The sequence below is a fragment of the Dermacentor andersoni genome, chromosome 8, assembly GCF_023375885.2.
Source record: "Dermacentor andersoni chromosome 8, qqDerAnde1_hic_scaffold, whole genome shotgun sequence".
Lineage (NCBI taxonomy): Eukaryota > Metazoa > Arthropoda > Arachnida > Ixodida > Ixodidae > Dermacentor > Dermacentor andersoni.
In genome coordinates this window covers 48,689,963-48,756,629 of record NC_092821.1, presented here as the reverse complement: position 1 = coordinate 48,756,629, position 66,667 = coordinate 48,689,963, and the positions used below count along the sequence as shown (strand labels likewise).

At 45.0% G+C, this 66,667-nt stretch overlaps 1 protein-coding gene across 1 annotated transcript; it reads right to left on the bottom strand.

The window, feature by feature from the left end:
• Nucleotides 1-13,520: 13,520 nt before the first annotated feature.
• LOC126526128 (monocarboxylate transporter 2-like) lies at nt 13,521-43,744 on the bottom strand. Its single transcript, XM_050174080.2, has 4 exons — nt 42,393-43,744; nt 18,376-18,519; nt 16,421-17,404; nt 13,521-14,482 (listed from the first exon to the last, which is right to left on the bottom strand). Exons 1-4 carry the CDS (start codon nt 42,610-42,612, stop codon nt 14,268-14,270), a joined length of 1,563 nt encoding a protein of 520 aa, XP_050030037.1. The 5' UTR covers nt 42,613-43,744; the 3' UTR covers nt 13,521-14,267.
• Between the last annotated feature and the right edge of the window lie 22,923 nt (nt 43,745-66,667).

Below are 66,667 nucleotides of genomic sequence, written 5' to 3'. Positions count from 1 at the left end.
TGAGTTTGAAATGTAAGTAAGTTTGAAAAGTAAGCTTGAAAATGAGGTGCACATTCCTCGTAGCCTTGTTTATTTTATTTATTTATTGATACTGTGGTCCTGTTTCCAGGACCTTACCTGGGTGCATACAAAGTAAAATTGAAAAGAAATAGAAGTACAAAGTACAGCGATACATAACATTGGTCACTCACTATGGGCCAAGGCAAGCAGTTACTGAACCACACGCAGTAAATCACTCGCTACATAAACATAGGCGCGACAAAAATATTGGCTTTGAGCATTGGGTTACAACGTCATCGGTAAGATTATTCCATTCAACAATAGTTCTAGGAAAAAAGAAAAAAATTGAAGCAATTATTTTAGAGAGAGAGAGAGATGCAAATGAGAGAAAGGCAGGGAGGTTAACCAGACTTAAAACCTCCGGTTTGCTACCCTGCACTAGGGGAAGGGAGAGGGGAAGTAAAGACGGAAAGAAGAGCGTGACAAAAATAAAAGCGTGAGAAAAAAATATGAAAAGGGATGAAATGGGGTCATTATAGTCTTTCTCATAGGCCACTGTCACGTAGAAAAGTCAACAAAGCCTTGACAGACTTTTGCTGCGACGACAGTTCACGTCGGCATTCCAAAACTGACTGTTCTGAAAGTGGCCTGTCGTCAAGGCGTGCCAACGCGGTCGCTAGTGACAGCCGGTGCGCGCTGTATTGAGGACAGTGGCAAAGCACGTGTTCGATGGTCTCCTCGCCGCCGCAGTGTCTGCAAGCCGCGCTGTCGTCCATACCGACTCGGAAGGCGAAGGATCTTGTGTAGGCGACACCAAGCCACAGTCGGCAAAGTACTGCTGTTTCGAGTCGAGAGAGTCCAGATGGGGGTCGAAGTCGAAGGGATGGATCCAGTCGGTGTAGACGTGTATGCTTTAAGCTTGGTGTGTTCCATAAAGTTTTGATGGCTTCATTTGCAAGCACACGAATTTTCGTTGCAGCGTCTGTTCTTGAGAATGGAATGGAGTCTACCAAGCCCTCCTCGTGTGCAGATCGTGCTGCTGTGTCGGCATGTTTATTGCCCATTATGCCGCAGTGGCTTGGAATCCACTGCAACGTGATGTCATGTCCTTGCTCGACGAGGTGGTGAAGCAGCAGTCTGATTTCAAGGACTAGTTGTTCGTGAGGTCCTCGGCGTAAGGCAGAAACCAAACAATGAAGAGCAGCCTTGGAGTCAGTGAACACGCTCCATTTCTTGGGTAGTTCTTCAGAAATTACACGACGTGCACAACGAATAGCAGCAAGCTCCGCGGCAGTCGATGTAGTCTGGTGAGAGAGTCAAATCCTTATGGTGGAAGGTTTTGCAGGAAAGATCACCGATCCTGCAGACCTATTCACCGTGGTTGAAGCGTCAGTATACAGATGATGATGCTCGTTGTACGCCACGTACAGCAAGAGCAGTGAAAGCTGCTTGAGTGCTGGAGACGAGAGTTGGGCTTTTGTTCGTATTCCTGGTACTATTAGTCGAACCTTTGCTTGAGCCAAGCACCATGGTGGAAACGGAACTTTCGCTGGAGCTGTATAACCCGATGGAAGGTATGCACGATAGGGCAGGGCTGTTTCACAAAAGGAAGCACGTGGTCGATCCTCTGGCAGTGAGGCTAGATGATGGGCAGGGGCTCGAGCAAGGTGTCTTACGTGTGCTCTGAGCACTTCCATGACTATATGGGTCTTGGCTGGGAAATCGTGTGCAATGGCAATCGTTTCAGCCGTTGACGAACACCGCGGCAATCCAAGACACACTCTAAGTGCCTGGGCCTGGACGCTTTCGAGTGTACGGATATTGCTTCTGCAGGTGTTGGTCAGCACAGGCAAGCTGTATCGCAAATAGCCAAGAAAGAGCGTCCTGTACAGTTGCATCATTGCATGTACTGAAGTACCCCAGACATTTCCTCCAGGAAACTTAAACACATTAGAGATATCCGTCAGGCGCTTCTTTAGGTGGGCCACATGAGGACTCTAGCAGAGGTCGCGATCAATGATTACGCCTAAGAATCGGTGCGTCCTGACATAAGGTATGTTTTGACCGTCGATAGAGACATAGTATGATCTCATTGGCCTCCGGCTAAACGCGACCAATGCGCATTTTTCTGGCGAGATCTTGAGGCCTTGTTCATTTAAGTACGCCGATGTTGACGTGGCAGCTTTTTGAAGCCTGGCGCGTACTTGCGGCCGTGTCACACCAGATGCCCAGACGCAGATATCATCGGCATACATTGATATTTTAACTGTGTTCGGAAGTCGTTCCACGAGACCAATGAGTACAAGGTTGAAAAGCGTGGGACTCAAGACACCGCCTTGTGGAACTCCACAATTATTTTAAGTAGTTAGCAGTTGTATTGTCTGTGAGCGTCGATGACGTGTAGCATAACCAGTAGAGAAAGCGATAAAGCGCGATGTATCAATGTTGTGCCCTTTTATGAGCTGAAATAAAAATTTTAAACGGCATGTTCAGCGCCTTTGTGTCACAGATGGCAATCCACTTCTCTTGAGGAGCTCTGTAACTGAAGTGCGGCCATACGAATTATATATGAATGGTACTGCCCTTTTTTGAACTTTTTTTAGTTTAGTAATGTTTCTTTTAGTAAAGGTATTCCATATGACAATCGCGTATTCCAACATTGGTCGAAGGATGGCATTGTAAAAAAGAAAACGCACAGTAGGTGTAGCAAATTTTAGAGAGCGTCTTAGGCAAAACAGTTTTCGAAGGCAGTTTGCTGTGACAATGTCAATATGTTTGTTCCACGAGAGAGTGTTAGTAATCCAGAGGCCAATGTACTTATATGCGGTTATCTCAGAAGGCATGATGTTTTCGGCATGGCAGTTGTACAATAAAGGGTTATTTTTTAACGATATCCTCATAAAGACAGTTTTATCGAAGTTAATTTCCATTTGCCATTCATAGCACTATGTTAAATGTTCATATGTTTTTAAAGGCATCATTCAGATTAATTTTATCGTCAACAGAGAACATTTTTTCGTACAGGACACAGTCATCAGCGTACAGCCTAATACCCACAGAAATCTGATCCACAATGTCATATATATAAAGTAACAACAGAAGCGGACCAAGAACTGATCCAAGTTTGATTTGAGAATGAACTATTCTAAGTTGTCGTACATTCTTTTTTATCGAATGCATTAAGTGGAAGCGTGTGAATAGTAGTAATGTTTGAGACAGAATCCAATAACAATTATCTTTTGAATAGTTCGCGAGTAACGTGTTGCATCCCTTTCACCTTTGGCATGAAATAATTTTTGCAACATTGGAAGGTTTCTTTCATCACACAGAACATTGTAGTACATGCTGCGATTAAGCTTAAAGGGAGCAATAGGAATAATTAGGCAGTTGGTTTGCAAATTCCGTCCTATTTGGAGGAGGCGGTGATGCGTTATCACATAAAGTTTATAACGGCAACCGTTTTGTGCCACCTGCGTTTGCCTTCGCGACCCGACCATAAATGGGTATTGAATGCGGCGATAGAAAAGCGAAAAAAAAGAAGAAAAGGCAGCTTCGCTCGAATGGCAAAGCACTGACTGCGATACCAAAATTTAGCGTGGAACTTGAACCTCTCGGATCTTGTTCTAACTTAGTTACTTCGAAGTATAGCGCAAAAAAAAAGAAAAATTTAAGCGCTACTACCAACTATAGTTGGTACTAGCGCTCATCTTTGCCTGCCGTGTCTTCTTTGCGTGTATGTGTACGTTTTTGCGCTATATCTAGAAGTAACTATGTTAGACCAACTAATCCAACAGACGGAGGTCCTTCAGTTGTTCTAACCATAAGCGGTTGCACCGAAATTCCTGCCACCCTTAGAAGCTTTACCACGCTGTGTATGACCAGTACTAACATCGCAGAGGTTTATTTATTTATTTATTTATTTATTTATTTATTTATTTATTTATTTATTTATTTATTTTCACACTCTCAAGACCCGAGGGTATTACAGCTAGGAGTCTTCTAACATTAAATTGTTAATGGCAACTTTAAAGGCGGCAGGGTCTACGACTACAGCGACGGAGGCGGTAAGGTGGTTCCAGTCACTGCTTGTTTGCGGCAAAAAAGAGGCATGGCAAGTGTTAGTGTGACATGAAGGAATTTTAACCTTGAGTTTATGGTTGATCCGTGAGGACACGTAATCTGGAGGGAGGAAAAGATCGTTTTCAAGTGTTGGTTTAATGTAAAAAGTTTTGTGATAGAGGTTTAAGCGGAAGCACTTGCGGCGTGACCGAAGTGTCGGCAGACCTAAATTACCTTTCATTGAAGGAACACTGGTGTAGCGACAGCAATCAGGAAGCCCGTATCGATCAGCGCGGATCTGAACGGATTCAAGGGCGGTGATTAATGTGGAGCTGGATGGGTCCCAAATAGAGTAAGCATATTCTAACTTTGACGTACCTAAAGTTGCGTACAATTTAATGTTTAAATCGGAGGGCATGGAGAAAAAGTTTCGTCGTAGAAATCTAAGCATGCGATTAAGGTTGTTAATTACATTTTCAACGTGTATATTTCAAGAGAGGCTGTGGGTTACAGGCAAGCCAGGATAGCGGGAACTATTAATGGGGGTTAAAGCGCATTTATAAGGGTATAAGCAGCGTTGCCAATAACTTTATTCATGTGTATTACTCTCATAATCTTACATTTTGAAGAATTTAGATTCATAAGCAACTTGTCGCACCATTTAGACATAGCGTCACTGTTGGATTGCAAAATAGAAACGTCTTGTGGATTATTAATTACACGATAAACCACACAATCATCAGCAAAGAGTTTAATGCGAGAGTTATTAAGGACAGGTAAGGCATCAATATATATAAGAAATACTAATGGGCCAGGAACCGATCCTTGTGGTGCGCCTCAAGTAGCAAGAACAGTAGGGGAGTCATAATCATTAGCGTGAGCGTACTGTAAGCGCTTAGTCAGAGGGCGTTGAATCCAGTCTAGGATATTAGCACCTATGTTGAGCTTGATCATTTTTAGTGGGTGGAGTTTGTGTGATATAGTATCGAAGGCTTTAGCGTAATCTAAAAAAATGCAATAGGTTATCAAATTTTTGTCAAAAGCTCCAGAAAAGATCGGTATAAAAGAGAATAACTGCGTTTCACAAGAGAAGTGCTTCCCTAAACCGTGTTGACAAGGAGAACAAAAGCATACTTGATTCAAGGAAAAATACCAAGTTTGAATAAATGACGTATTGGAGAAGTTTACAGGGTACACTGGTTACAATATTGGCCTGTAATTTAAGGGAGAATGGGTGTTACCTGATTTGGGAAGTAGAACCACCTTACCCACCTTCCAATCATCTTGCAAAGTAGAAGTCTGTAAAGGCTGCGAATAGAGTTCAGCAAAAATAATGGAACAGTAAACTTTCGTATTTTTTAAGAACTTAGAATTTCTGTTGTCATTACCTGCAAAGCTAGACAACTTTAAGTTTTCTATCAGACGGCACACCCCAGCTGAATCTACAGAGATGAAATCCATTGGAACAAAACAAGAGTAGGCGACTGTTGGCAGAGAAAAGGCTGTTAAGTCAGAAAAGCAAGAAACAAAAACCTCGTTAAGCACAATTTAGCAGTCACCATTAGCAACAGTAACACCATTGGTGTCGAGCAAGTGAATCGTGTTAGATTTGCTGCCACTAACTACATTCCAGAACTGCCGAGGGTTATATTTAAGCAGAGAGGGCAAGGTAAAAATGTGGAACACATCGTTTGCCTGCGCAATGGCATTTTTGTACTCGTGATCAGTGCAGTTGTGCGTGTGCTATCGTTCGGGCGTCATCGCCACTTTCGCTCGGCGAAATATCATTTTATTGTTTTTTTAACAAGCGCTTCAGATGGGCGTTAAACCAAGGAGCTTTGGAAGAAGAAACAATTCGTTTTTTTTTTAATATAGCGATGGATCAAGTAGGCAGCTTTTTCTTTGAAGCTAGACCAATTTTCTTGAACGGTGCGACTGTAGAAGCTCGGCGTAAAGTCCGTGATGAATTCTGCAAGTTCGTTATTTATGGCAGAGAAATTCGCATTTTTATAATCTTTAATAAATACGGGCTGCTTCTTGGGAGGCGTACAGACCTGCACACTGCAGTTAAGAAAGGAATTATCGCTTATGCCAGGCAAAAAAAAAAGGTGTGAAACGAGTTCTGCAGTTGTCGTAAGCAGCAAATGTACTACATTAGCAGAATGAAGTGAGCAACGGGTAGGCTGAAGGCTTGGCGGGTCAGTAGTCCTATTTCCGTAACTGGTCAAAAGCATGGCAAATGAATATAAACTTTTTCCAAAATGGTCTCCATGTCTTTTACACGACGCTCATGCCCTTCTTTTATTGCCTATGCCTTTAACAATATTACTTTAAATAGGCTCTTTGAATTCAAATATTTAAGTATTCTGCTAACACATAATTTGTCATGGTCGAAACACATTAATGTAACCTGTGAGAAGGCCCTAAAAAGACTAGGTTACTTACATCGTACGCTGCGTCTTGCTCATCAAGAAACTAAACTTCTTACATATAAAACTCTCCTTCGCACCATCCTCGAATGTGGCTGCGTTGTATGGAATCCATGCAAAGACTGTGACGTCAAAAAACTAGAATCACTGCAAATAAAGGCAGTGCGTTTTGTTTGTAAGAGATATGACAAGAAATTTTCACCGTCTACTCTCTTCCCCTACTTGGTCTTATACCCCAGTCACATGGGCACTTTCAAAGTCCTTTGAACCAAAGATCCTTTACTTTAAAGGAGAATGCGCACTGTCACACAGGCGCAGCAAAGGGGCCCTACTCGAAGGGAGCTTTGAGTCAAAGGAGTGCGCGTTCGTCCTTTGAAACCTTAAGGGAATACTCTCGAGCCTAGAGGGCGTCCAACAGCAGAAAAAAAACTGTCTAAAAATATGCAAGTTCAATTTTTACCTCTTCAGAACAAGCTTATAAGTACTGAATACTATTACTAAAGTACTAAACACTTTTGGGACACCCGCAATCTCCATCATGAACACGCCGGTACAGCAGCGCCGTCATGGCCTGTCGTCAGCAGCAACATCGACACGGGTGCCATGTGCCATTTGGTTCTTTGGTTAGCGGCTGCTAGGCATCCCAGTCTCCTCGGCTTTTTTCCGAGGGTCTTCTTCCCTCCTCACTTTTATTTTGTAGTACCTTATTTTACCGCGTTTACGCGTACCTACCGCTGCCTAGCCACAAGGAGTGAAACAAAGCAGCTGAAGCAAGGGCAACGGCGCATAATCGACGCCAACATGCGGTGTACGAAGCGGTACACATGGTGGCCATCATTACAATAAATACATCTGTATTTGGTAAAGTAATGCCATTACTACGCGTGCATTCTGGTTTGGTGTTTCTTTGTATTAGGAAAAGTAAATATTGTTGAAAAAAATATGACAAATTTATTATAAGACGTATTTGGGCCATATTTTTTTTTATTATTTTCGAGGCGATGGCAACGCTAAGGATACGTTGCGGTTTCTGTTAAAAGTTTCCACGGAGACCATCTGGAGACCGTGTAGCACCGACACATATCCCTTGAACTAATGTGCCTTTGAAAGCTCAAGGCTCCTTAACTTCAAAGGACCTTTGGCATGCCTTTACGACTCCTCTTGCAGAGCGTTGTAAAGTTGACTGTCTAAAATTCCTTCACACGTTTATCAATTCTCCTCGACTCTCCTCTCCAGATAACTATTTAACTTTTTCCGAACCCTCATGTACGAAGAGCCACTATGCGCGAAATATCTCAACCTTCTTTGCCCACATTGATTCCTTTAAAAGCAGTTTTTTTTTCATCAACAATGGAAGTCTGGAATTCTTTACCGGGCAACATCCGTTCACTACCACTGAAACAATTCACGCAGGCTTGTTTTTAAATGTTTGTATGTTTGTTGTTCATCCCACTCCTGCAATAGCCTGATTGAGGCTGCAATACGTATAAATAAATAAATAAATAAATAAATAAATAAATAAATAAATAAATAAATAAATAGCAAGTAAATTAATGTCCCCGAAAAGAAATCAAGGGCATTTAGGAAATTGCACAGTTAGCTCCTTAGGGCATCATGTAATTCGTGACAAAATGCGATCGAAGACATTGGCGGTCTGTAACATACGCTGAAGATAAACCTTTTATGTGCTATATAAATATACATGCACTAATAAATTCTAAATTACTGTCAACTATAATAACACTGGAAACAAAGGTATCGCTGGCAGCTATTAATACACAACCAGCTAAACGACCAGTATGATCAGAACGATAAAATTTGTACTCTGATTTGCAGCGCACTATTTAATGGTTGGCAATGGCCGAGGAAAACCACGTTTCAGTTAGTAATGCAACATCCGCGGAACATGCGTCGATTATCGATGATAAACCATTGCGGAAGTTACACACACTACGTATACATTGGAATATAAAAGGGACCGCTGACTAGATGGGTGCGCTCGTGTTAGCTACGTTGATAAGTGCGCGTGAGCTGGCGGCATGGGAAGGCAGGCACGCAGAAAGCGCTCGCGAGTGTCAAGTTTGCACACACGGTCAGTAACATGGCAATACACACATGCAATTTTGTTAATACATAATTTGTTTACGCGTAGTGAGAATGGCTGTCCAGAGTTCTTACGATATTCAAGCAGCCTTTTCCGGGAGTTTCGAGTTGCCCTCGAAAAGTATTCGCTAACGGAAACCTTTGAAGACTGAAACTTCTTCCTCTGAGAAAAAATAAAGGTTATATTTTAGCTTCGACGATGTAAACATAACAATAGGTCGGCACTTATTTGAAACTTAAGGTTTGAAACTTAAACCAAGGTTCTGACGACAACATGGAAGCGGCACTGACGCGACTCAGAATGTCGGCTGGAACGTTGTCTGCCCCCTTGATATTACGGAGCGTTGTTGTAAAATCCTAGATGTAGGAAAGGTGTCGACTCTCGCGCGACGAGTAACGAGACCCCGAACGGCTCATTGCGTGCACAAGAGGCTCGTGGTCTGCCAAGACGGTAAATGCACGGCCGGTAATCACGTAAAGCAAAGTGCTGTCCCAACCCCCGCAATTATCTTATAAAACTGTTGCAGTCGTTGAGTCAGTCCGTTCGTTTGTGGGTGATATGCGGTTGCGAGTTAGTGTTCGGTGGAGCAGGAATGAAGTATGTCTTCGACAACTTGGGATAGGAAGTAGCGGCCACGATCTGTCAGTAGCTGCCTTCGCGCGCCATGGTGAATAATCACGTCCTTGAGTAAAAAGTCTGCTACATCTGTAGCACAACTGGTGCGCAGGGCTCGTGTAATGGAATAGCACGTCGCATCGTCTGTGGCAACGGCTATTCATTTGTTTCCTTTTTTGGATGTGGGGAAGGGGCCAAGAAGTTCCATGCCGACACGGAAGAAAGGCTCCCCTGGAACATCGATTGGATCAAGGTGGCCGGCAGGTTGTGCGCATTTCCTCTTTCGTCGCTGGCAGGGGTCGCCAACCGCAACTTAACGTCACACAGCGTGGTAAAGGCCTGGTCAGAAGAAGCGACGTCAAACCCTGTCGCAAGTACGGGAAGTATTAAAGTGTCCGGCAGTGGGTACTTCGTGGAGCTCAGCAAGAACCGTAGGACGGAGGTGACGAGGGACAACTGGCAGTAAATCTGGTCCATCAGAGCTGATGTTGCGTCGATGAAGAGTCGTCATGGGGTACGAACATTATAGTCGAGCGCTCTGATTGTCCTGAAGTCAAGCTCTCAATGATCGACCGGAGAGAGTCGTCCTTTCGCTGCTCAGTAACGATGTCGCGAAAGTTACGTGTACTTATTTTTCGCTTTCTCGGGGAGTGCACTTCGCTCACTAACAACTTAAACTTATCGCTCAGCACCAGACGCGCCTGCATGATTGGAACTTACTGGATTGTTATCGATGGTTCTATCCGTTGTCCGTTGTCACCGAAGCTTGTGTAATTTGACTGTATGCGCGACGCGAATAGTGTAGTACTTTCTGGAAGACGCGCGGGCACCAGCAATCACTCTGAAAACTTTGGTGACTTATGTATAAAAGCCGACGCGCTTCACTGGCGGATCAGATTTTCGACGGTGGCCGACTGTGTTCGCCGCTGTCGTAGCGCTGGGAGTGTAAGTTGCGTTTGCGGGCGCAGGTTCGCCCAATATAAACTTAAAAATTAAATTATGGGGTTTTACGTGCCAAAACCACTTTCTGATCATGAGGCATGCCATAGTGGGGGGATTCTGGAAATTTGGACCACCTGGTGTTCTTTAACGTGCGCCCCAAATCAAGGTACACGGGTGTTTTCTCATTTCACCCCCATAGAAATGCGGCCGCTGTGGCCGGGATTCAATCCCGCGACCTCGTGCAGCCCATCACCGTAGCCACTAAGCAACCACGGCGGGTCAATAGAAAGTGAAACTGTTCACAGTTTTGCTGCTGTGTTTTTTTTTAGCCATCACTACTACTTGCAATATGAACAATTTTACTGATCACAGCAGTTTGTTTTGACAATGTGGATAATTATGAAGTTTTGAGAATAATATTACGATTTTTTCATTGCTTGCCGCAGGTAGGAGAGTGCAAAACCATCGTCGTCAAATGGGGCCATTCCTTCGCGCTGTTCATTGGAAGAGCAACATATCTGTCGAAATGCCGGCTCAGCCAGACAAAACATTCATGATTTGAAGATAACTACACGAGAATTTGAAATCTACCAGCAGAATTTTTGTCTGCTATGCAACAAAGGTGTGTTAGGTTCCACTAGATTCAATTCATTCACCACGTTTTCAGAGGTGGCAATGCGATGTACTGCTCAGGCGATTGCGGTTTTACAAAATCCTTTGTAGTTTTCTTATCATTAGAACAGGTCGACATCTGATACTTCAAACGGTTTTTCGTGCAGAATAGCGCGAGGTACTCGAGCGCCTGTGCGTCGACCTCTGTCAAGCCTTTCTTCTGGCTTTTTGTCGACGCACCCAACATCCTCATGTTGATGTTGAATAAAGAATTGATTGATTGATTGTTGCATATGCTGGAGAATGCATACGCTGAAGTGTGAATAACGTGTTTGTAAACTCCGAAATATTCACAGTGCGAAACCGCACTTTCACCGCCGCTATACGTAGCTTAATTTGGGCACCTAAATGCAGAGATGAGAGCAACAAATATTGCTTTCCTATGAGAGTTAATAATCTGTTCAATATACACATTGAATAGGGATTGCCGAAGTATAGTAGTAATACAGTGTCCCAAAGCTATCGTAGCGAACTACGCATTCCAGGTATCATATATTCTGGTTAATGTTCCCGTAAGAAGCGTGAAATTTAAAATAACATTATTCTTCCAGCTTTCTTTTTATTTTCAAACAAAACCCAACTATTTATCTTAGTATTGACACACGCATCTGGATGATTAAGTAATACGCGGAACAAGACTCTGTAATATTTTGAAGATTTTGTGATGTGTCCGGTTACGTGATGTTGCTTTAGTTTTTACTGGATTCGTCTTCGATATATGCCATTATTACGAGTGTTTTGCTGGCATACTGTTATTGTGCGTATTCGGCCTACGCTGGCTTTCTGGTCGAGCTACTCCTATAACCATTGACATCTCTTTTTCGATTACTTGATCCCCCAAAATGCCCTTTTATGCTTGAACCTTAGTAAAATGCTCTTCACTATGTGTAAATAAAAAAATATACTGCCTGTAAATTTTTGGTACAAGGACCACTCGACTTAAAATGCGTATGTACGAAACAGCCGGCGTATGAAACGTCCTGTGTATTACGTCGTAATCGCTTTTGTTCAAGTTAAAGAATGACGTCGAGACATTACCCCTGTTCTCCGGACATCGAGCTCCCTATCTTTTGATCCGCGACGTCGTAGCGCATGTGCTATGCATGATCTTCTATTCTAGAGTAACAGTGATTCCCACAGCAATTTCAACCCATTAAACCAAGAAAAATCGACCAGTTAGATTTTGTTGATTTTTCGTGTCAGACAATCTTTTCGCACTGTAGATACATTGTGAAAGTTTTGTGAATGGCGCTTTATTCTTCGAAACGTACGATAGTGTACTTTATGAAGCACACTGGGCCTTTATGCGAGCAAAACCTGATGCAGGTCACGAATTGTATATGCCATATCTTGGCGCTTCCAAAACCAAAAAGGCTTGCAGCGAAGAGCCAAACGAAATTTTGCGCAAGCCCGCACAAACCTCCTGGTAGTAAAATTTGCGCTTTAGTCGGAATTAGTGTTTGTTATGGAATTGTTTTTACTTATTAAGCGTGTAACATTACTTCGTCAAGTAACAAGGAGGGGCTTTGCTGCTGCTTTCAGAGGCGTGCGCAACACAAATGTATTATTGACGTAGATCTAGACGCGATAATTGGCGATGCATACAGGCATTCAAAACTAAAGCATTCAGCATTTGGTTCAGTGGTAATCGAAACATTCAAGAGAATGGTGACATCTAGCTCCTCCAATGACAGTCGGTTCTTGCATTACAATCCTGTTTTAGGACGGCTAGGTTTCATTTACGTTAGAATTTTCCGTCAATTCAAGACGTGTAGTTTACGTCTGGTTCACCAATCTGGGTTGCCCTCCTTTTATTGCATAACTCATATCGACTGGCATATGAATATAGTCTTTGTTGTTTTCTGTTCTCTCCCACTCGTTTTCCAATTTGCAGTGAAGGATGCATGAACCATCTTTCTTTATAAATATTCTTCATGTGATATCTGAGTGGTTTCTATTTATATAAGTATACTCTAACACCGCCTGCTACTTTATGGGCTGACAATACAAGAGCATCGTCATCTTTGTCGGCAGCAAGAAAGGAAGCGGGAGGAATAATAGCAATGTTGATGTAATTCTACATACATTTCTTTTGTAAGATCTTGATGAGGGCTAGTTGGTTCATACTTAGAACTCTGAAGTTCTGGCAGGAAACAAGAAATATTTTGACAAAATACGGTTAAAAATAACCATCGTGTGTGCTTTGAGGTCAACCAGACCCCTCTAGCATAGACATAGGCCCAGCATACTTTACAAAGTACACTTGCATTCATTTTGTGGCGACGGCATAAATATGTATTGTATCTGGAATGTCATGCTTTTATTGTTGATGCCCTTCTTTGCTAAAACTTACCCAAAAAACTTCACCTTCGACAAGAGTATGCTATGCTTGACAAAAAAAATAAAGAAGCTGCATGCATAGCAGCACCTGCTATGTTCAGTACTGTTGCAAGTTTGGCGATGAATAGAAGAAACACATCATGCACCTGACAAACAAACTACAATGCGGTCGTCTTCGCAGGACCATTCTTAACAAAATGGGGTACCAAGGAACGCTGTGTGTTTTGTGTTTAATTATTTACAAATGAAAATGGCACTGTACATTTAAAAGCACGCTGGGCGCCAACGGGTTAATGAAAAGGCTATGCCATAACTAAGCAAATGCTGATTGCATAGGGAATTGCGCAGGAGCACAGGCGTTCGCGAAAGATTTTTATTAGCCTTGAACAATTAACAAAAAATATTTGATTAAATTATTCAATTCCGCGGTTATGGTATACGTTAGTATTGCAAGTATCAAGACAGTCGCATACGACGGCAATCCTATTATGTTTGATTCTCCCCGAACGCTTTTCTTGTTTCTAGGATATTCGTAATCAACGTTCGGAAGCGGTACTCTCTACACAAAGCCCCCCCCTCCCCCCTCCCTTTCATGCGACGCAGACGGTTGAGGAGGGCAAGGAAATCTTGTTTTTCTCAGATAAGAGCAGGAGCTCAGCTGTTATCAGCTTCAACGGGGTTTGAAAATAGCGTGCTATACGGAATGACCTACGCCACAAGGGCAGTTAGTGCTTGTGTCGTGTCTTTCATCTAAAAGCAAAATTATCGCAATGAGTGTCAAGTTTGGTGTTGAATATATAGGAAAACAGGCGCACTAGAAGAATAGAACAAAATTGCGATCTTCTTGTGTATGATTTTCTTGAAGTTTCTAGTATATATAAACATAATGTGATTGCAAAAATAGAAAATTCAGTTGCGGAATATTTAATTATTATATGTATTCGATAACTCTAATGATCTGCAAGAAACTGTGTCCTTTGAAGAGCATAAACCGCCCATGGCAGCAGCCTTTGGGCGTCTAGCTTAGCGTTGTCAGCAAAGTCACTGGTACTTTAACTTTTAGGCGCCGTACTATGTAAATTCCTAAAACTACAGCTCGAAGCACTTCAAGTAGCCGATGATTCTCCACTGCATTTCATGTCACTTCCAGATTGGTGTAAATCAGTTCTGCTTGTTTCCTCGTTCTCCCTAGCTTTCAACTTCATCGTCGCCCTCCTCTTCGCAATAAGTTTTGCCGTCCACAAGCATACAAAGAACGCGTTGAGGGCAGCCATTGAATGCAGCAGTCCAGTGTAGTCGCCAAGTGTGTCTCTGTAGTAACCTGCGCAAAAAGAAATTGTGCCTTAAAATTAAGTGGCCCAATGGTTTAAGCCTTGCGGGTCACGAGCACACTATTGCACAATAAAATTGACAGTCACTTAATGATCCTCCTTACGCGAATTGAATGCGAAAGCATTATGACGGGTCACTTGTCATGACGTGACACGTGACGTGAGCATCTCGGAACCAATTTCACTTCCAATTATCCCGTGACCATGATAAGTGGCGTCATATCTTGCCACGTGTCCTTTAGAACTTTACGTTAATTCACCCTACTGTTTTTGTACTATGCTTAATGTACTTTAATCCACTTTCATCTACCTTATTCCACTTTATCCCACCTTGCTCTAACTGGAAGCATAGACAGCTGATAGGATAGTGGCAGCAGCACCGAAACCAATTCCAATTTACTTCTATGACCACCTGAGACTACAGAATACATGGGCAGGATAATCTAACGAGTGTAAATGCCATTTCTTGTGGCGCCTTCTCATTGATGAGGGCGGCGCGCCGCCTGCGTTATCGATGGGATCGGCCGGCCCTTAACGGTTAATGGTAGCGTAGAGTCGAGTATAGGGACAGTTTATTTATTTATTTATTTATTTGTTACGCGTACCTCAAAGATTTCCATGCGAGGCAATGTGTGAGGGCTGGGCATGACTGCAGCTGTCGAAGGTTACATGATGAAATTTTCTTCGATGGCGAACTTGAATTAAAGGTGAAGTCGTTATTTGAAACAATGGGGGCAGCAAAGCCGTTCCAGCTTCCGTCGTCACACTGTGATGGTCATTCCAGTTCGGTCATCCCATCACCATAAGTCATCGTTGTGATAAAGTTGTTGCCTACGAAGGAATGGCGATGATGCAATGACCATTAAGGGACGACGACGATGGAATGACAATGCACACGTGATGACGAGGATATGAGAACTCAGTGACGACGACCGAGTGAGTATGGCGGAGTAATGATGATGACATAAAAGCGAAGGAATTACCACAATGGCTTGCAGGAGATGAAATTTTTACCGAATCGCAACAGCGACGTCACCTTCGACCAGCGGGCCACATGTGTTTGTACTATATCAGTGTTTGTTTCCACTATGTCTGGTGCCGCCTAATCGCGTCCGACAGCAGCCAGTCCCTGTAAAGGTTGGGGAACCAGCAAACACTTAATGGTAGTCTTTAACGCTGTGAAACTAGTCGAGCTTCACTTCATGCCGATGTGTGATTTTTTTTCACCTTATGGCAGGCATCTAACTTCGGCTGTGGCCACGTTATTATGTCAACAAAATATGGTGCCTTCGCTTAGTAAGCTTTCCTTCTTAGCAAAAACGCAAAAGAAAGCACTGTGATCCAGAATTAACTAGCGCAGCATGTTAGTCCTCATCAGATTCGAGCATCAACAGAGAGACAAGCGCTTTGCGTGATTACCAGCTGATTATTATGTCTGGAGTGTATCAGACCATGCTGCACGACACGACGGTAGCTAAAATTTCGAACGAAAGCTTTCACGACCTTCCTCTAGAGGGAGCCGTGCTTCCTCTTGGAAAATTAAGGTCACACACATAAAGGCATATACGTCAGGCGTACTGCCTACATCTTCATGCATAGTACGTGACCGGTAATTCATCGAATGCAGAAGTTAAACAATCGGTAAATGTGAGTACTCGACCAAGCAAAAAAAAAAAAAGAAAAACTGGGGACTTAAAATACAGGCAAGGCTCAATGAAGTAAACGTGACGCGGTGTTGCCAGTTTTGCTCGCCCGTAGACAGTAGGGTCACGCGACATTCCAGGTTTTCCGTCTCCTCTAAGGAGCTAATATGAAAAATGTTTGCAGTAAGAAGATCCCCAGAAGGTGCTTTAGAATTTCCAGTGAATAAGTCCATTTAGAAGGGACTGGTAAGTGACCCGTTTATTCCGGGTTTATGTTGTGCTTACCGATCAGTAGTGGTCGCAGGAGAAGCGATGCACCAGCGCAGAAGGACACTCCGCCCATCATCGTCGGCAAAATGCTGATGCCGAAGTCCTGGACCAACGCGGGCGCCTGCAGAGACAGTCTCGAACCGCAGGTGGCGCCCATGAAAAATGCAGCGGCAATCATTGGCGGTAGCGTCCCAGCCCACACGAGCCACTCGTAAGCGACTCCCTGCACCACGTATCCCAGCAGCATCGACGATTCGATAGATAAGATGCGCGAGTCGATGGCGAAGCCAACGACTGCTCGAAATGAGACGTCTGCAGCAGAAAAAGCTTGCAGGACATACACATAATCTAAAGGCTTCAGGCCACGGTCTCTGGCAAGATCGGCCGGTATCATGACGAATACGCCTGCGGTGAAGAAAACTGCTGCGAAAGAAAGGCCGTGGACTAGAAAAGAGAATGTCAAGAACTGCTTAGTCGTAGGGCTGGGTCTTAGGAATGCTAAAACTTTCTTAGTTTGCGTCATCTTAGCTGCGCTTTTGTCTTCACACAAACAGGCCTGTGAACTCATTCCCTCGGTGCTCATCGAAGTGCTCGCTGAGTGTTTACACGTTGACGCATTTTGTGAGTAGGACGAAGAATTCTTCGACACGTCCGCTGACGCGACGTCTTCGCTGGACGCAGTGTTCTCAACATCTGTCACTTTTCCCGGGTCATCCGCTTCATGTTCCGTATTTCTGGGCGCACACGTCGGCTTGGTGAGCCACGGCGGGCTTCTAAGGACGATGACAGCTGGAATCGTGTTTAGGAGAATGGCTCCGTACAGCAGGAACGCTCCGCGAACGCCGTAGGTTGTGCGTAGGAACTCCATCAGAGGAGGGAAAACGACGTTGTTGAGGCCACTCGCTGTGTACACGAGGCTGCAGGCCATGGCCCTTCGCTTCTCAAAGTGCTGCGCCACCAAGACATTGGCAGCGACGTACATGCCGCATAGGGCGCAGCCTGCACGAGAACGTTCAGGTATTTGTCAAATATTCGACAAAAGTCAGGGCAGTATATGCACAAGTGATACCAGACACACGCACGCACACGCATGTATACAAGCGTGCACACACACACACACAATCACTTTTTCTTTTGCGAGTTAGTGCTTGCAGAATGACAGTAGTAGCGCCGCCTTTCTTTTTCTGTTTTGTCTGTCACTTTGAATCTTCCTTTTCCGGTTTTTTGTGCTACCTTACTATATAATTCAGCACACACACACACACAAACGCACACACATGCATGTTGTTTTTTATCCTGTACACATTTTTTTTATGAAACGGCTATGAGTCTAGAGAACAGTTTACAGAGCAGTTCCTACGTGCATAGTTTTCCTCGAATAATGCCAATTTCAGAATATCGAAACCGCACGTTGAAGGCTTGCTCTGTTTGCATATTGGGCATACTGAGCATTGAGGTTCGATTATGACTATCTCAAGTTACGTGGAATTTTCCAGATGTTTTGAACATTTTTCATAATGCCAGTGGCTGATTCGCCCAGCTTTCAGCCATGATAACCTTGCTTCCGACATAGCTTACAGACGACTAAAATTGCATTGCAAGCAGTGTAACCCATGAGCTACAGCGAGAAGGCACAATGCTTCGTCTTGAAACACTTGTCAGAGAGAAGTTCAGCGAATCACCATTCCTGCAAATCGTAATGTAGTGCTAATTATTTGCAAAACGATAGAAATGTTTTGTGAAGGTTGTAAATCACATGTATGTGCGTAAGCACCTTCGGCTGTCACCATCCCCTTTAATTTCTGCCATAAAGTAAAATTTGCAGATTGCGTGCTCATTTTACAAGTTTTTCAAGGTAACGAACTCGTTCAATTTGATCGACTGTTTCTTTTATATTTCGTATCCTACTACTTCCCTATCGGTCACTCTTTTCAATAAACTCATGCGCTTTGACCACACTTAAGACTTACCGTGAACAATACCGAAGGAAATGGTGATAAATATAAGATTTTCTGCCAGGTAGCATAAACTTGCAGCGATTCCTGCCACAGACGAGCAGGCTATCAGGACGGTCCGGCACGAAAAGCGCTGGCAGAGGGTGCCAGCTATTGGGCCTGCGTCGGAAAAACAAACAAGCAATGCAGATCCATAGAACAAGTTTTTCTGTATGTAAAGGTAAGCGTTAGTCAAGTACTGTGCAATAAATTCTGTACAAATAACGGTCACGCTTACAATTGTGTTTATTTTTATCCTTTTTTTGACCTGCAACCTCATGCAGCATTAGCGTTTATCCACCACAAACATCCCATTATTCTCAGGCAGTTGTTATGTATTGAAGCCATTGTAGTGCCAAGTAACACGGACAAAGAGGACAGTACACCAGGGGCGGTACTCACAAATGGTTTATTGTGCCGCCCCAGAAAATATAGGAAATAATAGATACATACAGTATAGCGCATACGTGCCCCTTCTTCATGGGAAAGAAAAAGAAAATTCAAACAGGGGTATTTCGGTCCCAAGTAAGAAGATCGACGTGCCGCAAACGCAGTTTGTGCCTATCTTTCTAATGTCATAAGCTTCCATATGTTCACGAGCAGTGGTATCCTTCCCTCTGCCCTAATCTTAAGCTTACGCAAGCATAGTTTGCACTTGCAGGCTGCAGGCGATGCGCAGGCAGATGCGCATTGCCTTTGTTAATAATTGACAGTTCGTGCCCCCGTACTCGGTATTTTGTTTACACACTACACCGCTAACGTTTAGGCACCATATGTATACGCTGTAAACACCAAATAATGCGGATGCGCAGTGTGAGATCTTTACGCAACGATGTCACGAGGACGAAGGCGATATATGATGTATGATGTTTGTTCAGGAAATAATAGTCATAAAAAGTGTGTGCACGTACAGATGCGATACGCAGCCAGCTACATTGAGGATTCTCTTAGTGTTTTGTCACAGTGCCACATCCCCATTCCGAAGGATTGGCCAAGAATGGCGCACACTCAGTCGCACATACCGAATAGCTAAAGAAAACCATGCGAACCAAAGAATTGCTGATTATAATGAATTCTTTCATTAAGAGGTAGGTTTATTCTAGAAAATACTTGTGAGTCCACATTATACATTTTAAGTAGAAAGTTAGTAAATGCGATGCATGGACAGCCAAGGCAGTTTTCGCCGTCGCCATCGCAGTGATGTTCTGCATAAAATCCTAGTGCGATAAGTTAGGGTCCTGCGTCGTGCTGTATGCCGTGGATGCTAGGATGGAAACCGAGAAAGATGGCTCCTTGATGCACGCTGTTGTCCTGTGCGCCCGGTGTATAGTGAACCATACAGTGAACCAGACCTGAAGACGACGGACGGTAAAAGGAAGCCGAATCCTAGATTCTTCGCTTTTCGGGCACAGAAGTGGCGGCGGACGCCACGCAGCATCGCTTCTTACGCACTTGTTTTGCCACTGTTGCAGGTTGCTGTTATTTAGCTTCCAACATCACTTAAGCTTGCAGCGTTCCCTGCTGCTGCTGTGCCTCTGGTTAACCATTGCCCGCTGTTATTACGATTGAATGTTCTGCATGCAATGAAGACATTCGGCTCGAAGAAATACCCCTTGTGTGTACAATGTGTAAACATTCATACCATGTTGGTAAATGTTCTGGAATTATTGTGCCTGCCTTTCGCAGCAAAGGCGACTCCTTGAAAAACTATTCGAAGTGTGCTACACATCAAACAAACGAAAAAAAGGGGCGACGCGTTATCTAACTTGTCTGAAAGCCGAGGACTTGAATGTAAGCTAAAGCAGCTAAATGGAAACATTTGAACACTTGCCCTTGTGGCCAAAGTGGACGCCTTGTTAGAAGTTGACAGAGGCATAAGTGACATTCAGGCATCTATCCAATTGCTTTCTGAGAAGTATGACAAAATAATTAACGAGGCTGACAATCAGGATACTGAAATTGTGGCCGTCAGCAAGTGTATTGAACGTTTGGAGTCTGACACTTCTCCAAATCCCCACGCAGTGAAAGCCCAGTTAAACGAAATAGAGCAGTACAGCCGCCGTTAAAACATTGAGATTCACGGTATGCAAAAAGAAGAGAACCAGAAAGTTACAGGGCCTCTTATGTTATTCCTAAGACGAATTGAAGTTTAGAGCTCAAGTGCCGTTGCAGTAATTAGCCAGTTTATCTAGGCACATTAATTAGCCACTTTATTACCGCTGAGTCATCCATCTTAATTTCTGAGTCATCCAGTTTAATCACTGAATCATCCCTCTTAATGTGGTTTGATTCCACTTAATTCGCTTTTGTCATCCCTCTTAATTCGGTTTGTTTCCTCTTAATTCGCTTGTCGTCCTTTTTAGCTCGCTTAGATTCAACGTAATTTGCTCCATCCCCCTTCCTAATTAACTTTGATTCCTCCTAATTCGCTTAGTGATCGTTGTAATTCACTTAGTCATGGTCTTAATTCGCTTAGTAATCTATTTCAATTCGCTTTGAGTACTCTTAAATCATTGGAGTCCTCTGTACTCACTGTGATTGCATTTAAATCGCATTTATTCATCTTAATTCAGTTTGCTTCCTTTTAAATCGCTTTGTCCTCCTTCCTAATGCACTTTGATTCCACTTAAATCTAACTGAGCCATCTTAATTCAGTTCGATTCCCTTTAAACAAGTTTGTCCTCCTTCCTCAATCGTTTTCTTTTTAATTTGCTTTGATTACTCTTAATTTAATTTTGTGCCTTCTAATTCGCTTTGTCATCAACTAATGCCCAGTCATGCTTTGGCGCGCTTCAACTGCCTTTAACTCTGGAGTGCTCACTAATCCATTTAAGCATGAAATGATTTTAACTCCCGATGTAGGCGACCTTTAAGACATTTTGAGCCAAAATGCAGAGCTGTTATCCGGCACTCAAGACGAGAATGGGACGTGAAGGGGGCGAGAACAAAACGAAAACATCCGGGCATCGTTGCGTAAGTAAAACGTAAGCATCTGGGCAACCAGTCAAAATTTAAGAAAATTTGGTCCCTAGTTCCGAAGCTCTTGTAAAGGACCGCATTATATACGCTAGTTACTGCCCAAACAAGTTATAAAAAAACACTGCTTCCGATTTCTTGCGAACGTTTGTTCACAATATCACTGAAGCTGTAACTTCTTGTACGCTGAAGTTTGTCATTTCCAACAGCGGCGTTGAAAAGGCAGATACAGCGCACCATACACTTGATTGTCATCTTTTGGTGCTGAGACAGGGTTGCGTGTGCTCTTTCCAACGCCAGCGGTCAGTGAGTTCCACGGCGCGGAATTCACGCCGCGGAACTTTGCGCCGCCTCCTTCGAGAGATATGGTTCCAGGCTCCATGACCAGGCCGGCAGCGTCTGGCACGCCGCGGATGGTTGTTACGGTAGCGAGATGGTTGTGAGCAATTGTCGTAATTACTACAACCAGTCTGCTTTACCGGTAACCATTTCATGCTTACATCTGCTCTCGGTTACGGGAGAGCCAGCATTTTGTATACGATACGTGCTGTCGGCCCGTTTTCGCTCAAGGACGTTCAAGGTCGATCAACCCGCCGTGGTTGCTCAGTGGCTATGGTGTTGGACTGCTGAGCACGAGGTCGCGGGATCGAATCCCGGCCACGGCGGCCGCATTTCGATGGGGGCGAAATGCGAAAACACCCGTGTACTTAGATTTAGGTGCACGTTAAAGAACCCCAGGTGGTCAAAATTTCCGGAGTCCTCCACTACGGCGTGCCTCATAATCAAAAAGTGGTTTTGGCACGTAAAATCCCATAATTAATTAATTATTAATTCAAGGTCGATTGAACGATGAGACATGTAAGGATTTCGTCTTAAAACCTTCTTGATAAGATGCAGCGTCTGAAACGCACGCTTGAGCTTTCCGAGCTATCGGATTCGGACCTCGGTTGCCTTCATCGGTTGTAGCCACGTGCTGGTAAAAAAGACTGCGGTGATAGCTCGCTTCCGATTTGTCATGTTGCAAGAACGGTGGATTCAAAGTCAATCGCTTATTCGGGAGAAAGCGCCAGGCTTGCGCATTTTCGACAACCTAACTGCGATGAACGAAAGGCGGCTATGGCTAGCGCAAACGAAAGGAAAAGAAATTAAATACTGCTTCGTGTGGCAAAAGAATGGCCACTTTTTCGTGCGAAAGAATAATGGTTACAGTGTCATTCGAATTTGCCAAGAAAGTGATCTCGCGAGCGCGGTTTCGTGTCACCGCTACACGTGTTTGTTTGTTTGTTTGTTTGTTTGTTTATCCTGTCAGTCCAAGAATGGATCATTACAGGAGTGGATAGAAATGCAACAAAAAATATGCAAAATGTCGGGTAGATGAAAAACACAAAAACATTACAATAGCAGTATCTGTAAAAAGGGACACGCTGTGATCAAAGACAAAACACTCGCAGTATGCGCATCAGAAACAGAAACAGTTACTATGACGCATTCATTCAACACGCATTCATATACGTGTTGTTTTGATAAGCCTTATTCTTTCCCATGCCGGTTTCATTCTCGAAGTCTTTTCTTGATACCGTTTCATTTCTTGATTTTAATAATAATAATAATATTTGGGGTTTTACGTGCCAAAACCACTTTCTGATTATGAGGCACGCCGTAGTGGAGGACTCCGGAAATTTCGACCACCTGGGGTTCTTTAACGTGCACCTAAATCTAAGCACACGGGTGTTTTCGCATTTCGCCCCCATCGAAATGCAGTCGCCGTGGCCTCATTTCTTGATTTTGCTTCTGAGGATCGACAGTAAGCGCTCGCACTTATATTTCTTTTTATCATTTAAACCCACAAAGCTTACGGAACCAACAGGACCAATTAGACACATTCTTTATGTATTTCGGCTATGAGTTTGATATTTTGGCCTTAGAGAAAGAAATATGACAAGAGGTGACACTCGGCGAAAAGTGGCAACAGGAAGTACGTCACGCTATAGCATTAACGCCGACCATTTGCTTCTGCGAGCATCGAAAAAAGAAAAGAGAATGTGAAATGCGGTTAACAGAAATTGTTTTATTTTTTTTTATTCTTTCCCGGCAAAAGCAAAAATACCTGCGTATAAATTACATTAAACTTCGCGGCTAACTTCCATTGCCTAGCGACAGGCGAATCGGCGAATGACGAGCCAGATGCTTGCGTCATTCGTCAGACACACCGCCGAAGCGAGAGAGACCGGCCGCGCATCTCAGCGTTGGCCTGTTCGGTCGCCCGTCTGCCTATTTATCCTGGTTTGGTGGGCTCCCGGCGAACTCTTGCGCTCCTTCTGAACTTTGACATGGCACCACTTCACTATTGGACTACGGCAAGGTGAGAAATTTTGTTCGACAGTCTGCGACGCATTTCAAGCAATTAGGCTTATATGGCACCTAGGCTAGACTTGCGACGCAGTTAACGAAAAAGAGCGCGGCCTTCGTGGCGGAGTTAATTTGAATAAATGAATCGTACTGGGAGATGTTTGCGACGCTTTCTATGAGCCCCAATATTATTTTAACTCATTTCGGTAGTTTTTGGGCACGCTAGTCGCACAGGGTGCTGTGAAGCAGTTTCGCGTGTACTGAATTTTACGGCGACAAGTATTGGCGCTTTCTCTGACCGCCAGTATTATTGTAACTAATTTAACTACTTTTTGGGGTACCTTTCGAGCGCAGTGGGTGCGCCTGGCGCTGCGACGCGGTTAGCGAAAAGCAGCTTGGCCGTGGTGCGCAGTTTCACGCTTTAATGCACAGACTACAGAAGTTCCTGGCGCTTTCTCTAACGCCCAACATTTTTGAAAATTATTTCGGTACTTTTTTTTGTTACTTATGAGGCACGCTCGCCGCTCGTGTCGCGACGCAGCGAAACGCACCTCGGCCGTGGTGACAAAGTTAGTTTGGCGCGTACTGAATCTTACTGCGACGAGTTTGTGCCAATTTTTATATCCCCGCAACAATTTAAGCCTTCTTTCGGTACTCACGCTTGTCGAAAACGCCACGAGCGATTGTCAAGAGTGATAACACGGGAGTGTGTTGCTTGCGCCGGCAGAACGCGCAAGAGATAACGCCAAGGAGCTCAAACGCCAGGAACTAGTAACTCGAAAGTTCTGTCTTCTGAACAGCACCCATGCAATTGTTTAAGTGCGAGTAGAAGGAATTCTGCGAGCGCCCAGCATGGTCTGGTGAGAGCCTTTGTGGCTACCTCTGTATTCGTAGTGTACTATCGCATCGGTTGTAGCCAAGTGCGCGAAACGTGCAGTTGCCCGTGTATTCGCGCTATTAAAGTGCATGAAGGAAGGCCTAGAAGAGGGGAATGCTTGTAAATAGGTTGTTTTCGTGGGATGTATACGGTATTGTTCGGAATGAATCGAGCATTTTCTACGCCGTGTATGTCAAAGCGAACTGCTTTTGTTTGTGATGCCGCCCATTCACTACTTTCGCACGTTTCGCCTCTACACGCATTCCTCGTATATCATCATCATCATCATCGTCGTCATCATCATCGTCATCATCATCATCAGCCTAGTTACGCCCACTGCAGGGCAAAGGCCTCTCCCATACTTCTCCAACTACCCCGGTCATGTACTAATTGTGGCCATGTTGTCCCTGCAAACGTCTTAATGTCATCCGCCCACCTCACTTTCTGCCGCCCCCTACTACGCTTTCCTTCCCTTGGAATCCAGTCCGTAACCCTTAATGACCATCGGTTATCTTCCCTCCTCATTACATGTCCGGCCCATGCCCATTTCTTTTTCTTGATTTCAACTAAGATGTCATTTACCCGCGTTTGTTCCCTCACCCAATCTGCTCTTTTCTTATCCCTTAACGTTACACCTATCATTCTTCTTTCAATGGCACGTTGCGTCGTCCTCAATTTCAGCAGAACCCTTTTCGTAAGCCTCCAGGTTTCTGCCCCGTAGGTGAGTACTGGTAAGACACAGCTGTTATACACTTTCCTCTTGAGGGATAGTGGCAACCTGCTGTTCATGAATTGAGAATGCCTGCCAAACGCACCCCAGCCCATTCTTATTCTTCTGGTTATTTCAGTCTCATGATCCGGATCCATGGTCACTACCTGCCCTAAGCAGATGTATTCCCTTACCACTTCCAGTGCCTCGCTACCTATCGTAAACTGCTGTTCTCTTCCGAGACTGTTAAACATTACTTTAGTTTTCTGTAGATTAATTTTCAAACCTACCCTTCTGCTTTGCCTCTCCAGGTCAGTGAGCATGCATTGCAATTGGTCTCCTGAGTTACTAAGCAAGGCAATATCATCAGCGAATCGCAAGTTGCTAAGGTATTCTCCATCAACTTTTATCCCCAATTCTTCCCACTCCAGGTCTCTGAATACCTCCTGTAAACACGCTGTGAATAGCATTGGAGATATCGTATCTCCCTGTCTGACGCCTTTCTTTATTGGGATTTTGTTGCTTTCTTTGTGGAGGATTACGGTGGCTGTGGAACCGCTATAGATAGCTTCCAGTATGTTTACATATGGCTCATCTACACCCTGATTCCGTAGTGCCTCCATTACTGCTGAGGTTTCGACTGAATCAAATGCTTTTTCGTAATCAATGAAGGCTATATATAAGGGTTGGTTATATTCCGCACATTTCTCTATCACCTGATTGATAGTGTGAATATGGTCTATTGTTGAGTAGCATTTACGGAATCCTGCCTGGTCCTTTGGTTGACAGAAGTCTAAGGTATTCCTGATTCTATTTGCGATTACCTTAGTAAATACTTTGTAGGCAACGGACAGTAAGCTGATCGGTCTATAATTTTTCAAGTCTTTGGCGTCCCCTTTCTTATGGATTAGGATTATGTTAGCGTTCTTCCAAGATTCCGGTACGTTCGAGGTCATGAGGCATTGTGTATATAGGGCGGCCAACCTTTCTAGGACAGTGTTCCCACCATCCTTCAACAAATCTGCTGTTACCTGATCCTCCCCAGCTGCCTTCCCCCTTTGCATAGCTCCCAAGGCGTTCTTTGCCTCTTCCGGTGTTACTTGTGGGATTTCAAGTTCCTCTAGACTATTCTCTCTCACCTTATCGTCGTGGGTGTTATTGGTACTGTATAAATCTCTATAAAACTCTTCAGCCACTTGAACTATCTCATCCATATTAGTAACGATATTGCTGGCTTTGTCTCTTAACGCACACATCTGGTTCTTGCCTATTCCTAGTTTCTTCTTTACTGCTTTTAGGCTTCCTCCGTTCCTGAGAGCCTGTTCAATTTTATCCATATTATAGTTCCTTATGTCCGCTGTCTTACGCTTGTTGATCAACTTAGAAAGTTCTGCCAGTTCTATTCTAGCTGTAGGGTTAGAGGCTTTCATACATTGGCGTTTCTTGATCAGATCTTTCGTCTCCTGCGATAGCTTACTGGTTTCCTGTTTAACGGCGTTACCACCAACTTCTATTGCGCACTCCTTAATGATGCCCATCAGATTGTCGTTCATTGCTTCAACACTATGGTCCTCCTCCTGGGTTAAAGCCGAATACCTGTTCTGTAGCTTGATCCGGAATTCCTCTAGTTTCCCTCTTACCGCTAACTCATTGATTGGTTTCTTATGTACCAGTTTCTTCCGTTCCCTCCTGAAGCCAATGCTAATTCGAGTTCTTACCATCCTATGGTCACTGCAGCGCACCTTGCCGAGCACGTCTACATCTTGTATGATGCCAGGGTTCGCGCAGAGTATAAAGTCGATTTCATTTCTAGTCTCACCATTCGGGCTCCTCCACGTCCACTTTCGGCTAACCCGCTTGCGGAAAAAGGTATTCATTATCCGCATATTATTCTGTTCTGCAAACTCTACTAATAACTCTCCTCTGCTATTCCTAGGGCCTATGCCATATTCCCCCACTGACTTGTATCCGGCCTGCTTCTTGCCTACCCTGGCATTGAAATCGCCCATCAGTATACTGTATTTTGTTTTGACTTTACCCATCGCCGATTCCACGTCTTCATAGAAGCTTTCGACTTCCTGGTCATCATGACTAGATGAAGGGGCGTAGACCTGTACAACCTTCATTTTGTACCTCTTATTAAGTTTCACAACAAGACATGCCACCCTCTCGTTAATGCTATAGAATTCCTGTATGTTACCAGCTCTGTTCTTATTAATCAGGAATCGGACTCCTAGTTATCGTCTCTCTGCTAAGCCCCGGTAGCACAAGACATGCCTGCTTTTTAGCACTGTATATGCTTCTTTTGGCCTCCTAACTTCACTGAGCCCTATTATATCCCATTTACTGTCCTCTAATTCCTCCAATAGCACTGCTAGACTCGCCTCACTAGATAACGTTCTAGCGTTAAACGTTGCCAGGTTCATATTCCAATGGCGGCCTGTCCGGTGCCAGGCATTCTCAGCACCCTCTGCAGCGTCGCAGGTCTGACCGCCGCCGTGGTCAGTTGCTTCGCAGCTGCTGGGGACTGAGGGCCGGGGTTTGATTGTTGTGTTCATATAGGAGGTTGTGGCCAAGTACTGCACCAGGGTGGCCAATCCTGCTCTGGTGAGAGAGTGCGTTACCGGTTCTGGTCACCGGGATCAGGCCGCACTCCAGGCCTGTTTGTGCAATTTTCTCAACACACGGTTTTTTTTTTTTTTTTTTTCTGGTATTTTCCGGTGGAGAATTGTGCGGCCCGGGATTTGAATCACGGTCCTCTTGCACGGGAGGCGGATACTGTAACGATTTCGTACGAAGACCGCGCGCGGTGGAGCTGTAGAAGCAAAAAGAAAGACAAAAAAACAAGCAGGGGAACCGGCACGACGCGTACCAGCTAGTATTCAAAACGCGCGCGCACAAAACCGAAACCGGAAGTGTGGCTCGGGTATTAATGCAGCGCACCAAGCCGACGGCTTGGTGCGCTGCATTCAATTGGGACGCTGGGCTCTATGGGAGTGTCCGCCCCTTTAGTATTCCTTTCTCGGTGCTTTCGCCTTTACGGAAACTTCGTGCCAAACCGCTTAAGACGTAATTCAAATCGATGGCTACAAACCTGAATGCTTGAGTAGATGCACGCAGTAAGAAAGGCGGGGGGGGGGGGGGGGGGCTGCTTTATACATAAAAAAAAAAAGCTGTGCATTATGAAGTTATGACTGAATACTGTGCCATATTGTCAAATTACAATTTTGTTGTAAAATTTAGAACATGCGTAGCTTGCGTTGCTTATGGACCTCCTCCTGGGTCATCGGCAAAATTTTTCCGTCGATTTTAAGCATTGCTTGACTCTCTATCGTCACTACAAATGCCTGCGGTAATCTTGGGTGAGTTTAACATTGATTGGTTACGATCTGGTAATACGTCAGTTAGTGAATTAGTCGACGTGTTATAAATGTATGGCTTTTAAAACAATATTGCTCCGCCCTACTCAAGTTACTGCATCCAGTGAAGCCTCAACTGATTTGTGTCTGACTTACTATGATGAAGGTGACGTGAAAGCAGATGGGCTTTTAAGTGCCGTGAGTGATCATTCACGTTTGTTCTGTTCCATTCATAAGCGCACATTTCCACAGGTTACCTCAGAACACTAGACAAAAGCCACGCGAGTGATAACTATTCATGAAATAGATAATTTCCGTCGCGATATCACATCTGTAAATTGCAATGAAATTTTAGATAAAGGAAAATCCGATTCGAACCTTTTCTAAAATGCTGTTCTTGAGAAATTTATTGAAATTTACGAATATTTGTTTCCTTTGGCAAGTGTTAGAAAGTATAAGAAAGCGACGGAACTCTGGATTGCTTATGACTGTGTTAAAAGACTATAATTTTGAGATAAGCTTTTCGGAAACTCTCAAATATAAGGACACAGAAATTTAAGGAATATTAATCATGAGCAAGGTAAAAGGTGATATGAAAAATCACGGGTTGATTAATGCGCTAACAAATTTACGGACATTCTTTATGAGCCCCCAACCCCCCAACAAAAGAAGAAAACAAACTTGGCGCACTCTAAAGCACTTATTGCGGCACACAAGCTGCATTTCACAGGAACTGACGTCCGGGAATGAAGTACTAAGCGGTAAATCCTTCGCTGAAGTATTCAATCACCAGTTTTTGAGCTTGTCATCTTTTGACTCGCAAGTTAACAAGTTTGAGTGCGGTAATAATACCAGTTGGCAGAATACTGTGTATCTTTGTCCTGTTATATCTGCATAAATAGCACACATCATTAGCAATTTAAAGAATAGTTCCTCTTGTGGCTATGATGGTATTCAAGTAGCACCAATTAAAGCACTTGCGGACTTACGCGATGTTTTTTGTGGCATAGCAAACCTCGTGTTTTCCACAGGCGCATTTGTGGATAGCATGAAACTTGCTAGGGTTGTCTAGAATAAAGTTGGCGTCACTGATTGTATCACTGTTTACCGGGCGATATCCATGGTCTTACTTTTTCAAAAATTATTGAAAAAGCCCTAAATTCTGGAATAACTGGACACCCGCAAGAGAGAGAGAGAAAATGATAAATGAAAGGTAGGGAGGTTAACCAGGACTGAGCCCGGTTGGCTACCCTACGCTGGGGAAAGGGAAAGGGGGACGGAAAGATTAAAGGACACCCGCAAAAGTATAACCTTATATATCCGAATCATTATGGCTTTGAAATGAGTAAATTCACGGAATCTACGTTACTTCAATTACGGCATAAAATTGTTGATAACATACAAAAACATTACAGAATACGTATATTTTAAGACATCAATAAAGCATTGGATTCAATTAAACACGACATACCTTTTTCGAAGTTACCCTTTCGTGGAATCGGATATTTACTGCGTAGCTATCTATTACACCTCTCCAACTTTGCGGAAATTAACAGCATAAAATCGTATTTACCAAATCTTATGCACGGCGTTCCGCAGGGTTCTATTTTAGTTCCTACCATTTTTCTCCTTTATATCAATGATATCGTGGCAATACCATAAGCACACGATATTCTATTAAATGCCCACAATACAGATGTAGTTAGCATAGCACAATTAATCTATATGCTGAATAAGTAACACACGCCGTTACCTTTAATATTTAAGCGTCAGCTGTACTTTTCTAGTACTCATTCTAGACTCCACTACTGTCTACTTATCTGGGGAGTCACTTCTAATGCTAACATGGAAACTATACGAGAAACGCAGAAAAAGTGTGTTCGCATTATTGATAACCTATCGGCGTATGAACATACATTTGAGTACTTTCACCAGGACAACATTTTGAATGTCTGCAGTCTATATAACCAAAAACTACGCGAAAAAGCATTTTTGGAATTCGTAAGTAAACGTGAGCATATTTTTCTGTATACACCAAAACCGCAACTAATTACAGTTAAGAGCTAGGAACTTTGTTAAAGTAAAAACAGAACAAAACTACGGCAATCAGCTATTACAGTGGCACATTCCAAATTGACCTAATGATGAGCATGATTTATTTTGTATAATGCAACATCCTTCAACTCTTTCAATATTCAGAAAGAAATTGAAACTCTATTTCCTCGACAATTCTCTTTTCTAATTGCTTTTCCTGTTGGTCGATTGACATGCGATTTTGTGTATTGCAAGACTGTGTTGTCATTTGGCTTTGTCCTTTCTGTATCTACGGTATATTTCATTTGGGGCTCTTTTATTTCTTTACTTGCATATACACTTATTGTACTGTATCAATTTATTGCGTACGCGGAAAGCTTTCGTTATTCCCGGGTTGGGGGTGGCTCGGGCCCGACCATGTTTTCGAAGCACCGAATCACAGGATCCGGCACAGAAGTAGTTCAAAGAATGGAAGCACGCAGGAAAAAGATAAGCCTTTACTGGCGTTTCGGCCCCGGGACCCGCCTTCGTCAGAGCGATACACACATGCAACGGTGGCCATATATAAGCTAAGAAGGATGTATCAATATACGTATTAGTGACGTATCACTGCACTGTTGCTCACTTAAAAACAAATTGACAAAACACGTATGTAAACAGGTCACGTGATGCGAAGAAAATGGGTAACAGAGCATGCCGGTGTGGAAGAAGAAAAAAAAAAAGTGTGAGTTTCGCTCGATTCATTGGTTGCAGGCGATGCATTGATTGCAATAGCAAATTAGTGGACAGCAATGCTAAGTGCAAATAGTGGTGCTATCGGCCGTGTAAAGTTGTAAACATAAGCATACCAACCAAATTAACAACCATGGTGTCATGCGCACAAGCAAGCATGAACACATCTCACTCGATGACGGCGGGAACTCACTGTCAAAATGCTGAGTGGGTAACCGCGGCAGCAGCAGCGAGCGAATTGACATTTTTGCTAGCGTTAGCATAAACGCGAACCGAGTGAAAACACAGTGGCGCGGGCGGGTGGCTGCGGTCTAGAGTGCATTAGACAGCGGTCATTTAAATACACACTAGCGCGGGCGCAGGGCCGCCTGGAGGAAAACGCGCCCTCCCCTACCTCCCCTCCCCCCGTTGACTTGCGTATGAAGTAAAGCCCCTTGATAATTTGAAAGCAGCGACACTCTCCTCCCGGCGGCGCTTTCCTCATCGATTCTCCTCACCTTTTCTCCTTGGCACCCGCCGACGGGACGCAGCATTCTATGGAGGCGCGTTATTGTGGTGTGGAAAATGTTGAGAAATGCTGATAACTGCATCAATAATGCTCAAAGCAACGATGATGAGGAGGTTGTTTTTTCCCTAAAGCCGTATGAACGGGGCATACTGATGTAAAAGGGGCTTTGAGGCGAGTTCGATACTGCAGGCAATTTTTCTGCCAAATGATGAGATGTTTTATTTTGTGCGACTGAACTAGTATTGCTTGTGGCACATGCCTCTGCGTGTGGCTTATTAAGCGAAAGCCTTAGAACTGTTTCAAGGTCGCGTTCTGAGGTATTGAAAATACCACGTGACCAAAAGAAAGCCGGAAGCGAACCAAATCATGTCCAGCCGTGTATAAAAGATGATTGCTGATTTGCAAAGTTAATTAATTACTGATTAGTGATTGTAATAATGTGGATTAAGGTGTACTAAGAAAGAATAAGGTGTGTTAAGGAGAATTAGGGTGGATTAAGGTGGATTAAGGTGCATTAAGGATAATTAGGGTGAATTAACGCGGATGAAGGAGGATTATGGTCGGTTAAGGAGGACTTTGGTTAAGGAGGATTTTAAGGAGGATTATGGTCGGTTAAGGAGGATTAAGGTAGATTAGGGCGGAATAGGATGAAACACGTTGCAATGCTAAACATTATTGCCTGCAGAATATTTCTTGCATTACTAATTCATGACCACAATAATGATTGATTGCTCAACCATCGTGATCAAAGCGCATTGATGCAATGATATCACCTCGTGTTAAATCAATAAAATAGTTTCCCCACAGAACCGCAGACAGGTGTTTTTAAAAAATTCGCTATTAAAGCGAAGATTCCTGGCCTTCGCCTAGACGTCGATATCAACAGCTAGCGTGCGCGATCATGTGAACACCCCCAGCACATTGCCTGCATCCGTGAGAAAACCAAATATTCGTCGCCCACTGTTTTGTGCGTAGAAGTGCAGTTCAAAGCAAATACCGAAAATCCAAGGTGTCCTTAGGCGTCGCCTAAAAGACGCGAATGTGAAAGCCTTGTAAAGCCTACTGTAGCTCACCTTAATCCACCTCCATCACCCTATTCCACCTTAATCCACCCAAGCCTATCGGTCTTATTTTTCCTTCATCAATCCTAATTCACCTTAATCCACCCTAATCAACCTTAATTCTCTTTCATCCACCTTAATCCACCCTACTTCTCTTTAATACGCCTTAATCCTTGTTCATGCACCCTTAATTCTCTTCATACACCTTAATCTTTTATTTTTAGCGATTTATTGCAGCTAACTATTCCCAACATCCAAGCATCACCAAAATAAAACATGACCAAGGACTCATCCCATTGCGGACTAGAAGAAAGATATCTCGGTGAACTTTCTTCCATAAGCTTTTTCATCACCCAAATATCTTCTTTGAGGCACACATCTTACCAACCAAAAGGAAATTCCCACGAATTGATCACGAATTTAAGGTCGAACAACCATTTGCACGTACTAAACTATTGTAGTTTTCCTGTCTGCACTTAGCCATTTCGGAATGGAATCATCTCCCAAGTAATATAGCCGAAATAACTGACCATATTATATACAAAGAACTTAATGAAACATTCGGAAATTAGAAATATATACATTTCTTCCTGCATTTCTGCAGATATCAGAGGATGTAATAGTATTGTTTTTATAATGTAAGAATTGGCGTATGATGTTGTCGAATGAAAAGAGATGTAAAGGTTGCATAGCTGGACGGCTTCATATAAAGATATTTGACTTACATGCACGTTTCCTTATACCCCCCCCCCCCCCCTATGTAATGCCTAAGCTGGGCCTTTAGGGTAAATAAATGGAAAAATAATCTTCCTTCATCCACCTTAATTTTCCTTAATACACTTTCATCCTTGTTCATGCACCTTGATCAACCTTAATACACCCTAACACACCTTAATCCACTATAATACACATTAATCAACTTTAATATTCCCTAATCCACCTTAATTCAATCACTAATGAATGATTAATTAACTTGGCTAATCATTAATCTATTATACATGGCTCGACATGCTTTGGGTCGTTTCTGGCCTTCCTGGGTGGCGTGATATCTTCTGTCCACAACGCGACCTTGAAACAGAGATCCACAGGCTTTCGCTTTAAAACTTCAAAAAACGCAATGTGGACTAGCTAGCACTCAAAACCTGCAATACCACGGGTATACTTGCCGCAAATTCTTTTTTTCAGGGCCTGCATTCCTTGTATGACTGACGAACACGTCGACATAAGCTGAAACTAATAGCTCCTCTACAAACCGCTATTTAGATTTTCAGTAAAACAGGCAACGTATCCTAACAATAATGAAAAGTGCGATCGAGACTCTTTATTATCGCTCAGGGTTCTTCACAGCGGAAAACAACCTATAGTGCTTCATTTCCGACTCAATAACAACAGTTGGCGACGTGCGAGGTAATGGAGTCCCACCAGAATATTAAGCATACTGCCTAATTTTTATGCAACGTCAAATTGCCGCAGCAAAAAACCTGGTGAGCAGGTCCGGAGAAATAAAAAGCAGCATTAGGGGATGCTTTGATACGAGCAATAAGAAAGACGCCTCCTCTCGCAAACATTGTTCTTTGTCGGAACAAAGTTTTTCGGCCAATGTTATGCAGCCACTGCTTCCTGCGCAAGCCGTCACGCCTTCCTCGTGGTGTCACAAATATTGCATAACGATCTTCAGGCTTCTTGCTGCAGTTATATGCGCAACAGCACGGCATAGCGTTAGCACAGGGAGCAGGAAACACAGCGTACAACGTTCGCTACACCGAGCTAAAGCGCCAAGCCAGCCAAGCTGAGAAGAAAAATGGCGCGGACGAAAAAGAAAAACACAAGCAAAACGCAAGATCCGCGCGTTTTATTCATGGTGCAAAAAAAACGGGCGCAAGATCGCTTCCCGAGGGAGGGGGGGGGGGGGGCGCAAGGGCGGATGAGGCGAGGAGGTCGCGTGGTGGCGGCAGAGTTGAAAGAGTAGTGGTACTTTCAAATTATCTAGGGACTGTAGTATGAAGGAAGACGGCGCGCTTCCACCCTTTCGTGCGCGAGATTGAGCCGCGATCGCCGCCTGACCCACGCATGCTTTCACTGGCACATGCATGCATACGGCGCGCGGCGACGATTTTAACGGGTCAGCGTTAAGGAGCTCGTGTCGCAGAAAAGCCGGCGTCGTAGGCGTTGGCCGTGAGCGATAAATCCCGGGAGGCACTTCATGAGTAAAAAACAACTCGCAAGATGGGCTGGGTCGGAATCGAACCAGGGTCTACGGAGTGCGAGACGGAGACGCTACCAGTCAGCCAAGAGCTCGATGCTTCAAAGCGGTACAAAAGCGCCTCTAGTGAATGCGGTGCTGCCTTAGAAACGTGCCGCAGAAAGTTATACTGCGATGTGTATCGGTATTTATGAGCATGTAACACACAGAAGTCGCAGTTACACGAGTAGCGAAGTACGTTTCCGTTACATTTCTTCTGCGCTCTGCGCACACGCAGAGCCATCTTGCGGCAAACACAGAAGACCCCCTCCTCGCAATGTGCGGCGCTGCCCCGACACGTGGCGCGCCACTCGCCCGCTTCTCCTCTTCGGGCCGGGCGGGGACCGGTGCGAGGATGCCCTACTACCCTTGCGTTTAATAAGTTTTCTCGCTCTCTCCCCTTCCAACTTCACTCGTCACTCGCACGCTCGCGTTTTGGCGACGTGGCACCTCTTGCCGCTCACAGCGCGATTCCTAGGTGCAGCGTACGATGCGGGACGCCCCTGACCTGATCGCTTCGCCGTAGCGCGTCTGGTGGGAAAGCGTCCCCTGCGATGTGTGCCGAGCTGCTTCCAAGGAGCCATGCGCCTGCGTGGTGCTCCCAAGCGAGATAAAGGACAATCCCATCAAGGCGTCAGCCCCATGATCGCGTTGGCCTTCATGGCGCGTCGCGGCCCGGCTTTCCGTGCTGATCGCGACGTTTGGTTCGAGTAGATAATTTCTCCCTCCGAGACACCGAGTTCTTTGGTTCGTTCCGCTTGCTCAGGCGCACGTTTCGTTGCCGCGCCAAACACTGCGTTGCTCGGCGCTCACCGCGTGATTGGTGGGTGCAAAGTCCGATGCGGGGCGCCTCATAAGTGATCGCTGCGCCGTAGCGCAATGTCTTACACCCCTTGGCTGGTCGACGAGAACGCTATCGCGTTCCACTCTTGAAAGCGAAGCTTAAGCGTCCTCCAATTTTTATCGCCCTTCGACTTTATACGGAACCTCACCGCGACGCCGACGGCAGGAATGCGCTTACAGTGTCCACATAATGGCTATCCCTATAAAAATAATAATTAAACACAACAGCTGATATCTTAAGGAAAAGTTACCAACCCTTCCCCTATCGGAAAATGGGGGTAAGCGAAGCTTGTCCTGCGTGCACCTGACCTTCGTCACGGTTAAGTAACCCACAGTTAACAGTGCCGGATTCCATCGGCCTCCCGCACCCTTAGCACGGGATCTTCTCGTTGCTGTCGGAATGCCTGGGCTTGGGCGGCTTTAGCGGCTGGATCTGCGCGCCCACGGCGAGCCCTTTCACGGGTGAGTTCTTGCCGCCGCTTGTTGAAGGCTGCCAGTTCTTCAGGGGAGCGCACAACGCGGGGCCGTCCCATCTGTTTTCCGAGAATGAACTCAACGGAAATGAAGCCGGCGCAACGCGCGAAAAATGTTTTCCTGTCCTGTTCCTCCCCGGCGGAATCGAAACGTCTCTGATTGGTTGCACGCATGGCGTGAGCGCCCTCCTATGCAGCTGGAATTCTTAATAATCCTCACGCCCAGGCGCCGGTGCAGGTGTAAACTCACGAAACCTCCCTTTTCCGCAGCTGCTCGACTCTGGGAGCAACTGTATTTTCTTTTTTTGCGAGACTACAACGCCACCGAAACTTGTGCGTCAATACAAGATTCCCTTGAAAAGGCGTGAGAGCGTCAAATAGTCCTGTACGCATTCAGGCAAAAAAGGGGATGTGGGCAATACACATGTGGCACTAATATATCCGGATCCGCGGTCACTATATATATATATATATATATATATATATATATATATATATATATATATATAGCGACCGCGGATCCGGATCATGAGACTAAAGTAATCAGAAGAATAAAAATGGGCTGGGGTGCGTTCGGCAGACATTCTCAGATCATGCATAGCAGGTTCCCATTATCCCTCAAGAGAAAAGTGTATAACAGCTGTGTCTTACCAGTACTCACCTACGGGGCAGAAACCTGGAGGCTTACGAAAAGCGTTCTACTTAAATTAAGGACGACGCAACGAACAATGGCAAGAAGAATGATGGGCGTAACGTTAAGGGATAAGAAGAGAGCAGATTGGGTGAGGGAACAAACACGAGTTAATGACATCTTGGTTGAAATCAGGAAAAAGAAATTGGCATGGGCAGAACATGTAAGGAGGAGGGAAGATAACCGATTGTCATTAAGGGTTACGGAGTGGATTCCAAGGGAAAGGGAGCGTAGCAGGGGGCGGCAAAAAGTTAGGTGGACGGATGAGATTACGAAGTTTGCAGGGCTAACATGGCCGCAATTAGTACATCACGGGGGTAGGGGGTAGTTGCAGAAGTATGGGAGTGGCCTCTGCCTTCCAGTGGGCGTAGCCAGGCTGATGATATATATATATATATATATATATATATATCCTTTATTACCAGTTGCACTTGAACAAACATTGTATTTTCAGAGTTTTGCTTTTTCATGAGTTGTTAGCATTGCCAATCGGAAAGACAAGCAATACTGAAACACATGTGATTCACTTGCACTTATGAAACCACTGATAAAGAACTCTGTCGAAGGGGACACTGCACTCTGTAGGTTTTCTGTCAGGGTCAAAAAAGCACGCAAAGCAAGTTGAAGTGCGGTGAACATACAGCAACATATTCATTCTCTAGGCATCGGCTATGTATACTATTACAAATAATTGTTAGTTGGCTACCTCCTTCTTTTTAAAAATATTATAAACGTTGTCCTGTATATATCTTTAAATATACTGTGTCTGTGCATGAAGTTCACAGTGGAAATTAAAAGAGAAGTATTGAAGTCAAAAAATAAGGAATAGGTAGGCGCCGCTGGTGCTTCTAATGAGCTGGTCCTATTGTGAGGATTTGCAGAGATAAAGCGAAGGCGTGAATTAAAAGCCGTCCAGGCGCATGACAGCAATGAGGCACTAGGAGAGTAGCCACAATATGTTAAGTCGCAAACAACTACAATTAAACCTCAAATGATGTGGGTAACAGAAATCTGCTAATGACACTTTAAGGCGGGAGGAGAGAGTTGGCTTCTGTATTCACGTGATGTGGGGGGGGGGGGAGGGCTCTGCCGCCTACCTCGCGAAACTTCGGAGGCGGCTCGGGCCACGGAGCCCCACGTAAACGGCACCTATGATATATATATATCTATCATGACCCCATAAAGCTAACAGAGAATGAAGCCAACGAAAGCTTCGGGAAAATTATGTTTGGTTGAAATTGGAATGGTAGAAAATAATGAAGAAACGCGGAATTACAGTGGACGAAAAGGTAACTTGTCGCCGGTGGGAGCCGAACCCCCAACCTCCGCATTTCGCGTGTGTTGGACTACCAATTATGCTACGGCGACGGCCATCAACTCGTTCACTAACTTTGGTATCTATGTTTTCTAGATCTAGTCTTAGAAGTTAGCCAGCGCCACTCAGAGCCCCGTTAGGTGGATGTGGAACATCCTGTTTACTTCCGATGGCGTCACGTAACACGTGATCTTAGGAGAGCGGAACGTGGCTAATAAACACTCGCAGGCTACCTAATTGCAGCAAGGCTGCCAAATTCGAGAGCCCTCGCAATGAACGAATGAGAGAAGGGGAACCGTGGGGCTCGATTTTGGTAGTTATGACCGCGTAACGCCAACAGAGAATGAAGCCAAGGAAATCACAGTGAAAGTGAACTGCGGTTGAAATTGGAGTTTAGAAAACAATAAAACAAAGAGAAATGAAAGTGGACGGAAAGATAGCTTGCAGTCGGTGGGAGCCGAACCCAGAAACTCGACAGTACGCGTACGTTGCGCTTGGCTTCATTGTCTGTTGGCTTTATGTGGTCATGATAAGGAAAATCGAGCCCCTCGGGTCCCCTTCTCTCGTGTTTATATATATATATATATATATATATATATATATATATATATATATATGCGCCAGGGAGAACATGGCCACAATTAGCACATGACCGGGGTAGTTCGATAAGTGTGGGTGGGGCCTTTGCCCTGCAGTGGGCGTAGCCAGGCTGATTATATATAGAATAAGTGTATGTAGGTATACATATCTTCTTTCTTTTTTTTCTGCACTGTTTGTTATGATCGTGTCGCCAGGAGCCTAGTCAGGCGACTACAGTCTCACCTTTTGCTCCGGCGCCTTGACTATCACGGTGTTGCAAAAACTCGCAATGAATGCGAACTGCAATGCTGACTTAGTGGCGCGAACGGAGACAGCACCACGGCAGCTCCACGGCTGTCGCAGTACGCCTCTTCTCGCTGCAAAAGGGCGCCGTGTCACTGTGTAATCGGAAAGGCCCTCCCGGTTTGCAACCCACGTGCTTTTCTTTCCGCGTATACGTTTCACCGTGACTCCCCGTGCATCAAAGGGTGACATATCCTCAAGAAAATCGTCTCACGTGTGCTACCCTGTAAAGTTGTTGCTATGTAGAGAGGAACTATGCAGACGAGAAAGACGAACTCTTATTGCTTCGCTCCGGGCTGTGGGTGTGGTTATCCGGGCGCTCCTAAATCGTCTTTGTTCGCTGCTCCCAGGGTCAGTGAACTCAAGAAAAAGTGGCAGCGCAATCTGCGAAGAGTGTGAATCGTCAGCGGTCTCTGAGTGCCACTTTGAACCCGCGTGTATATGGCCGGATTATATACACGCGATGAATGGCTCTGAAGTGCGACTTTCTTGTGGGATTCCGTCACTTGCAACTGACGCGGTACCTACCCTCCTGCCCGATCTTACCTTTCTGTCCGGAGCGCGGAACAGGCCGGAAAGAAAAAGGACAGCAACAGCAGGCGTTTCGTCGATCAGCAAGAAGCCACGACTGGGCTCACAGAATGGAAGTGCAGATGTTGCGGAAGAAGAGCTTCGTCAGCCTCTGCAAGATGTCTCCATATCAGGGCTGAACGCACTAAATGAAGCTGCAGGCCCCACCAAGTGTGAGCCCTTCACAGCTTGCTTCAAGAAGGGAATCTTTCGTGAAAGCTATGCTGCCAACTTAATTGCGGCAGTGACGCAAGCGTGGTCTCCATGGCAACAGCAATACGACGCATTACGAAACTTGAAAATTTTCACGAGAAATCTGCGTTGTTCTGTCTTATTGAAAATAAGGTGTCAGCGCAAACGTTTTTTTGTGGTGTTTTGTGCGGAGTCTTTCCTATACATTCACTCGCTGAGGTGAATCGTCTGGTACAAGAGGCGGACGCCGGCACAATCAGGAATGGGGCCATGACGACGATGGAATTCGATTAGATGTCGCGCAATCTAGCAGCGAAGCTGCGGTCTGCAACAACCACATTTGGTGACACCGCCCTCAGCACAAAGTGCTTGTAAAGGGTTTCCAAGCAAGCTAATTTGTCAATTGCAGTATTTATTGCTTTGCGCATTTTTCACAGTATTTTACATGTACATAATACGTGTGCATCACGTTAATTGTTTTTTCAAGTGCTGTTTGTGCATAGTGCAAGTCCACACGTAAGTGAATTCAAAGTAGGATATCGCGTGCCTGAAAACCGAAATTGCGTGTATCGAAAAAAATTGACCGACGATTACGATACTCCCTGATGCGAAATTCGAGCTCGGCTCTATACGTGCTTTCATTTCGCGATTCATTGGCTGGAGCTGACAATCTGTCTCGTGCGGCACGTCGCAAACGGTGCAAAGCTTTGCAAAACGACACTCAAGCACAACGATAGCGCCGAGCACAGTCGGCAATCGTCGAAAATCTGGTGTGCGGGTCAATGGCATCGTCTGTTATACATAACTCCTCCAAGGTTCCAGAGTAATCGGTGGTGGCGGCGTGGCTTTCATAATAAAGTACACAATTCGCGTCGCGTGTACAATCAGATTATAAAAAGCTTTAGTGGCTACAGCCAACGGATAGAACTGTCGATAATATTCGGGAAACTTCTGATACATGCAGGCACGTCGTGCGTCGAGGGATAACGCTTAACATTTGTTAGCCGATCAAAAGCAGCCACCGAAGTAAGATAAACAAGGGAACCGACGACGCCCGGTACTCTGACGTCATCTCGTAGCGATCGTCGCAGAACACTTCGTGCGCAACAAAAGCCGGTACTACACTTTACTCTTCCTTCCTTCGCTGTTGTGCTCAATCGCTCGATTACGCCGCCGCCAACACTCACTGCAGGAACTGGTCATTGATAGTTGCGCTCTCTAAAAAGAAACCACCGCTAGTTGATGAAAGCCGGAGAAACGAAAGGCGGCATGCCTCCAAAAGCTTGCATCAACCATACAGAACCAGCTAGCAGCAATGGAGGCCAAAAGCCCAATGATTTCGGTAGCCTTCAAGGGAAGAATAGCGAGCTTTCCAGCCTCGCAGCGTGAAGCAGTACATCATGTTTTCAAACTTTCTCACTTAACAGTACACATGACATTAGGTAGTCCAACGAATGGGTGCTCGAGTGTCCGTTGATGAAAATGAAGAGCCCCACACTGAGTGAAGCACCCCACACATTTCTGCTACTCTCAATTTTTGCGAGTCAGTAGCGGTTTATTTGCTGCTTAATATTCTTTCATCGTGATATAACAATAAGATAGCCTCCTTGTTTAGTGCTTCCGAATTTGTGATAAATGATATCTATTTCAGGACTATCTATGACCTCATCCACGTGACGACATGTCGCTTCACTGCTGAGGCTCTACGTCCAGGTTCTTCACGCATTGACAGGCTTCATTCCTTTTTATCGTTACTGAGTGCATGAAAAAACCACATTAATTGAAAATAAGACTTTCTAAACCAGTCGACAGCTGCAGGATTACGTGTGACCCTGTCTGGTGTGCCGTCACTATTAGCGTACCTAACAGAACGTGTAGGTTTAGGCACCTGATGACTAGCGGACTAAGCCAAGATCCGGTCGAGCATCTTTTTTTGAGTTGTGCGCCTGTCGTCCGGTTGTAATACCCACCCAACTCCACAGCAGGTCGTAGTTACTGGGAACTGTCTTGCATATCACTTTGCCGAAGAATTGCAGCTGTATGATTTGGACCGCTTGGCGCACATGGTAAATGTGACAGGCAGAAGTTATGTAATGCAAATTTCTCTGAAATTGGTTCAGCTAAATGAAGCCGCCCCAGATGTCTAATTAGGCGAACAAACAAATGGAACAATTACGTACCTGCTAGCACCAACAGGGTACCCGCCAGTGACACCGACCAGGACGCCTCCCCTCTGCTCACCCTGAATGTCTCGATGACACCGTAAAAGAAGATGCCGGTAACGCGGGGCGTGGCCATAGCCAGGAACAACACCCAACTGCAGAAGCCCGCGTTGATCCAACTCCATCTTGAGTCAACCCCAAACTGGGGGTCATTCTTCAGCGGACGAGCCCCCGGCATGATTCTGCCAAGCCCTTGGAGCCACTTTTTTGCGTAGTTTTTCTTGAGACCTTTTTAACTATCAATAAGTCAATTAATGTCGAGGAACGATGGTTTGTCAAATGACCACATTTAAGTAGCAGTTCACGCAGAGGCAAGTAAGTACGGCCGCTTCGCATTAGAGTTGTCCTTCAACAGAAATGAACAAATAATCACATTTGCACTTTTGTTTCGTGCACTATAGCTACGGGGGCCTATTCTGTGGTAAATGCTAATCCGCTAGTGCAGAAACGAAAGAAGGAATCACATGTTTAAGCGAAAACGTCGCTGACGAGCCTGCGGCAGGTAAAGGCTGAACGTTCTTTCGCATTGAATCCCCGCAGCTCACTTCGGCTTATCGCTTCCATTGGCTGGCGAAGTGGCGCGGAGAATCAGAACAATAGGGCATTACGCGACCGAGTCAACGACCTGACCATGGGAGTAGAAACACTGTGCCTGATCCAATCTATCTCACACCAAGAAAATACAACTACGCCGCAACGTGGAGCCGCCGAGACCTTTGTATCGGGACTGTTTGCGTTTAAGTAAAAAAAAAAAAAAGAAAGAAAAGGCCAGCAGGCATCAGTGATTACTTCGGCTCTGCACTCATTTACTGCGACATCAGCGATGCCTCACACTAAAGAGCAGCACCCTATTATTGGCATGGATTAACAAAAGCGTACAACTTGAAAGGGGCAGTAACACAGATATATGGAACACGTCCAACGTCTGTTTCACTGTGCTGTCCAAGGCATGCGCTTTTGTTAAATGATGCAAGAATGGGCCAACTAGCCCAGTAACCCGTGCTATTAGACATCCTACTTTTGTTGTTGTTGCATCAGAACATGGTTCATGCCCACATAATTGTTGCTGTTCTTGTCCTGAATAATTAGGGAGGCATACCCACAATTGGGGTTGGCCGTGAATTAAGTGGTTTTGTGAAACTGACCAGAAGAGGACAAATAAAGATATTGCAGCTGCCAATTATAGACAAAAATAATAGTGTGCGGGAGGAAGTAGAAAAAGACTAAACGCCTAAATTTAAAATTACGAGTCAACTTATCAAGGTGATCGATTTGATACAGTAATAAAGATTTCAAACTGCAAAAGAAACATTTCTGTCGCTGAAATTTACTTGTGCCTTTGGTTGGCTGCTTTTTCCTCAAATAATATCGTTCATACACTACGAGGAACTGGACAAGAACTGAGCGTTATACGGTGGCTTTTACGGGTGGAAGTGTGTGATAGTAAAACCAGCTAGAAGTTTTTAAATTTAGGATAAGAACACTAATATTTAGTACATTATTTGAAAGATAATTACAGTTGGTTAAAGTAGAAAAAGAGTAGTGCGGGTCAGACAACCTCTTCTTTGTGATATACGCAACTACCTTTCTACACGGCATGGTAATGCATGTTGTGGAATTTTAACTACGTATATGGACACTGACCCTATCCCCTTTAATTGCTGAACTGTGTCGTGTGAGGCTATCTTAGCAGTACTGTTCGAGGAACTATCAGACATTGTTTGGCATATCATCATACTTAGTGAAATTAGAAGAACTGGTGAGGCTTATACGTTGCTGAATAACAGTTATGTCCTCTGGTATAGAGGTCTCCCTGGTAAGAAGCAATACGGAGTAGGATTCTTAATCCATAATGACAAAGCGGGGAATAATGACGAATTCTACAGCATTAATGAAAGGGTAGCCGTAGTCGTAATCAAACTTAATAAGAAGTATAAATTAAAGGTAGTACAAGCCTACCTCCAACATCCAGCCACGATGATAACGAAGTAGATCAGTTTTATGAAGATGTTGAATTAGCAATGAGAAAAGTACAAATTCGGTATACGGTAGTAATGGGTGACTTCAATGCAAAAGTGGCGAAAAAGCAGGCGGGTGAACAGGCAATTGGAAACTACGGCGTCGATTCTAGAAGCGTTAGATGAGAAGTGCTGGTAGAATTCGCAAGAAGGAATGAGCTCAGAATAATGAACACCTTTTTCAGGAAGCGTAGCAACAGAAAGTAGACCTGGAAAAGCCCTAATGGTGGAACCATTAGGGCTTCTAATGTAATTGTGTGATTGAACACTTGAACATGAGAAAAGAAAGGTCGTAGACGCGGGTTAGGAAACACGAGCTCATAGCGATGCGGAGGCGATGGAGATGCGAGCGTAAAGGTTCAAAGCACCAAGCCGTGCGTGTGTATACGCACGTGTCTACGCGTTTCTTTTGCGTGAATTCCTAACATTTGTTTGAGTGTTTGCACCAACAAAAAAAAGAATGGGGTTAGCGATTATGAAGGGTATCTGACCCCAATCATTATTCATCATCTGTCTCGCTTGCGTATGCTTTCTTGAAAACTTAGCGCTGGCTACATTCCTGTCTGAAACGCTAGTCAAACTAATAACATGCATGACGATGAGCGAAACGAGAACAAGATGAAAGCAGCAGCCAGCGTTTTGAGAAGTGGACTTTTCTTCAAGGTGACATACGCTTTCCTCGCCACAGTATATATAGGTGGGGGTTCTTCGAAAGGGGAGAGGGCGTAAGGCGGATGGGTGCGGCAAAGAGCGAAGGTGTAGAATTAAGAACCAAAGGGTACTGTGCGCAAGGTCAGTGACATGCAATCTGTCAATCACGTGTCAACGGCCGTGCGTCGGCCGGCGTGTCAACGGCGTGCACAGCAGCCATCTATTAGCTGTTTCGCTGGTGGAGTGGGCCATCGTGTCTCTGAAAGAGATAATAGAAGCAGCGATAGAAACCGATGCTCGTAAAAAAATAATAAAAGAAAATACTGAAATGGAATAAACAAATAAATGAATAAAACAAAATAAGCGACAAAGAGCACTAAGCAACCAAATTAAGTGCTGTTGCCTATAGCCTGAAATTTAGCATAGCGAATAAATTCCTAAGCTCCCTTTGAAACGTTTATGCTTATTTGTTGCAATGTCTTCAACTTATGGATAATGTATGATTCTGCGTATTTTCTTTCTCGTTCATCTCGTAAGATGTCGAGTTTAAGTTCATCAAAGCTTTGACCTGATTGGTTGAAATTCTCCGTGACGGCTTTGGGAAGCTGTTTAGCTGTGTCTGCGCGATGTCCATTTAATCTGACGTTCATTGATTGGCCCATTTCACCGACATATTGTTTCTTACAGGAGGAACATTCGAGCATATAAATCACATGCGAACTTGCGGCTAGATTTGACTTCGTGTGTATAACTATTTGCGGTGCTTTTAATTTTAAGGTCACTTTGAAGGTGCCTGCAGGTTTTGCACCTGGGGCGACCACATGCTTTCATTACAGGGGAATGATTTTGGCTGACTTTTGCGTAATAAGATGCATGCCGTTCGTGGCCTGGAAGTACTGGGCGCGTCGCGTTATAGACGGGACTAACACGCACAGTAGATGACGAGTAATGTTTGGCGACAGCGTAAAACCTAACGTGTGTAAAGTATTCTTAGAGTGAGAGATAATTGCAAAACACTCCATCCCCGTCGCGTTTTTGCCAACGCGATGCATAACATATTTCTCTCAGTGCCGGATAAGGAACTATAATGTATTGCGTTTTCTACGCGCCGGCCCGTTTTCAGTTCGTAACGTGCACTGCAGACAAATTTGGAAAGGAAAAGGTTAGTTAAGAATATCAAGCCTGTTGTAAACAATCACGATGGTGCACTCGGGCTCGTAATAGAATACTGCTCCATTTGCAAAAAAAGAAAAAGTAAGCTCAGTGCCATACAACGCTCTAAAAAATAAATTCTTTTCTATTTCGTGCCAAAACCACGATAAACGGCGCGCCGTTGCGGGGCCCTCTGGAATTATTATGGCTACCTTGAGTTCTTCAACGTGCACCTAAATCTGAGTACAATTGCGCTCTTTTTTATTTCGCTAGAAACTCACCGGCAAACGCAACATTTCCCCCCTCTGGGTGCAGTGCAGCCCCTTCCCGGAAAGGGGAATGCAAGGACGCTGCAAGAGTTTCCGCATAAAATATCTGTTATTGCTGGACCACACTCCCCAACTTGCCACTGATAGGGAATGCATTGTTGTCACTGGCGAACCCTCCACAAGTTATTGGTGGTGTCAGGGCTCGGTGGCGGTAAAGGCGAAACAGTTGAAGAAGGCCAATATTTTGTTCTTCTAGCCTTGGGTTGAAAGTAATTTGGTTGCAAGATATAATTTTGGTGAATGTGTAGCTACATTTATGCACGTGGTCACTTCAACCAGAAAAGTACACAAAGGCGGGTCAAACAATGACCCATGCTCCTCGTTGCGTTCTTATTGGCAGCTTGCCGAGACATGAAGAGTCAACCGTCCACGGTAGTTTTCAAGCGAAAACTGGTCTTGACCATTTCATCCTTAAGCAATCATTCGGTTATATGACACTCTTTAGTCCAGGTGTGAAAGAAATTGGAGCTACTTAACGAAATCGAGCCTAGAAGCTGCGGAGTCTGTGTATAGGACATCTGTGACTTTTGTTTATGTTTTAATGTAGCGATCGCGTGCGGCAGCCTCCGTTTTGTGTGCATGTAGTTTTTTTCAAGTAGAACATACGGCTGCCTACAGCAGTCCAGTCTAAAAATTTCAGTGTCCATTGACCTTGCTGTAAAAAGATGCATAAGCAAAAATGGCAAAAAAATTAAAGCTTTTTCGGTCACTATAATAACCCGCGTAAGGGGCCAACTCCCGTCCTCCAAATAACAGAAGTGTAGTAATAGTGCCGCTGCGCTCATGGCGCTGAACTCTGCTCGGCGAACTCTGCTACATGCTGGTACATTTCAGCAAAATGTGAGGAGTCTGCACTCATCCTGCGCTTGAGGGTGGCTCGGGCTTTCCTAAACGGAACTAAGTGCTCAAAAGTCGTTTCAGTGCGCCATCAAAAGTGCATGGCGTGGACCCGCGGCTGCGCTGAGGTGAAGGTATAACGTCCGCCATGTTGTGTGTAGTTCATATTCTCCCACCAGGCGACGCCACTCAGTCAGTCATTGTGGCGGATGGACGTGCTTTTCGGGGCTCCGTGGCGACGACGAAATCATAAGTTTTTGTGCATGCTTTGAGCTTGCTTCTGTTTTTTATTTGCTGGTTTTTTGCATCTGAATAGTCATTGGGGGGTTTTTCTTTTCTTTCCCTTTTTTTTGTCTCGTATTTCGGGTGCGCGGGTGCGCTTCGTGTAAATTTGTTTTGCAGGATGATTAGAGCGTCCTTTCGTGCCACGTGTTCCAACACGTGCAGCCGGGTGGGACGTTGAGTGTTTATAGTCTTTAACTAGTAGCTTGGAAGTGGCAAGACAAATAGCTATTAGCAGTTTTACTGTGCGTGTTTGGTAGAAAAGTGAGAGCGGGGCCGCGTGGTTGAGCGCGTGCGAGAGCGTGTCATACCTTCGGTCTCCGCGACATTGTTTATTTTTGAAACAGTGGTGACAGTTGCTTTGCGGCATTTTGAGGACTTGGATCCTGTGCGTATCGTTTTTTCTAAAAGGCACGTGCTCTGCATTGATATAGTATTATAGTATTTGCGAAAAGCCGTGCAATACATGGCGAGAAAGCTGGTAAAGCAGGCAGTACGGGGGGGAGGGGGGAGTCTCAAGGCAGATGAGGAGCGGGAGAGAATGGAGAGGGCGTCGAAACAACCGGCACACAATGTGATGTCGATACTAGGCTGCAGAAAATGGAGGCTTTCCAGGAAGAGCTTCTCAAACAGGTGCAAGAGCTCAAAAATGAGCTAAACAGTGAGCTTGAGGCACTGAAAGTAGTTGAAAAAAGGCTTGAAGAAGCCAAGGAAAAGCTGAACAGGGCCGCCATTGTGAACGACAATGTGCGTGACAATGGAACGCAGACCCCCGACGCGACACGCGAGGGAGGGTCAGAGAAATACGTCGAACGCAGGCAGGGTGATGAAGGGTTAGCTGGAAAGCCCAGCACCTACCTTGAGGCCGCTACGCGGAAAAAGCAGGAGCCCAGGGGACCATCCCCCTTGTCGAGTCCGAATCACGCGGAAAATGACAAAGGGAAGCAGGGAGAGGTAGGAAAAAGTGAAATGGTCATTATCGCTGGCGATTCAAATCTGGCTGGGTGCTCAAAAGCAATTGTGGAGAGGGTGAAAGGCGACAGAAGAGTGGCGGTAGGGACATTCCCAGGGCGCACACTTGGTTCTATCATGTAGCGAGCAAAAGAAAAGCTCGCGGAAAATGCCCACGTGCGCAACCTCGTCATAGTAGCAGGTGGGCTAAATGACGTCCTAAACAGGAAAGGGCCAGGACCAGCCCAGCGCTTGGCGAAGGGGGTGGACGACTTGCGTGTGCTATCCCCTCAGGTGCAGATCGGGGTGTGCATGGTACCGGAGGTGCCGGTGCGTGACAGTCACGTATAAAGAGCCGTAGTGGCTGCTAATGAGGCAATCTGGAAAATGAGCAGAGAGAAAGGCTTCGAGGTTGTCGAAGTAAACAGGGAAGTGAGAAATTGTGGTGGTTTTAAACGAGACGGGATCCACTTCAATTACAGGTTAGCACGAGAAGTGGGCTGGCGACTTGGTGGTCGCGCTGTTGCTTTTTTAGGGGGCCCGCAGTCTCTCAGGAGGTCAGAGTAGATAGTAATGAAGAAGGTCCCCTAGGGAAACATCAGAAGAGCATCGCCGTCGATAATAGAAAAAGGAGGAAAACAAGAAAAAGAGCTCGCCATGCAATAGGCTACTTAAACATGCAGGGCGGCAGAAGAAAGGAAAAGAGGGCAGAGATTGAGGAGCAGTTACACAGAGAACAAATAGGGGTGCATGTGGTTACAGAAACGCACCTTAGAGACTCAGAAGAGCCGCCAGTTATTGAGAATTATGTTTGGGAAGGGTGCAACAGAACTAAGTCGGAAAGAAAGGAAGGGGAAGTTGGAATGCTCATCCATCAGGGAGCCAAATGGAAAAGAGTAAATTCGCAATGTCAAGAGCATCTTTCGTTATTAGGTACAATGAGTGGGAAAGAAACTTGGCTGGGTGTTACGTATTTGTGGACCGGAAAAAATTGCACAGAGAAGAATGAAGAGTTAGTGGAATGCATAAGCGCTGATATTAAGGGTTTCGGGAGTGGTGCTGAAATTGTCCTATTAGGTGACATGAATGCCCACATACAGGATTTAGATGGCTATACCGACAATAACGGGAAGTCAATGCTGGACCTTTGTGAGCAACATAACCTCGTGATCGTGAATACAGGGCCTAAGTGTGAAGGACAGGTCACGTGGGCAGTGGGAAACCGGCAATCAACCATTGATTACTGTCTGATGACAGAAGGAATTCATGATAAGTTGAGAGAAATGGTCATCGATGAGGAAGGGTTTAACAGCATAGGGAGTGACCATAAACGCATCATATTGAAAATGGGATATGTAGTTGGGAAAGAGAGCAAGGAGAGCAAAATGGCCAGTCCAAATTTGAACGCTGAACAAATAGCAAATACAATCACTAGAGTTGAGGAAGAACTTGGCAAATGGCCAAGTAACGAGTGGGAATATGGTGAGCTCCTAAGTGTAATAACGACAGAAATACGGAAAGAGAAACAACATGTTTGTTGGAAAGGAAAAAAGAAACCAAAAAGCTGGTGGAACAAGGAGATACGAGAAGCGATCGCCGAACGACAGAAAGCATCTCGAGAGCACAGGCAGGCAAAGAAGGCGCAGTTGTCACAGGATGAAGTAACTAGTAAATGGGAAATATACCGGGAGAAAAGGTCTATGGTTCAAATACTGGTGCAAGCAAAATTAAAAGGTGAAAGTGAACGTTGGTTGTCAGAAATACGTGAGAAAAAGAAGGCCGCTCCTAGAATATTTTGGAACCACATAAAATTATTAGGCAGGAAGTCAACAACAATACAACAACATATCCTAGACGAATATGAAAGCAGACTGGAAGGAGAAGCGGCAATAAATTACAGCCGAATCTTTCCAAGGCAATGACGAGGTTGTATTTGAGGAAAAAAAGAGCATGAAGGAGACCCAGGAAAAGGAGCTGGTTCTGACAAATTTAAACTGGAAGAAAGCGGAAGAGAAAATTCCTAAGCGCACAGCCACAGGGCTAGACGAGGTTCCCGTTAAGCTGATAAATGAACTAGGACTAAAAAGTAAGAAAGCTCTGGTGAAAGCAGTGGAAAAAAACATTAAAAGATAGACGGATACCAGACAGTTGGCGACAAAGTAGAATGAATTTAATTTATAAAGGTAAGGGGGAGAAAGAAAGAATTCACTCGTATAGACCGTTGACCATTACATCGGTAATATACAGGCTAGCAATGCAGGCAATCAAATTAAAGCTTCAAGCATGGACAGAGAATAATGGCATTTTGGGAGAGCTTCAGAATGGCTTCAGAATAGGTAGGCGTTTGGACGATAACTTGTTTGTTCTTACTCAGTGTATTGAAATATCAAAAGCAGAAAGCAGACCGTTGTATGTGGCCTTTTTAGACATTACAGGAGCCTACGACAACGTAGACCGCAACATTTGTGGGATATTCTGGAAGGGGAAGGCTTAGGTATCGATTGTATACCGCTTTTGAGAGAGATTTACCTAGAAAATACCGTTTGCGTTGAATGGGAAGGGATGAGGAGCGCGGAGAAAGTTCATATCAACAAGGGACTGAGGCAAGGGTGCCCTTTATCCCCGCTGCTGTTTATGATGTACATGGTGAAGATGGAGAGGGCGCTGGAAGGAAGTAATATCGGGTTTATTCTCTCATACAAACAGGCAGGTACAGTAATAGAGCAGCAACTCCCAGGTTTATTTAATGCGGACGACATTGTGTTGATCGCTAACAAGCAAAGCGATTTGCAACGTCTGGCTAATATCTGTGGACAGGAAGGCAACAATTTAGGTTTGAAATTTAGTGTTAGAAAATCAGGTGTTATGGTATTCAATGAAAACAGTGAACAGACAGTGGAGATACAGGGCCAAGAAATACCTCGGGTAACAGAATATAAATACCTTGGTATATGGATAAACGAAGGCAATGGATATATGGAAACACAAGAAAAAACCATAACAGTCAAGGGGAAGAGAAATGCAGCCATAATGAAGCACAGAGCGCTATGGGGATACAATAGGTACGAGGTCCTCCGAGGTATGTGGAAAGGGGTAATGGTTCCAGGACTTACTTTTGGAAATGCGGTTGTTTGCTTTAAGTCAGGGGTACAATCAGGACTCGACGGGAACCAAAGGTCAGTGGGTCGCCTCGCATTGGGCGCTTATGGGAAGACTACAAATGAAGCTGTGCAGGGGGATATGGGCTGGACTAGTTTTGAAGTGAGGGAAGCTCGCAGTAAAATTGAGTATGAAGAACGGCTGAGGAATATGGAAGAAAGTTAATGGGCTGGGAGAGTGTTCAGGTATCTGTACAGGCAAGACATTGATTCACCGTGGAGGAAAAGAACTAGGAAGCTTACCAGCAAGTATGCGGCCTGTGGGGTGGGCAACACCGCAACAAGGAAGGTCAAGCGGAAAGTCAGAGAGGCTGAATTAATCTCATGGGTGGCGGCAATGGAAAAGAAACCTACCATGAGTAACTACTTAAGAGTAAAAAACGAAATCAGGAAAGAAACCATTTATGATAACTCAAAGGGAAGCTCATTACTTTTCGAAGCGAGATCGGGATGCCTTAGAACGCGCACCTATAAAGCGAGATATAAGAAGGAAGAAGCATGTGCTTGCTGCGATAAAGCTAGGGAAACGACGGAGCATATTTTATTAGAATGTAAAGACGTCTACCCAGCGGTCGATTTAGGCACCACTGGCCTCCTTGAAGCCCTTGGGTTCAGCGGGAGCAGTGGTAAAGCAAACAGGTCCGCAATAGACATTAGTAAGAGGCGATTGGAGGATTGGTGGAAGAAAAGTAGGGAAACGACAAAAGACGGAGACGTACAAAAGCACAATTCGCAATAGGGGATCAGAAAGTTTGGACGCGGTAGTTCATAGTGTTCTTTTTCTTTTTTCATTAATTAACCTAGGTAGGATATTAGGCAGCATAGTAGCAAGAGCTTGGTGGCGCAACCCACCGCCCCGTTCCAAAGGGGACGCTCATAACATCCATCCATCCATCCATGGTAGATTTTGGGCAGACAAGGTAGGTGTTGGAAGAGGAAACAAAGATTAGGCAGATGTATACGAAAATGCTGGATAAAAAAACTTGTATAGCATACCTGATTAAATTAAGTAAGCTACTGACAAATTTGCACTGTCCCGTTTGAAAGGAGATGCCAATAAATCGTCATCGTCATTTTGGGAAAAGGGTACGGAATTTGCTTTTTGCCGTTGCAGCATACTCAGGGGCATCCCTGTGGCGACGTGGCTCCCTCCCTACCTCTTTGCAGGACGGGCTGTGCCTGGCACCATTGTTGTTTTGTTGCTGCGCATGGTGGCCTTCTGCCCCTGTTGCTTTCAACAATGGCTTGGTTGAAACTTTCTCTGTGTGAAATGGTTAATGCTGTTGACGGTGGCTGTGGTGGTGGTAAGCTCTGTTGTGCGTGCGGGCCGCTGCTTCGAAACAGTCTCGGCAGATGGCCTGCAGACTGCAGTGCACACTACCTCGGTGGAACACAACACTTGTAGTAGTAAAAACAGATTGAGACTGAAATGGGCGAAACTTTGAGCAACGCTGATCGTCAATTAGTTTAGTTTGTTTTCTTCCTCGTGGGTACTTTTTTTACTATTTTTAGCATCGTGCAAAGCAAAAACGAAATACTTATGACTGAACGGCTAAGTAAAAAGTAAAAAAGGACAGTTCGTTTGTGGAGTGGCTTCCTCGAGGAAGGTTGCCACCGGCATTGTTAGGTCTCGTGGAACAGCGGGGTGGCAAGGTCCCACTGCTCGTAGAAGTCGCGGTGCTTTTGTAAGCTAACCCAGACCACGTGCGCGTGCATGGAGAGTACAGTTGTGTGCGCCGCTGACGCTAGTTTTCTTTCGACTGCATGCTGCCGCATGACCTCATGCCCATTTCCGTGCGTTTAGAAGCTCCACAGAAAACTCATTTCCATTACTTCGCTGCAACAATACGCAAAGCCCTTCTTGCGCGCTTTGCACTCTGCCAAAAGGAGTGCTTTTATATACATGCGCGACGGAAAGGCGTTGCGTGTAGCCAACTAAAGCACTATTAGCCTCATTCATACCAAAACAGATGTCGTTTATGTAAGGGGTGCTGCTTTCTTTTTTTTTTTTCAGCGCCCTTTGCAAACTGCATGAACATGAATGGTGATTACGGAGGCGAAAAAAAAGATGTTCCTAGGCCATCGGCCATGTTTTGGTGCAAGAGTGCGGGTTCCTGCAATCGCCGAAGCTAAGCAGTGTTGATGAGAGCTAGTACGTGAGAGGGTGAACACCTCCAAGAACGCCTACTGATAATGGCTGCGCCCGCCGTGAAATACTTCAAACGTTCAGCTTGTGCGATAGAGTGACAGTAACGGCAGTGAGGGATCTCTCCTTCCGCCACACTAACAACAATTCCTCATCACCAAAAATGCATCAAAAGCTGACGATAAGTGAGCAGACGCTATCCACACAAAGGTGATGGAGAGGGGACGCAACCGGCAAGCGCCCCCTTCTCTCTCGATGGCTTGCTTCCCTTCTGACGTGCGCGGTGCGTTGCTGAACACGTGGTTTTCCTATTGCCTCACGAGCCGGTCGAATGGTTTTTCGCACTCGTCGCCATGTCCAAGCATCTGGACAAAGCCCTTGCAATGCTTGTCATCAGTATTTCCAGTATTCGGGCACTAGAAAACGTATGTCATAAATATCTGAGATTTTCCGTCTGTACGGCCCTCGGACGAAGCACAGACAGGAGCACTTCCGGATGTGAAGTCACGCGATAAAACCGGGATTGCCTCGTGCCTGTTTACCTCATACAGCAATGGCGTGGGATTGTTTCCGATTCCTTCGTCCACGTGTGTGTATGCTTTTAGGCCAAGCTGTGTATGCTTTTAGGGAGATTGAGTAAGGGGGGCGTGGCTGAACAAATGATAACAGAAAACCGATCAATGAGAATTCAAAATGTGAGAGCTAGAAATGTTTACGATGAAAACGTGCTTGCAAAACAATGTTACAAATAAAAACTTTTAAGCAATAAAAAGAGTTGTCAGGAAAGCAACGAAAAGTACAGTTCACCGTAACATAAAAAGCGGCGCTTCACTGGCGCAAGATAACGCACATAGCGCGAGCACTTAAAACTAACAACAAAATTGAAGCAACAAATAAAAATAAGGGAAATAATAAGAATGCGCAGAGAAAGAGACAATTCAACCCGGCGTACAAAACGGCGCATAAAAAAATAGAGAGAGAGAGACATGGCACATATTTGACACGCATTATAAGAGATGACATATATACAGGTGAACGTATTTGTTACAATGAAAACTGCGAGTTCAGTAGTTGTCTGAATTTCTGGAGTTACGTTGAAAAAAATCATCCGGGTTTTATGGCCTCCTGCTGCCTATGAAACTTATTTATGAAGAATTCTTCAAGCGACCACGTGAAGGAAGGAATGCAACCCGAAGAACACTTTTTGCGTGTCGCTGTATTCTCTGCAAGAAAAACAGGAGAAAATGAAAGCATTATGATTGAACTGACAAGTGTCGCTCAGTGATATGATGAATATGCATATGTGCGTATATTAAAATGGTAACTTTATGGGTTTCTTTCAATGTTTCCCATGAGTCGCTTGCTGATGTCGACTTATTTGTTGTTTACCTAAATATATTGCAGTCGTAGAACTCTGTCATGAGACGGCAGCTATACATTCAAATGTTGCAGGTGTACTGTGGAGATAAGTTTTCCGAATATGAAATACTAATAGGGGTGTGCGAAATTTGGGTAAATGTTCGATTCAATTTGTCTTACATAGTACACGCGGTCAGGCTATATTATGGAATAGGAATCTCGCCCACTTCCGGCGCACCCGCTTGATAGCCTGCGCGCATGGTATTGGAGGTCGCATCATTCGAGTTTCAGAGCTGCGTTGCAGTGAAGTGGTAAAAGAAGCGGTAGCGCAGCGCGCTCGCTTTAGCGTTATGACGCTTTAACGCTCGTCGCTCAAGCGTTATGATTACAATGGCCATAGCAAGCGCTCGCGCATAGCCTTGCGCACAGCTCTCGTGCGTTTTCCATGTTTCGCCGACAGCCATTTTCGTTGGTTTTGTGAATGACGGTCTTTCGAACTTCCCGCGACACAGGCGTCCAATGTCAAGTCGTCACACTTTTCTTCGGAATAATATCACAGGCTCTACGCAACCAGGAACCGCATAAATAGATTAATTGCCACAATTATTATTTTTTTCTAGAAGTCATCAGTCAACATAGCGTAAATTCTGCACGTGCAGTCTGTTTCTATCGCGATTTTTCTTTTAAAGCGAAGCTTCCTTTGTTTCTTCTTTCTACTTTTCTATTGCTGTGTAGCTGCTGCTGCTTTGTCGCACACCGCGTCAGGGAGTGGTTCAGAGCGTGTGTATACATGACAGGAGTGCGGCAGAGACGCAAGGCGATGCGAGAAACTCATTTGGACGTTCGCGCCACGTCGAATGTGCTTAATGTGCTCAGGAGCCCCCTGAGCATCGCCACATTAGCCCCTTGACAGCTGTAATTATCCGTTACGCCCCTCAAAAGCAATCCAGCCACTGCAAGGCTTACCTTTCTAATAACGTGCAGCTCCAGAAGGAAGCTAGGTAGAATAGGCTACCCAAGCACCGCGAGCGGCGCCACTGCTCCTGACAGGTAGCGCCATCTGTGGCAGAACAATCGAAACTGGGAATATCCACTGCGCATTTCTGCTGCGCCGCGCTGCAACCGCTCGCTTTTTGTGCACGTGCAGGGCCCTCTCCTCGCGTTGCACGTGCGGCGCGTCACAATGTATTGCCTTCAGTGCGACTTCAGAAAGATCGGCAAGCTGGACAGCTATTTCAGGAAAGCCAACTTGTTAAAACGAGAAAAGCTCGTCAGTCACGTATACTCTGTGGAGCAGACAATCAGCGGTAACGATGCACAGCTCAATGCGAAATGTATTTCACAAGTGAGCGACAACATCGTGTACGACGTGTACCTCAAGATGAGTGTCATTCTGTCATATGTTAAAAATACTGATTGTCTATACTTACGGCGAAATGAAGCCGCGTGCTCTCGATGTTCTTCCTTGTCGAATATGAAGCATATGTTTTAGTTGTTTTGATATGGCAGCCTTACCGTTGTTGTCATCTACTGTCGGGGACGAACGTTTGCGGCGTGCGAAAAAAGAAAATAATTTTACAGCCATGGCATCCCACTGAAAAGCCTGCGAAAATACACTTTTGCTTCGCCCGTTGGAGCATCACCCACTGACTTGGCGGCGAGGCGCTGAAATTCAAGCACTGGGAAGCCGGTTGAACTGATCACCTCGTTGATTTCGGCGGTCGCGTCAAGCCTGCACTCGAGTTTTGTGAAAGTATCGGCTTTACAGGCGCATAAAACCTGCTGCGCGAAGGCGGTTCAGTGTGAGTGGTGCAGAATTAAAGGCGCGATATGGTATCGTGCGCGTGATGCGGTCGCGTAATTAGCGCGCTAGTGAACGCACACTCGAAACAGTGTGCTAGTATTTATATGAGTAAACGTAAGCATATTATGTTGCCTTTATTTTCGCTTTATAGGGCAGCCTGCAGTATTGTGGCAGAGCTGCAAACTTGGAGTTAGCTTTGGAAATGCGCACCATGCCATGTTGCTGAATATTTGCAGAGGTAAGTTTGGAAGGCAGCTGCATTTGAAGAGTAGTGGCAAATTGCTTCACTGTCTCGCCCTTATTTTTTTTTTCTTTCATAGCTGCAGTGGTCGTGCCATGAAAAGCGGAATTCTTGCGTTCGAGAAGGCAGATGCACCTGCAAAGCTGGCATTACGGCTCAGTGCAAGCACACAGATGCGGTGTGCATTTACGTCAACAATAAAGAAGTAAATTCATGCACCAGCCAGCCCTAGAAATGGGGCAAGCCAAGCGGAAAGCCAAAGAGACGCTTAGAACAAGATGTCTCGGACCTCTTCCCAAATGAGTTAGAAAAACATTCATGCTGTAGAATGCACTGCTTCACTGAAGTAACTGCACCAGTACTGAAGGTACGAGAATTAGGGGCTCGTTATGACACAGCAGCCCACGACACCGCAATACTTCGGACCGCGTTTTTCGCTTCGGCGGGGCCGCTTTTGCCATAGCGGAAACTCAACTTCGCGCTAGAAGCCTATTGACAACGTTCCCAGCTGGCGACGCGACGCCCCAATGCCCAGGCTCGACTGAATAGCGCGGGCGCGCACGTGCAGTGGCCGCCTGCAAACTGGTTGCGCCTGGCTGCGCGGCCGCCATCTATCCCCAGTTTTGCACGGCTCGCTCGCTAGAGCAGCAGTGCGCGCTGTCGTCGCGCGCCCAAACTTGAGCTTGGGTTCCCTATGACTGAGAGGAGGGGGAGAGGAGTCATAGAGTAGCTAGAGCGGATGTGGGCATGAAACCAGTGAACGACATTCTTGCCATTCTTCGCTCGCAGTTCCAATGCAAGTGGGGGGGGGTTGAGGTGACGTGTGAAGGTCAGGAAAAGCTGTTGCGGGCAGACAGGATAAATTTAGGTTCAAGGTACGGTATGGTACGTTACTACTATTTTTTGAACAATAGGTGCCATGCATATTTGTCAAGCAGACAACTTATTCGAGGCGTGCAGAAGCTGAGCCGCATTAAAGCGCGACGTAGGATCTAAGTGACAGTACGGAAGGTGTCGCACGTCAAAAGAACACTTCTCTGCCCGCCGGTGTAGCTTTGTGGACGTGGAATTGCTGAAGGTCGTGGGTTTAATCCAGACCGCGCCAGCCGCATTTGGACGGGGGCTAAAAAAAAAACAAGAAACGCTCGTGCATTTTGATTAAGGTACACGTTAAAGAACAACGCGGCGTCAGAATTACTACGAAGTCCGCCACTACAGCGTGCCTCATAATGCCATTGTGGTTTTGGCACGTACAGCCCTATAACTCATACAAAATTTAATACTTCCGCAACGATGCGATGTGCCATGTGTAACACTTAATATGGCCAATGCTCGCAGAGGTTATGAACTGTGGCGCAGAACAACGCCTCAAGCAAACACCTACCCCAGTGCACCACGCAGACAAACAGCAGTGGTACACGCAAGGTAATGTTTAATGGGGAGTTTTAGGTTAAGAGGCCGTAAGCGTTGGGGCATCCACGCGCTACGGAGCGCCAACGCTTGTATACCCCTAATATAGAACTCTCTAATATCAACTCGCCTCGGACTAAACTTTGAACAAATAAATATTCGCCGTCAACATCACCGCTAATTGTCGTCAATTAAAGCAAACAGCAGAGAAAGCTTCGCTTACATCAATTCCCCCAGTGCGGGGGATCCGCATATTTTTTATTTTCTGCTGAATGCGGAGAGTTTCTAGCGCATATGCGGTGTTGTGCACATGCGGAAAACTCTGTACAATCGGCTGCAATGATCCCCAGAAATCAGACGTCACTCACTGCAGTAATTTTCGAGGGTACGATATTACTCGAAAACGAAAGTGGGCAATGGTGGCGGGGAGAGGGGGGGGGGGGGCGGTGTTCGAGCATGATGTGAGTGCGATGATTACGCGGGTAAATACCAGATATCTTTGTACGAGAAGACCACCTACTCGAAATCACGTCTTTCAAAATTTCACTGGTCGTCGGAACACGTGAGATTCGGTTCGTTGTACGCGGAATGCTGCAGGTGGCGCGGCTATCGGCACTTGTTGCAGTTGGGGGAAATAAAGGCTCGCGCATTGTTTGCTGCGAATCCTATCGTTCCACCGGCGCCGCGTAAAATAGCGTGAACACAGTATTCTACCAAACTCATCGCACCTCACCGCGTGGAGAAAGCGAGCTTTCAGAATATCGTTTTACAAGCCTGGAAACTAGGAGGAGGCGAGGGCAAGTTCTGTGTGCACTTCAAAAACGCTTCCACGGACACCTGTGAAAAGAAGAGAGCGCACAAGAAATTTCCGGAATCTTACCTTATCTGCAACTATCCTGGACACAATGGCACAATAGCCTAAGCTGTTGACTAGCTGGCATGCAGCCATGATGTACCATGGAGGGCAATTTTTTGTTTGCTTCTTTTTCCCTCAACAGCCCCAATTGAGTGAGCTTACTTGGGACCACGTTCAAGGTCTGGTTGCAGACAGGTGCTTAAAGCAATGGGGGGATGGTGCGGCGACTAAACAGAGTGAAACGCTCGAACCTGAAGAAAGAATCCATCTGCGTCTGGCCCTTTTTGTAATGTTTAGTGGCTGTACATTTGATAATCGTTGGAACTGACGCGAAACAGCTTGATGTATTCTTTTTTTACAGTTGGCGCCATGAGCAAAAAACGCCTTAAAAGTTATTATTTATTGAAAACTGTTTTGTTTCATGCTCTACTTAGTAAAACCAGTGAGTGCTAGTAATTACAAAATTATAAAACATTGTATGGCTCTACTAAGGCCCAACACTCGCTTTGAATTAACGTGTACATGAGAAAGAATGCAAATTTTAGTAACGTCTGCTTCCGGGCTAGTTGGTACATGGCTTGTACCATCTAATGTAATGTAATTAGCAATGTAAATTTGCAAGGAGCTGGTCAGCAGAAAACTAGCTTAATTCACTGCTCACTTGTAGCTTCCTTAATTAACATAAGAAAATTTTTTTTCACAGAATGACCGAGAAGAAATTGCTGCGCCATCACTCAAGATTTCAGTTTCAGCTTGAATAGATTTGTCCCTTCCTTGGTAATGCAAGGCCAACTGTACCCATAAATTGCAAAATTTAAGTAATAATAACTCATGAACTGTTCACTAGAACACACAAAAAATTCGTATAGATCATAAGGGCACTGTAGCCTAGAAAACATCTAAATATTGTTGTTCTGTGTTGAAAAAGAAAAAAAAAGTATTCATTGATAAACTTCATTTGTATTGCCCAAATTTATTAGAGCCTGCATAAATTTCTAATTACTTTACGCGCGATATCTATTCATAGAAAGCTTGTATACCATGTAATTTGAAGGCAGAGGACACTTAATTTTGTTATGATGAACAGCTTTGCCGGAAACGCAGTACAACTGAGACCAGTACAGCAAAAACGCCGTTTTTCGCTGTCTTTTAAATGCCGTAAGTTAATGCTTCTGGGTAGGCGATAATACTAGGTGTCATTGTAAAACGTGGAAAGAAAGCCTTCTTATACAATATTATTTCACATCTGTCCAATGAGCGCAGAAAGCACAGTGCGTCCACAAACAATGGCTAAATATGCGGAGCGCTTGCCACCGTATAGTGGGACCGCCACAGACAGAGCCAAGCCTCTCCGGTTAAACCTGTATTGTACCGCTGTTTCTTTAATGGGCTGTTGTCTATTTTGAATGCATTCTGCCTCGCCGCATGCGGGGTGCTTAGGCAACGGTTCAGCGGCGATCTTCAGGCGGCGGTGAGTGACTGCAATAGTGCTGAGCCAGAGCCCGAACATCTCTCCTGTAGGACCACCGTGAATTGAATGACATAACTGTCGGACGCTGTATCGTGTTTCGCTCGATTCCTTGAACATATCGCGAAAGATGGCGCAGAAACGGAGGCAGTGAAGAAAGGGCCACCATTCCCTTTGTCGCCTATATCCCGCACTCTCGTTGGCGAGGTTAATTCGTGGCTTTGGGAATACCGTACGGCTGCTAATAATATTTTGGTGGACTCATCACCATATAGCAACTTGCACCGCGGGATACTGAAGAAGCGGCGCTGGTTAGGCCTAGCTGCTCGTCTGGTCTGCGGTTGACATGTTCGCAACTACCAGAATTGGTTTTGCTTGTTTGGTTTGCTTAATGAACATAAAGATGTAAGCAGAAGGCTACAAACTGAATTCGCGCCACCACAGTCTCATCTGACAGCATCGCATTTTCAAAGGTCGCGCGTACATAACTTCACTTTGCGACGGCGCGCGACGCACATCGAACAACGCGACGAGCGAAAACGAAACGCCTCCGCCGTCTAGACCATCGCGGCATTTTAAATAGATGCTATATGGGCTTCTATATGCTATATAAAAGCACAGAGCTAGAGAATTCCGATAATCTTTTGTAGCGCTGGCGTTGGATAACGCCCCAAAATTTTTTGACTGCTAAAGTTCATGGCGTTGGACTGACCGATTATTCGGATCTCTTTTGCTAAACATAAGAAAGAATCGGTTGGCGACTGTATTTAACTTGAGTTTTGACACTCAGTACGCCACTTTTCATATTCAGAGCTGAAAAACTTCACGCAAAAATAATCCCACCGTGTGACGTAGGCGACTGTGTGGCACGCTATCCTAGAAGCCTGGCAGAGCTGTAGCAGCTGCGCTACGGCCCTCTCTCGGTGGCATTCCCCCGCAATGATCTGTGTATACTTGAGAAAGGGGGCCTGTGGATAGATTCCCACCTGTGAATGCGAAATTGCCTTACTGAGGGCCAAATCTGATTATGAATACTTTGAAACGGAAGCGTTCTCGAAGAATAAGACAAAATGAAGTTGCCTTAGAAGTGATCACTCGCGCTTCGAATTGAAACATATATGGCGCAACGCTTCTACGAAAAAAAAATTGTTTGCCAGCTCTACTCGTGTACTAGCAAAATACGCGAGCGACCTATGAAAGTAAATGTTTGCGTAGCTGGATTTACCAAATATACTCGTATTTGAAATTTAGAGGACCTCATGATAGAGAAAGCTTGAAATGTTTCTTTTTTATCAATCCTGCTCCGAAGTTCCAATTTCAAAACACATTTTTGGCTTCCTTGAAAGCTGCCCTCAAATGATCGCCGTAGGTTAGTGAATTCGGAGTTGCGCTGGTGACCTTGAAGATGTGGGTTTGATCCCAGTCGCGGTAGCCGCGTTATACGGGGGCCAAGTGGACAAAAAACAAAAAACAAGAAAAAAAACGCCCGTGTGTTCAGAACTTATTTAGACACTGAAGGACCTCAGGTGGTCAAAATTAATCAGGGGTCTCACACTACGGCGTGCTTCATAATCAGATCAGGGATTTGGAACATTTAAAGTAAAGAATTTAACATAACTTTTACCACCACTACTTATGTAAACACTGGCCTATCTCGTCCAGCCGGAGCTGGGCAGTAGGCAAATTGAGCTGGGTGCCCAGTGTAAAGTAAATCAAAGCGAGCTGTAAAGAAAAAGGAAATGCGGTGTCGGCGAGTGGTTAGCTATGACTGAATAGAGGAGAGCGAACAAGACACGTAAAGACAAGGTGAGAGGTAGCACTGACAATGAGGGATATTTAGTCATTTTATTCTATCCAACCACTCTTTTACCGCCAATTTCGGAAACTGACCATTTTTGTAGTACAGTTTTCCCTTAACTAGTCTAATGGAATGAGAGTGACGCCTGGATCCGTACATGAGAGATGGGGGAGGAGGCGAATACACGGAAAATTGCCGCGCGACTGGCAGTTCGATTCACTTTGTGCTAATTCGCGGGCTTCGTTCACGTTCGCAAAACACTTTTACGTAGCATATATTGAGCAGTAGAAAGCTGTATCAGGAGTTTTTCATGTTTCTGTACCATTTCCTCACTGGCACTTTTTGTTCAATTACAATAGCTGACGAGTTGATTAATCTAGACTAATTATGTAATTACGCGGAATGTAAAAAAAATAATCTGACCATCTCTAACCGACGACAAACAAGATTGCTCTGGCATCGTCCAGCTACGTGGCATTTGCATATTTTTTTTTTTAAATCTAGGAGCATGATAGTTGGGACTCCCATTATATGGTGCCTTCTGCTTTCTTGCAGCGCATGGAGTGTGAGAGGCATGCACACGGAAAGCAGATTTGGACAAACACACAGCGCCAACTTTAACAAGCTTTATTCGCATTTGTCACTTGCCATGCTTGCTGAATGGTTCTGGTCTTATGCTGCTAAGCATGAGGCCGCGGCATCACATCCCGGCCACGGGGGCAGTATTTTGATGGGAGGCGTAACGTTAAAACACCTGTGTACTAAGATTTAGTTGCACATCAAAGAACTCCAGGCGGTCCAGAATTTTCCAGAGCCCCCCACTAAACCGTGCCTCATAATCGGATCGTAATGTTCTCTCGTATAGCCATATAATTTATTTAATTTAATTTAGTGTTCTTGCAAGAGGGCAGTCGAAGCCAGAGGGATCCTGGACTAAGGAGTCTTCCCACCTTAGGGTGATACTGGGCCTAGCTAGAAACACTATTTCGTATAATAAACATTTCTCTCTCTCTCTACAGTTCTTGCAGGCGATTTTGCGATCAGCTACAAGAACTGAAAAAAAAAAAATGCAGCTCCCACGGCCTGCGGGAATCCATGTAAGGGAAGCTTTCTATGGTGGTAACTTTGACTGATTCTATGGTGGTAACTTTGACTGATGATAATTAGGGATGATGCTGACGGCGAAAGCTTAATTTCTTCGACGCTTAGACTAAGACGAGAGTGGCAAATTGATGTTAAGCGTTACCTTGCGTCCACCAATGCTGCTTGTCTGCGTTGCACACAGAACACAAAGGGAGGGGTGTTTGTGCGCTATACATATTTCATAACCTCTGGGAGGGTTCAGCATCATTGCCTCACATGACACATCGCATCGTGACAGAAGTATTAAACTTGAATTGCATAATGAGGCTGTGCGTGCTAAAAGCAAAATCGGATTATGTGGGACGCCGTAATGGCGGACTGTAGATTAATTCTGACACCGTGATGTTCTTTAAGGTGACCGAAAATCTATGTTCACGTGCGCTTTCAATTTCGCCCCCGTCAAAATGCGTAGGCCGCGATTGGGATGAAATCCACGACCTCTAGTAATACCATAGCCGTAAAGTTAGAGCGGCGGGCGCATAAGTGCTGATTTGACTGTCGACCAGTTCCATAGTGTCACCTGGACCCTGCAATCCGCTTTAATTTATGCGGCTCTGCTTCTGCACGCCCTGCTTGATTTGTCTGCTTGAAATATTCGCATGGTGTTTATTTTTCAGAAAGAGCAGGAACCATCTTTTTATGCGTTGCATATTGCAATCACTCAGTTCAGCCCTTGGGCGCGGTCGGGCAGCCACCATTGGGGGTATGAGCCACCATAGTGGCTCTTACCCCTACACTAGAGTTTTATGCGTTGCATATTGCAATCACTAAGTTCAGCCCTTGGGCGCGGCCGGGCAGCCACCATTGACCTTTAGCGCAACCACGTGACGTGACGTCACGACAGCCGGAGGAAAAGCTGGGCTCCAACACAATATGCAACGCATTCTTGGCTTAACCAAGCTAAGCCTGGCCATTTTTTTTTTGTACCCTACCTGGAACTTTAGCTTATGTTTCCGCACAACCGCTGCCGTATAGTACAAGGGCTTTGTTGCCTTCCTATGTCACCTCCCCCACATCCCCTTCCCTTGTATGGGAACTGCGTCTACTTCTCCCTCCTCTCCACAGCTCTATCTACGTGCCCTCTGGACACGCACATTAGTAGAAAGGGAAGCACTGCAGTTTCTGCAATGCTTTGGAGAGGCGTCACGGGTAATTACAGCTGTGAAGGGACTAATCGGCGACGCCCAGCGTGCTCTAGAAGGCATTGAGCACATTCAACGCGGTGTGGTCAAAACGAGTTTCTGGTGTCGCCTTTCCTGGTTAAAACACGTTGGCGGGCTAGTTGGTTAGAATCCATGGTAGAGTGTATAAGCACGACTGGACGAGGACGAAGAACGAAACAGATACAGACACAGCGCTTCACTTTCAACTATAGATTTTATTTTTGCACGCGTCGATAAATATATACCGTGCGAGCGGAAACAAACGTAACAGTAAAAAAGAACATTGAGTGGTACATTTCGCTGAACCGTACACGTGTGCAAGGCAAGGGAAAGAAAGAAAAAAAACATGTACTACAATCGTCACAAAGACAGAAAAAGGAATCGTATCTCCTTTTCCGATAGTGACACCGAAGGCTTGCTTATGCACTTTTGCTCTAATTTTGCTATCTCGTAGGCCTCTACAATCTCCTCGTCATCCTGCTATGAGCCTTATACAGAACGGAAATGCTTTCAAACATGGGCTTGCAGGAACAATCTCGGCCTTAAGCAAAAAGTGCAAAAACGCGTCGAATGCAAGCAGTCCCAATGCTAGAGCGAAGAAAGTTGCTGTGGTACCATACATTCATTGCATTTCACATAATCTCAGAAGAATAGCAGCGAAATCGGGAGTAGACGTGGTTTTCTCTGCCCCTGAGTACAGAAGCTATGCAAACAGGTTAACACAGAAAATAACAAAAGGCACTCATGTTCTACCGAACATCGAAAAGAATTTGTAACCTGTACTCATAACGTTGTCTATGCCATCCCACTTTCATGCGGAAGTACGTATATTGGTCAAACCGGCAGATGCATCAACGAGAGATTAAGAGAGCATCATTATAACGTCACTAAGGTAATCTCGGGTCATTTGGGTATTCACTGCCGAGATTGTTCCTGCAAGCCCATGTTTGAAAGCACTTCCGTTCTGTACAAGGCTCATAGCAGGATGACGAGGGAGATTGTAGAGGCCCACGAGATAGCAAAATTAGAGCAAAAGTGCGTAAGCAAGCCTTCGGTGTCACTATCGGAAAAGGAGATACAATTCCTTGGTCTGTCTTTGTGACGATTGTAGTACATGTTTTTTCTTTTTTTCCCTTGCCTTGCACACGTGTCCGGTTCAACGAAATGTACCACTCAATGTTCTTTTTTACTGTTACGTTTGTTTCCGCTCGCACGGTATATATTTATCGACGCGTGCGAAAATAAAATCCATAGTTGAAAGTGAAGCGCTGTGTCTGTATCTGTTTCGTTCTTCGTCCTCGTCGAGTCGCGCTTATACACTCTACCATCGCCTTTCCTCTCTGACCTGCTCCTGTCATGTATACTCACGGTCGCAACCACTCCCCGATGTGGTGTGCCAAACAGCAGCATGCTGCCGTGCGAAAGTTCAAGGAAAAGGCAAAGAATGCTTCGCTTAAAAAAAAGAAC

Bases quoted from the DNA above. Each gene is read 5' to 3' on its own strand.
- LOC126526128 (XM_050174080.2), bottom strand. From the start codon at position 42,612: ATGCCGGGGGCTCGTCCGCTGAAGAATGACCCCCAGTTTGGGGTTGAC. The intron at 18,520-42,392 runs GTACGTAATTGT...TTTCCGACGCAG, and splicing joins TACCCTGTTGGTGCTAGCAG to GCCCAATAGCTGGCACCCTC. The intron at 17,405-18,375 runs GTAAGTCTTAAG...GTTCTCGTGCAG, and splicing joins TTCCTTCGGTATTGTTCACG to GCTGCGCCCTATGCGGCATG.